The sequence below is a fragment of the Vicugna pacos genome, chromosome 23 (assembly GCF_048564905.1).
Source record: "Vicugna pacos chromosome 23, VicPac4, whole genome shotgun sequence".
Lineage (NCBI taxonomy): Eukaryota > Metazoa > Chordata > Mammalia > Artiodactyla > Camelidae > Vicugna > Vicugna pacos.
Window position 1 is genome coordinate 29,738,498 of NC_133009.1, and position 70,521 is coordinate 29,809,018.

General features: G+C 36.1%; 3 long non-coding RNA genes across 3 annotated transcripts in view; all 3 read right to left on the minus strand.

Moving 5' to 3' along the window:
• The window catches only part of LOC140688635 (uncharacterized), a 10,543-nt gene extending 344 nt beyond the window's left edge, over window positions 1-10,199 (minus strand). Inside the window, exons 1-3 of the long non-coding RNA XR_012063341.1 lie at window positions 10,136-10,199; window positions 9,954-10,016; window positions 1,519-1,674 (exon numbers count right to left, since the gene is read on the minus strand). This is a non-coding gene — a long non-coding RNA (uncharacterized lncRNA). The remainder of the gene's footprint in view (window positions 1-1,518; window positions 1,675-9,953; window positions 10,017-10,135) is intronic.
• Window positions 10,200-34,851: 24,652 nt separating this feature from the next.
• LOC140688636 (uncharacterized) lies at window positions 34,852-40,666 on the minus strand. Its single transcript, XR_012063342.1, has 3 exons — window positions 40,547-40,666; window positions 36,500-36,594; window positions 34,852-35,083 (listed from the first exon to the last, which is right to left on the minus strand). It is a non-coding gene; the product is annotated as an uncharacterized lncRNA (long non-coding RNA).
• Window positions 40,667-40,888: 222 nt separating this feature from the next.
• Window positions 40,889-42,176, minus strand: LOC140688637 (uncharacterized). The gene is made up of 2 exons (XR_012063343.1): window positions 42,125-42,176; window positions 40,889-41,229 (listed from the first exon to the last, which is right to left on the minus strand). It is a non-coding gene; the product is annotated as an uncharacterized lncRNA (long non-coding RNA).
• Between the last annotated feature and the right edge of the window lie 28,345 nt (window positions 42,177-70,521).

A 70,521-nucleotide genomic window follows, 5' to 3' on the forward strand; every position in this document is an offset into this window, starting at 1 on the left:
CCCCAAAAGACTAATTAAATGCAAAATCAAAAACCATTTTCTCTAATACATTCAAAAATATATATAAATATTTCAGGTAAAGAGAACCCTTTTATAATAACTTGATGAATTTTCAAATGGATTAATTATTCTTTTAATTATAATTTTTATGCTTTATAATGATAATTGGTTATTTGAGTTATCGCTTGAGTCTGGAATGTAAAATGTATTACTGTAGACTATGTCTTCACTCGTTAGTTTTTCTTTTTTTCCCTTGTTAATTGTATCCTTTTAGATGAATCAATATATTTTCCTCTAAAATGCACTGTAAGTGAGCCCAAATAAAACGATTTATACAGTGCCAACACACTATTTTTCAGGAGTTCTATATTTTGAATATTTAAGCCTTTTATTTGTTTTCCTCTTTTACAGCAACACTGTCAAAAATAGTTACAACAGATATACCAATTGATAAATACAGTAACATAATAAAATACAAAAGTTCTTCCTAGCTTATGGTTTAAATGGCTACTTAAGAACCTTTAAACATAGGGAAAAATAAACAGTGTCAGGGAGTGGAGGGCACCTGATGCCGATGTGGGAAGATGAAAGATACGTAGTAATTTTGTTAGTAAAGGTGTTTTCCCACTTAAAAGTAAACAGGACCCCTATTATACTTTCTGAACTAAAATATATTTTTATTTTTGATGATAATACTTTGACCTAATCCAGTATAAAGTAGAATTTGTGAGCTTTGTATGCAATAAAGTGAATATTGTTCTCTACATCAAGATGTCTGATCCTCACCCCAGTGCTATATTACCAAGTGTTATTCAGTCAGTTACATTTTCAAGGCATCTCTTTCCATCATGAAATTAAGGTATTGACATATACAAATTATAAGTTAACTATAACTGTATAGAATTTAATATGCCTTTTATTTCCATTATCAGCTCTATTTGTTTAACTATTAATTTTATGTTCCAATATAAATCATCTTTACATTACTAAATGTCTTTTATGAAATACCAAAAAGTTATTCACTCACTTTTTCAAGCATCACTTACTGAGTATATGTTAGCTTCTGTGCTTTATTCTGGATTTTGGGAGCCAGAAAAATGAGATAATCTCCCTGCCTGGAGGAGTCTAATATGACTGAACATTCATCTCAGTTATACTACCATCGCATACACTTTCTGGTAGTATTGTTTTGTATTATTTGAAGCCCATATGCTCTTGTATTATTGCTAGTTACACATATATTTATGCTTACATACTTATGTGCAAACATACACATTTATGTGTCCATATATGTATATCTTATTGATTGATATGTATGTGTTTTGTGTGTTTATATCTTATTTCTAAGTGTATTTCAAGATACACTAAAAATAGACAGTTCTTTAAGTTTATTTTTCACCACTTCTATTCCAGTAGAAATACATAAATATTATAAATATTTGCTGTGATGCAATTTACAAATCCAAGCTGTCTTTCTCTAGCATTGTAATATAATATCTACAAGCTTGCTTTAATTACCATGGCCAAAAAGGTAGGGAGGGCCTGCTGATTCCTCCTTTGACCCAGCCTGGTGACGCTGAGCACCCTGGACGAGGATGAGGGCGAGACGTCCGCACTGCGCGTGTCAGGGGCATCGGTGGAGGGAGAGCGGGAGGGCTGTGTTATGCTCAGCAGCTGTTTAAAAGAGATGCCTCCCCCCAAGTCAGCAGATATTATCTACCACCTACACTCAGATGAGTTCAAAAAATACTTTTTAAGAAATACAAAGTTCAGTCTCTTGGTGGTTTGTTTTAACTTAGTGTTTGTTTTACAAGTCAGACTACTGTTTGGCTCAAGTCAGTCCTCCTATGTTTTCAAACCTGTTGCATTATTTTAGTGCCTATGAGTAGGATTTAAATATTATAGATAGAAATTTATAATATCATCTAAATATTCATGTTTAGAAAACTATGCAAGTTCCTACTCAATTATTATTTTGTGCAGACAGTGCTTAATCTTTTAGGCAGCCTTTCAAATATTTACTGAGTACTTACCATGTTCTGGGCGTAGTGCTAGGCACTGGGAACATAAAGTTAAACTAGTAGAGATGGCCCTTTGGTCTTGGAGTTTACAGTGTAATAAGGAAGAAAGATTGTAGTAATGAATGAATGGGTAAATCAGTAATATGATGTAGGCCCTCGAGAGCCATATTGCCAGAGAATTTATTAGAAAACATGCTTAAGAGATTAAGCAACCTGTTCAGGGTCACAAAGTCAGAATGTGGGAGAGTTAGGATTAAACAGAAGGATGATTTATGCCAAAGTGGCAATCGTGACAAAGAGGATCTTACACTTGAAAGAGCTGAGGTGCCCCCCGCCCCAGTGACTGTCTTATATCTCTGGGGAGTAATGCTGAATAAATCACTGTTTTATCTCCTACTTCTCACCACCTCAATGCTACTTATCTTTAACCACGAACATCTGAGGAAAGAGCGGAATGAACACAAACAATACGTAGTGGAAAAATATACCGTGTAAACGAGAAATAGAATGAAGAGAGGGGTAGAATGAAAGTGTCCCGAGTGCATGTTTATTTTTTATATTTCCAATGAAGCAGTTCTGATCGACTCCTCCCCTTATTACAACCTAACTGCAGTGGCACTAAAGTTTGTTTTGAGCACAAAATTCTTAACTGGGACCAAGCCGTCCGAGATGACAGATGTTAGTGCCCTGGTCAAGAGAAAGACTGGTCACGCTGATTTAGGTGACAAAGCTGCTGTGGCAGTGTCACCCTGAAGAGAGTGACACTGGTGACAATTAAGGGGAAAACACCTATCTGACAGTGAGGGCAGTGAAAATGAACACCAGCAGGAAGAAATAACATGAAATGAATTAAAAGAAGGGCAAGAGAGAGCTAGTAGAGTGTGATTTCAGAATCTTTTCTAGGAAGAATGAGCAAAAATTTTACCTAAAATCAGCATTGATCCCTATTGATTGGCAGAATGGACTCCACTAACAGTGACAGTTTAAAGGACGATAAAGTATCACATTGCTGCAATTAAATATAGAACTGTGATGGTAATTTTTAGAATTTGGTATTTGGTGATTTCCCTTTGATCATATCGGTAACATATCACATTCCCTGTGATAGTTTTAAACTGTTCAGATTTCTGTACAGGGTGATGACACACAGGCAGTATTTGGCTCTAGGGCTTTCTCTGACCACAGAACAATGCCAGTGCATCCCCCCCCCAATTGCTTTTTGTTTGTAAGTGTCAGCTTAGAAATGCTTTTCATGTTTCCTCTAAATGGTAATCCCATTTTTGTGTCTCTCTTATTTATTTTCTTTGCTTCAGTTTATTACTGCACACTCTCTTATGCCAGCCTAACAGATTTTGGTGACAAATACTGTCAGATACAAAAATGGGAAGAAAAATAAAACTGTATTATTTGTAGAGGCATTTTCAATTACCATTGCTCCTTGATATAAAACCATGAGCAAGCTAGGACAGAAATTATTATCCCTATTTCATAAATGAAGACACAGATGCTAAAAAAAAAAAACTTGATATATCCTATGCGAAGTCACACTGTTAAATTTTGCTACGTTTAAACACAAACATTTAATGGAATCCATAAATGTTTCAGCCTAAATTTTACCAAAGCACGCTCATGGAACTTCACTGGCCTCCACCTGAATTAAGACCTACTTTTGTTTCTCAGATGTGCACAGGGCAAGCCCAGGTTTCTCTCTGCACATCTATCAGTACGGGCATTGGTTTAATGTGGGCAACCAGGGCAAGTGAATCCTCGGCATCAGGGACGTACTCTTAGCTGGTGGAAGACAGAATTTTTGATTCAAAAACAACTGTGAAGGTACACATACTTTTATTATAAATATATATATTTTAATGCACATACCCATACACATGTATATATGAAATACTTGTTGCTGGATTATTTTTTTAATGAGCCTGCAGAGAGAACTTTAAGACTTTACTTCATTAAGGCCAGACAGTTTCATACTCCAGCAACCCTCCCTCACCTCCTCAGTCTCATTCCTTCTCTCTCTGGTATGTAGGCCTAGGTAAAGTTTAATTGTGAGAAATTACCCTGATAACTCCTGATTTATCAAAGTTCATCCAGAGTATAATTCCTACACATTAACACTGTCAGGACTTTCGGATTTAGCCTGAATTGGATAAGTCATTTCTAATGTGCCAAAGGAAATATGTTTCCTTGGGGAATTTGAAAAGGCCATGGTAAAATTCGGACAGAAATATAATCAACGAAATTTCCATCCTACTAGTGTATATTTCCTTTTCTGTAAAATGTCCTTTTTCGAAGTAATATATCTATTCCAGTTGCACCATAAAATTCCTAACACCCACTGCTGAACTAAATCAAAGCCAAATGACCATATGGTTAAATTGTTCACCAAGGAATACTGCTTTTTAAAATTCTTTTTACTTTGTCTACAGTGGTCCCCAGCGAATCCTGATGCATTAAGAATGTCTGACGCATTAGCATATTTTATAATTGAGCTGAGAGATGATGTTACTACTAATTTATTTTTGAAATATTAACTTGCTTTTAAAGAAAGTATAATGTGTAAATGTCAGAAATATTTATGGTAACACATCATTATATCAGGTATGCCCTTGAAATCCCAAGCTGCATTAACATGAAGATTACTATGCCTTTGAAGAAAGGTTCCGCTGTGTTAAGGACCATGGTAGTTTGAGTCATGCTATGGAACTGTCCAACACGAGTAAATAAATAACGGCGCAGACTCAAAATAATTAGCTACTATCATGTTAGTAAGAACGATTCAGAGGAATTGGCACATGGTGAAGTTTACACTACTACTGATTTCCTGTGAAACAGTATGACACTTCTGTTTCATAGAATGGCGCTCAGCATTCAGTTGTGCATTGTAACTTCTGTGGTCTCATCATTTCACGTAAATCCTGTTTCCCTCCAAAATTTCAAACTATTCATGATAAGAAAATAAGCCACATTCTACACATCCCTCGTAGCATCTATATTTATTCAATGCTTAAACATAATTCTTTGTTATGTCACTTAAGTAAATTTTGAGGTGACTTAGATAACAGAAGTTGATTATCTGACTATAACCAAAAAAAAGAAGACTGACACCTGGAAAGTATTACATGCTAATAAGTAATTGGTCAATTAATGTAAGGTTTTATATTTATTACGGGCAAGGCTGCACACTTATATAATTATTATTGCTTGATTTACTGGATTAAACACATGAAGCATGCAAGGGAAAGGTATTGGAGATAATAAGACGTGTCATTAATGAGATTTGTTTGAATCTGAATATTTGAGTACCAGGAACAATGCTTACCAAAGTCTAGAGAGTTTATTTTATATTTTCATGCATAAACACTCATTTACATATCCTTGGTAAAGTAAGTCAGGAATATAAATTAAAATATATTCAAGCAAAAGCAATTTATTAAAATATGATTTTCACAGTTACATTTTGAATACTGGAGGGAGAATTGGGGTGAGTGACTTAGAGGGGAAAGACGGTGTCTCTTGTAGTCTCCTTACTAAGTTTTAATTAGTAACTTTACTAATTTTTACTAATTAGTTTACTAACTTTTATTTTTTAAGAGCTTTAGAAGGACTAGTGTTTCCTCAGAGCATATTTTACAAAATGGTGATCTATAAGATTTCTAGTGCTTCTCTGTCATTTGGGAAAAATACATCTGTTTCTTCTACTCCTTTAATTATGTAATTAACACTTGCCACAAAAATAGTTAGGGAGGAGCTTATTACTTTACAACTCAGAATGACCACTCGATAGAAGATAGATAGGTAGGTAGATACATGGCTAGATAGGCCCTGGGAAATTATATGTCAACCAAAAGACCTTGCCTGATTTTAGCTATAACATTTTTTATACTTTTTACTTTTTTCACTCACCAGAGATCATTCTAATGATCTGTCAAATGATTAAAGCAAAAAGGATAATAACAATTCATGGTAATATATAATCACACATAAAATATACTCACTTTACTTCACTTTGCTTTCTAAATCATAAAAACATCATTATGGACCAGACCATTCTCCCCTCCTCTTCAGAGGCTTACAGCACTGTTAGAAATTATCGAAGGTCACATCAGCTTCTGAGATGCTACAAGGTATCTTAGTTTGGGTTATTGGGGAAGCTGACCCTCAGACAAGAATTCCAGTGAAGAAATTTGAGTTGGGAGCCTGAGGAACAATGGCAGGGGACTGAAGATTTGACACAAAGAAGGGATGTAGTTATGAAAATATGTTTTATGTAGTCAACATCCACTGTGGGTGACTGGAACTTAAACAGCAAGTAAACCAGAAAATAGTACAAATTATATTGTGTCAGAATTATCACACTGGGTGGATGAAGGTAAATAAAACTTTTTTATTTTATTTTATTGAAGTATAGTCAGTTTACAATGTTCTGTCAATTTCTGGTGTACAGCACAATACTTCAGTCATACATGAACATACATGTATTCATTTTCATATTCTTTCACCATAGGTTACTGCAAGATATTGAATATAGTTCCCTGTGCTATACAGTATGACCTTGTTGTTTATCTATTTCATGTATATTAGTATCTGCAAATCTAGAACTCCCAATTTATCCCTTCCTCCTCCCCCTCCTCCCACCTCCGGTAGCCATAAGTTTGTTTTCTGTATCTGTGAGTTTGTTTCTGTTTTGTAAATAAATTCATTTGTCTCTCTCTCTCTCTCTTTTATTTTTTTTTAGATTCCATATATAAGTGATAAACCTTTTTTTTTACTTGAAGTATACTTGATTTACAATGTTGGGTTAGTTTCAGTTATACACATATATATTTTTTCATATTCTTTACTAGAGGGTTTACAAGATATTGAATATAGTTCCCTGTGCTAAACAGTAGGACTTAATTGTTTATCTATTTTATATATGGTAGTTGATATCTGCAAATCCCAAACTCCTAATTTACCCCTCCCCCACCTTCTCCTTTGGTAACCATAAGTTTGTTTTCTATGTCTGTGAGTCTGTTTCTGTTTTGCAAATAAGTTCTTTTGTGCCATATTTTTAGATTCTATATATAAGTGATATTATATAATATTTGTTTTTCTCTGTCTGACTTACCTCACTTAGTAAGAGAATCTCTAGGTCCATCATGTTGCTGCAAATGGAATTATTTCATTCCTTTTTGTGGCTCAGTAATATTCCATCACACACACACACACACACACACACACACACACACACACACACACAGATAAACTCTTACATACCAACTACTTTCAGTCAGTCATTAAAGATGCTCCCAAGACAAGTGATTTCCAGGCATGTAAGGCCTGCCATGAGCTGACAGTGGTCTTCTGTGGTTGACAAAATGCCTCAGACAAGAGAAAATATATTGGCAGATGGAAATCAGCTGAAGCACGTTGCATTTGTTATCAGAGCAGTGCTTCACTCTACTAAAATTAACAAATTTAACTTCAGTCCTATACTACCATTAGCAGAGAATCATTCACTGAAGGAAGTGGAATTCCCAGACATTTCCAAGGCTTCTGTATACATAGCCTGACCTACCACTGATGCCCTAGTGATGGCACAATGGGCAAAATATATTCAAAATATATAAATCAACAAGGAAAAAAAAGCAGACCTTTAAATAGAAAAATGGGCCAAAGATTGGAACAGGAATTCCACTTAGTTGATTTCACAGTGTCTAATCACAATTTATTAGAAGGTGATCCAATTCGTCTGATATGAGGGGAAATTCAAAATAAAATAAAAATATAAGGCTATTTCATAGTAATCAGACAAGAAAAAGAAATAAAAAGGATCCAAGTTGAAAGAGAAGAGGTAAAATCATCACTAGATGCAGATGACATGATACTATATATAGAAAACTATAAAGGCACCACACAAAAACTACTAAAGCTAATAAACGATTTTGGCAAGGTAGCAGGATACAAGATTAACATACAGAAATCAGTAGCATTTCTTTACACTAACAATAAAATATCAGAAAATGGAAGTTAAAAAAAATCCCTTTTAAAATCACATTAAAAAAATATGAATAAACTTAACCAAGAAGGTAAAAGACTTATATGCAGAGAACTAGAAAACATTGATTAAGCAAATTAAAGATGATTTAAAGAAATGGAACGATATCCCTTGCTCTTGAATTGGAAGAATTAATACTGTTAAAATGGCCATACTACCCAAAGCAATCTATGGTAAATGAAGTCCCTATCAAATTATTCAGGACACTTTTCACAGAACTGGAACAAATAATCCTAAAATTTGTATGGACTCACAATAGATCCAGAATTGCCAAAGCAATACTGAAGAAAAAGAATGAAGCTGGAGGAATAACCTTGCAAACTTCAGAAAGTACTACAGAGCTACACTAATTAAAACAGTGTGGTATTGGCACAAAAACAGACAGATGGATCAGTGAAACAGAATAGAGAGCCCAGAAATAAACCCACACAGCTATGGTCAATTAATATTTGAAAAAGAGGGCAAGAATAGACAATGGAGAAAAGACAGTCTTTTCTCAAGGAGTGTTGGGAAAACTAGACAGCAGCATTTAAACCAATGAAGTTATAATGCTCCCTCACACAATACACAAAAATAAATTCAAAACGGCTTAAAGACTTAGACATAAGATGATACTATAAGTTTCCTAGAAGAAAACATAGGCAAAATGTTTTCTGACATAAATCTTAGCAATGTTCTCCTAGGGCAATCTACCCAAGCAATAGAAATAATAGCAAAAATAAACAAATGGGGCCTAATTAAACTTATAAGCTTTTGCAAAGCAAACTATAAAGAAAACAAAGACAACCTACAGATTGGGAGAAAATATTTGCAAAAGATGTGACTGATGTGGGCTTAATTTCCAGAATATACAAACAGCTGATACAACTTAATAACAAAAAACAAACCACTCAATCCAAAAATGAGCAGAAGACGTAAACAAGCAATTCGCCAGTGAAGACATACAAATGGCCAATAGGCACATGAAAAAATGCTCAGTATTGCTAACTATCAGAGAAGTGGAAGTCAAAGCTACAATGAGGTATCTCCCCACACTAGTCAGAATGGCCATCATTAAAAAGTCCACAAATAATAAATGCTGGAGAGGATGTGGAGAAAAGGGAACCTTCCTACACTGTTGGTGGGAATGCAGTTTGGTGTAGCCATTATGGAAAACAGTATGAAGATTCCTCAAAAAACTAAAAATAGACTTACCATATGATCTAACAATCCCACTTCTGGGCGTATATCTAAAAGAAACTAATTCAAAAAGATACATGCACCCCATTGCTCACAGCAGCACTATATACAATAGCCAAGACATGGAAGCAACCTGAATGTCCATCGACAGATGACTGGATAAAGAAGCTGTGGTATATTTATACAAATGGAAAATCATAAAAAATAATAAAATGATGCCATTTGAAGCAACATGGATGGACGCAGAGACTATCATACTTAAAGTGCAGTAAGCCAGAAAGAGGGAGAAAAATACCATATGATATCACTTATATGTGAAATCTTAAAAAAAGACACAAATGAACTTATTTATAAAACAAAAACAGGCTCACAGACATAGAAAACAAACTTATGGTTACTAGGGTAGAAGGGGGTGGGAAGGGATAAGCTGGGGGATAGAGATTTGCAGATACTAACTAATATATATATGTGTGTGTGTGTGTGTGTATTAGATAAACAACACACTTATACACTATAGCGCAAGGAACTATATTCAATATCTTGTAGTAACCTATGATGAAAAAGAATATGAAAAGGAATATATGTATGTATATGTAAGACTGAAACTCTATACTGTACACCAGAAAGTGACACAACATTGTAAACTGATGGTATACCACAATTTTTTTTTAAAATGCTATTTCCTGCCCAACAAAATTGTTTACCTGAAAATTTCAGAGAAGAACAAATGTATATCCAGGATGTGGGGCACCAAGGACTGTCATGCACTGCTGATGGAAATAACACTGGTTAAAAAGAATCTCCTTGTCTATCATCATTTCCTCCCTCTCATCCAGCTCCCTCAAAATACATTCCTAGGAATGTTCTGTTGGCTCAGGAGACTCACCTGCGATGTGAATTAAACCTTCTCTTCTATTTCTCTCATAATCAGTTCTGGTACTCATTTCCAGGACCATCTGCCTTCCAGCTGCAGGAGATGTGTCTTCTCTATGCCATCATCAAGGCCTTTTGATGGTCACAATGCCCTGAGAGGATTGTGGGGTGACCTAGACCTATACTTTCCTTTTCTCAGTGCATTAATGATACTTAACAACAACCAGCCAAAAACTACATGTTCTTATGAATATCATTGGCAGCTTATCCCTTAAATGCTAAAGATATTGCCTGTATCTGTTACATCTAATAATAAGCTACTTTAGATTTTCACCATATCATCATACTGCACATTTGAGATTCTTATCAATTGGGAAGTTATAGAGATCCTGTAATCCCAGGATATTTATCAATCATATTGTCCTTTTTTTTTTTTTTGTCTTTAGGCTGGTAAATTACTCAGTCTTACACAATGATATGTGTAAGCAGTTTATTTGGCAGGTGCAAGGGACATAAGTTGTGGAAGGGGAATTGATAAAGGAATAAAAAACAGCCAATTAGAGCCAATAAAGTGTTCAGTATTAAGCCAGCTGACTAGAAGTGAATGACTGAAGTTAATTCCTGTAGGAGACACTGGGAAACAGTTTAAAACACATGGTTCTGAGTTATTATGTATATGTATATCTTTTGGTTGAGGGCTGCTCCCCAGATATTCTTAATACCTAGTACTTTAAGCTTGCTATAGTGACAAAAGCCATATGGCTTTCTAGAATGTTAGAATAATGCAGACACAGAAGCACAGATTCTGACAATTGAACGCTGTTATATGAAATTCCAAATAAGTTCTTGTGAATATGCTTCACTGCTACTTATAAATATACTTGCATGGAAAAATGTTTTTCTTTATGAAAATGTCATATAAGATACATATTTTTTCTCTTTGAAACCTATCCTTAAAATTATTTCTTATTGAATATAAATCATAGATAAATAGATGAATAGATTGATCTAGCTCATGGTTTTCATAAGAAATATTTTCGTATGTAATCTCAGAAAACAGTATTAACTTCAGCAGTCACTTTTATAAAGGAATGTGGATATTTATAAAATTATGTGATTATTATATTTATAACTATGAGAGAGATTGTTGAATATACTATGATTTCTGAAATTTCTCTTATAAGGCTCTAGAATACACACACACACATACACATATATTTAGAGATACTTTTCTCTGATTTATTTTTATTGTGGTGAAGTAAAATTAGAGTAAATTTATTCTCATTTTAAAAGATCAAATACATAGAAAAAGAAGTCTTTAAAATGGCTAACCATAGAATCAATTGTCTCAAAATTTCTCAGAACAAACTGAAAAGAAAGAAAACATTAAAATATTTCTAACTCTTGCCATGTGTCATTTAACAACACAGTTTCTAAATCCTGGGCACTTTGTTTTATACCAGATTTCAGTTCTTTCAGATATACTGTCCAGAGGCATTTTGAAGATAAACATGCAGGCAATTGAATGAATGACTCCTTTTCACACAGTGAAAACATCCTTTAGGGATTTTATCCTAAAATGCCTTCTTTATTGATATCCTCAAACATTTCTGTTCTTGTAAGGTTTAGATTCTTATTTTAAAAAATGGAGAAATGCTGTTCTTTGACCTTAATATTATTCTACTATTGTAGTAGAAGATTATCATTTTTAGAAACCTTTTTTTTAAAGGCAAAAATGACCTTGGAACAAATGTTATAAATGTTCACATCTCTACTGTTCATGTTTCTCTACTAGGCAATATTGGTTTCCAAGGAATTCATACAAAAAGAAAGAAATGTGATATGTTACTTTGATTTCTTCTCCTAGACAGGGTTTCAATTGTAATTTCAAAAAGAAAAATAATTCTTAGATTTTATTTCTGTGTACTGCTCATTGTTATATACTCTGGTCCTTCCAAAGATGCATGCGTATTTCCTGACAACACAATTATTGGCTTTCTACTTGAAACTTCTGGAAAGTGGAGAATAAAAGGTTAAAGGAAATTGAAACAAATATACAAGTTATTTTTAAAACTGAGAGATTTCTATAAAAATATTTTGAATCTATAAAAAGAGCACACCCTTTCTATATATTCTAGAGTTAAAGTAATATTGGAGAATTTGTTGTTAATATTTTCCTGATAAGTCAAATTGTTAATCTTTTGTTGAATTTCCTTAGATACTAATTATATTTGTCTCTCTCTCTCTCCGCCCCATGTGTCAGAAGTCTAATTATGACATTTAAAAACACAGTTTCTAAATCCTGGACACTTCGTTTTGTACCATATATGTATACAGCAAATCACTATTATCGTCTTGTAAAGGTACAGATTCACTAATATCTGTATCCAGACCCATGTCCCTCATGACACCTAACATGAAGGCTCTGACTAGGAGGCATTCATATGAGATCTGAAAGCTGTAGGAAGGGAAAATCCTACTCGCCCTGGTTAGTTCTGGCAGTGTCAATGATAGTGGCCCCAGTGTCATTTTTCATAAGGCAACAGCAACGTTACCACCAGTGGCAGTGGCTCAAAGAGCAGTAATATGAATTTAATGGGGCTAGCCTAGGGGAAGCACCAGCTTCTTATATTCTGGATACCATCATGTCCCCTCTCTTGCCCCTTTTTAACCACTTTCTAAATCAGTTTCCCCTTTTTCCTTAACACTGATTGATACAGGGAAATTGGGAACATTTTTAATGCTTGATTTTTTTTTTTAAGTAAAATCTTCTTCCGTTTATTTTTCCTTTCTTTCTTCCTTCCTTCTTAATCTACTGAGAATCATATAAATGTGTCATATATATTACATATGTATGTCATATACATGTACATACATAATATATTTTATATATACACACACATATATATACACAAACATACATGCTAGGAAACATACTAGCTTTCAAAGAAACAAAAATGAACAAGACGCAGCCCATTTTTCCATGAAGTAGATAGTCCATTAGAGAAATAGCAGGAGCAGCCCCTAATACAAGTAATTTTTCCACAGTTATATCAGAAATATCATAGTAGATACATGTGTAAGCTGACAAATGAAGAAATAATGGAAAAAATTTATAGGTGAGTGCTCAGAAATAAATCTGGAAGAACAAGTTCAAGTAACAAGTAATTGGGCAGTTGACTACTGTTGCATTGTTTTTAAGATTTCTCACCTTCCTAGCAACACAGAAAGACAGGGCATAAAATAAACATTCTTGTGCAGGTTCAACTTTATAAAATTAACACCAGAATCACTCTTCTCCACCTTTATGATAAGTAGTGATTGACTTTTGTCATTCTCGAGATGTTTTTACTGCCTATTCCCTTCAGTTTTTGCAACAGTTACTAAAATAAAATTTTTGTATGGCTACATTTTTACAATAGCATTACGTATAATACATATGTTATATATACATATTTATCTACAAACATATGTTTGTATAATATAATGTGATGTATGTGTGTGGATGTGTATATATAAATCACATTTTCTCACCTTGAAAGTTACATCCTCCTCTGCACACATTATTGTGATGGAAATTTAAAAAACTATTTTTTAACATACCTCATTTGTAATTATTTTATTCAGAAAAAAATTTAAATGACTTTTTCTTCTAATATATTGTTTTAGATAAAGAATTTTTTTAAATATTTCATCTTAGTTTCTTTTTTATAATAATCTATTTTTTAGATCAGTTTTAGTTAAAAGAAAAACGAGCAGAAATGCAGTATTTAAGTGAGGAAGAATGTTATACTAAGTTTTGGCCCTCTTAATGACCTAAATCAATTAGGCCATTGTTGTTTTCAAGTGTGCTTTAGAGTTTAAAGCAGGATTCCTCAAGCTTGGCAGTGTTGACTTTTGGGATTAGATAATTCTTTGTTGTAGGAAGAGGTCTTGCATTGCAGGATGTTTAACAGCATTTCTGGCCCCTACCAGCTAGATGCAAATAGTGTACCAGCCCCCTCCAAGCTGTGACTGCAAAATATGTCTTCATACATTGCCAAATACCCCCAGGGAAGCAAAACCGCCCTGGTCGAGAACAACTGATTTAGAAAATTGCAGCAACTTTCAACAATTTTTCATGAATTCTAAAACTATTGATTATATACCAGGATATTCTGGTTTAAATCAATATAATAAATACATTATTTCTCTAACTATTACCCTTAGATGAAATATTATTAGTACCAATGATATTTAATATGTAAACAAAGTAGTTTGGTCTTTGAACACTACATTGTTGCTTCTAGAAAAATGCTCAGTCTGTTGTTTGCATGCTAATTCATTTCAAGTTCATTAAATATTCTTTCAGAGAAGTAAAATGCCTAGGATCTCCAATTTGACATTCAAATTTATTTTTGAAGTGTTTATCTGTAATTAGAACTTATAAACCTCAAGCAACTCTTTTAATAACTGATAATAACTTTTAATAACTGATTGATAAATTCACATAGAGTTAAAATGCACATTAAATCTGAATGATTCTCGGGCTTTATCTAATTTGGTCAACCAAAATGAGGTGGCAGACAATTTAACAAGGCTTCCGGTTGGACAGTACACTGCTTGCTCTGCCTTCTCCAGTCTCCTTTACTGTGTCTGACGTTTTCTGCAGCAGTAAAGCCTCCTCCTTCAAGCATGCACGTCAAGGAATTAATAAACAGGCAAAAAATATTCCAAATCATCAGTCATGTATGTACGAGATTAAAGGATTAAAATAAATGGATATACTTTAAGAAGTGGCAAGAATTCTCCAACTTAAAACCTAAACAACCACTCCTACAGTTGCTACCAGAGAAAATCCTACGAGTAATATGTGTACAGAGAAAGCAGTTAAGCAAGCATACTGCAGAATGAACCCAGCTGTGTTCTCAGACTTGAGTGTTGAATCTTAGTTAGCAAGGCTGGATGAGTGAAAAACCGCTGCCTGCCTAGGCTAGAGGCCTTGTGCCTGGAACCAAAATAAACACCAGTGAGCGTCCTTGCTTCTTGGTTGCTTTTATTGCTTTTCCATCCAACAGAAAGACCAGGGGGAAAAAAATTCCAGCCAAAGAGAAGTAATAAAAATATATAAAAATTCAAGATTGATTATAGACTGCCTTCGTACCACACTACAAATTCACTCCTTACGAAAAGTGTCATTAACATTACAGCATGTCCCTGATTATGTCTAAGAACATCTTTTTTTTTTTTAATTTTCAATTGAAAGTCCATTTAGTCTCATATTGGTTCCTTAGGTTATTTCATGCAGGTTCCTCCTGGCGGTTATCTACAGATACAGCTCCTTCCATCCCGGTAACATAAAATTTGCTTGATCCAATTTTTACTAAGGAGTTAGAGAAAATTTTAAAAAGAGATGTGAATTTGAGGCAAGAATAATGTCCTTAGCTCGAGAAGACTGAGTTGCAAAAGAGGCTGGAGATTACAGGTAAAAGGATTACTTTGGAAGGCAAATAGGTGGTTAAACAAACAAACAAAAGACTTTCTGTTCTGCAGAGTAGAAGGTGGTCCCTCAGTCAGGCATGAGTGCAATCTTCCAGCTTGTTTAAGAAGTGCCAGATCGTACGTGGTGGCGTAGCCAAGGAAGAAGCCACCCCGATCTGTTCAGTCGCTTTTCCTATTTGAAGGGCGAGTTCATACACTGGGGAGAGGCACAGATGTTGCATGTATGTATTTGCCGGTTTACTTGGCTGAGCGTGGCCGAGATTGAGGCTGCTCTTTCCCCAGTGCAGAACTGAGACCAGGCAGTCAGGTTCTGTGGGGGTTCAAAGAGCATCAGAGGCGACGCATTTTCGTGTGTCTTAGATCCACAGTGGAAGCTCAGGACGTAGACTCCCTGGAGTTTTAGTCGAGCTCTTCAAAAGACTTCACTGAGTAGAGGAGAGAATTTAGATCCCTCTCAGGTGTTCTACTTGGCTTGTGTTATTAATACGGTTGCTTCTGATCAGCTTCTTGGGTAAGGACGAGGCAACTCTCTCGCTTCTCTTCATCTGTCCTTTCTGTGTTAATATTGGTCTTGAAAAAGCGCCGTTGGCATCTGGTTTGATTTTCTCTTAAGATGCAAGTTGCTCGACTGCTGGCTGGCGATGCCTGCTCATCCTTCTCCACCTTCAGTGCTCCGAAGCAGATAGCCTTGGTCCAGGATGCAAGGCTGTGGATGGGACCTTTCCCTCTGTGAATCTGCCCCTCGGCACTGCAAGATTAAGGGCTCCAGGGGTCCACAGAAAGCCCTAATAAAGTAACTTTTAAACATTAAAATTTTAATAATACCTGTTATTTCTACTTATAAGTTAATAGACTTTTTTTTTTTTTTGAATGACTAACTGTAAAAAACTTTCCCTCTGAGGTCCTCAAAGGAAAGAGCTGCTAAAAACTAGTCCCTGCGGGGGACGTGTTTTCTAGTTAGGGTCTTACCTCTTCTCATCTACCTCTCAGGGCTGCCTCAGCATCCCTAAGTGAGCAATTAGCACTCTCCCTGCTGGCTTGAAATAATGGGAATCTCAACTAAAAAAGGTTGACATTCGAGAACAGATTTTATTAGTTTTTAACCTTTCTTTTGAAAAGCTTTATTCTTTACTTGGCACTAGCCTGTAAAGAAATTCATCCCTCTCCTTTTTCAGTGTGCACACATACATACCCTACAGGACCAAAGAAAATTAAATTCATAATTATTTTTATCTGGGATGGGGCATCTGTTGCACAATTTAGTTCACTCTGGAACGTTCATGCTTTAATTTGAATACTTGTGTGAATAATAATTAAGTAAAATGTATGTCATACTTGACTCTCTTACTATGCAAAATTTGTATGAGGTTTTCATTTCAAAGTATCTTGCACACACTCAAAAACATTCCATTTATTTTATATATTAATATAAATGCAGAAAAATATATAATAATGAAACCAAAAATGATTCATTGTTTTCAAAAACTATTTGTTTACCTGAAATGTATTAATTTGTTAGTATACTTTAATTAACTAGAGAGACAGTACATCATTTACTCCCGCAATTAAAATTTTTTCCGAGCACTGATCCTGTACAGAAATTTATGCTGGGAAAATAATAAAATTGATCATTTGATTGTCAGCTAGGATTCTTCTGTTCGGCATCTTTCATTAAAATGTCATAGAATATATTTGTATTTCTGTTTACTTTCCTAATGTTTAATTAATCATTACTGTTTACTAACGTATTTATTGCAATATAACATACATTTAATATTTTTATAAAATAGATCCCAAAATATATGTTAGGAATTTAGGTTGCTGTGACATGTAACTATGTAGTCTTATTTAGAGTCTTTTCTTCAGCTGGTGTAGATGCTAATTTTGTTTCAGTAAAAACCTTAAAGCATGTAGTCTTCATTATAACCAATGAGGCACATATTATTATTATTATTATTAATATTATTATTATTATTATTATTATTATTATCCTTTTACAGATGTGGAAATTAATACACTGATGAACACAGATGCAAAAATACTCAACAGAATATTGGCAAACTGAATTCAACAATACATTACAAGGCTCATACACCATGTTCATGTCAGAGTCACTCTAGGGAAGGCAGTGATAGTTTAACATCACAAGTCGATCAGGTGAGTCAAGTGACACACCACACTGACAAAATGGAGAACAAAAGCCGTATGATCAGCTCGACAGAAGCAAAAAAAAACATTGAACAAAACACAACATTCATTTATGGTAATAAAATGGGTATAGAAAGAACATAATATATAATAAAGACCATACATGGCAAATATAATAATTATAATAAAGGCCACATATGACAAACCCACAGCTAACAGCATACTCAACACTGAGGAGCTGAAGCTTTTTTTCTAAGTTGAGGAACGAGAGTAGGAGGCCCACTGGGGCCATTTTCTTCAACAGATTGGAAGTCCTAGCCATAGAAAATGGGAAAGAAAAAGCAATAAAAGGCACTCAAATTGGAAAAGAAGTAGAACTGTCACTATTTGCAGATGACATTATCCTATATATAGAAAACCCTAAAGACTCCACCAAAAATTTTTTTTAGAAGTAATATCCAGATCTTGTAAGCTACTTCCGAAAGACTTGATTTTAGCTTCACATGCAGTGGAGGTTACAGGGAGGAGGCATTTTCTGTCGCCTGGCAGTGGGAGAGGAAATGTGACATAATTACATTCAATGAAAAAACAAAATGATAACAAGCCAGGGGCATGTGTGGGAAAACATATTTCAGGTGAGAAGGTGGTGGATTTGATGATGGAAATTGCAGTGGAAAGAAGGGAGACATATTGATGAGGTGGAATTTAGGAACTTAAAGATGTTAAGTTAGATGTAGGAAATGAGGGAGGAGCAGCAAAGGTGGGAAGCTTTGTAGTCAGGGCACAAAGAACAAAGAACAAGTTGGGATAGGCAGGGAAATAGCCTATTAAATAGCTGCATTTGAGGTATCTGAGTTATATTTAACTGAAGAGGCTGAGTATGCGTTTTGATGCATGAGTGTCTCTCCCTGCACACATATGTATTACAGGTAAGGTATTTTATGGTATAGGCTATTTTATTGCCATGGTGAAAATTGTAAATTAACATTAAGAACTCATCCTCTGGTTCATTTAGACCTGAGTTCTGATCACAAGTAAGTCAATCTGGCAAGTTACTCAAATTCTCATCTCTATGATGCTACGTCACACAGTACTTTACAGTGTTAAAGTAAGAATTGAAATAGATGCTGTAGGTAAAGTGCTTAAAGGATTTGGCATGAACTTTACAGTCAATGATAGTGATATTATTATGATTATGATTATTATTTTAAAGGAAAAAAAAACAAATTTAAGGCTTAGCAACTTACCAAAGGCATACAAACATTAAGTGGCAAAGCAAATACTTGAATTTACATCTGTCTGGAATTAGTGCTTGAATTCTAACTATTGTTCTGTTTTGGATTAATGCTATTACCAGAGATAAAGCCCTTGGAGGTAATATGGTTGCCCAGAAATGCATATGGAGTGAATGAATGAATGAATGAATAAGATGAGGTCCCAGGATAGAAATCTGAAGAAAACCAGAACTTGGGAGATGAGATGAGGAAAACAAAACACAAAGTAAAGTAATGTGGATCCAGACATGCATAAGGAAATTTCGAGTCTTCACAGATAAGAGGTGAAGAATGTTTCATGAGGAAGAAAGCAACATTAGTGTGAAAGGTGACTGAGATGGCAGGAAAGATAAGGTTTGAAAGATGTCTATTAAGGTTACACAAGGATATTGATAACTTGGGGGAAAATACTAGAAGAAATTTTAAAATGGGCACAAAATGCTTTCTGAATAATAACTCAGTACTTAAAAGCAATGCTATCCATTAGTTCAGAGACCAGGAGTTTTGTCAAGTAGGCATTCTTTAATTACAGTGGAGAGAGCGCACTCGAGACATGATTGTGCCCACGTTCAAGAGCAAGCGCAACAACAATTTTATTCACAAAAGCATTAAAATGCTAATGTTTCATCATTATTATAAAGCTTCTAATGAAAACCTGAAAATGAAATAACAAGACTTCATTCCAATGATAATGACTGAACCTAAAATGAGACACAGTGATATCACACTTCCAATTCATGTTTCTACAAATTAACATTACACTTTGGCAGCCCTTTACAGGAATCAAGTGGCTTAACAGGCTCCATTGTAATGGGCTGTGCGTGTTCAGAACTGCAGGTAACCATTTCACTACATTTAAACATGATTGTCAAAATGTAGAAAGCCCACTTATTTTCCAGCACTTACGTAAGGTTAGAGATTGGCATTCTTGGAGATGGAGATTATAATTTATTTAATGAATGTTCACAGCTTTGTTAGTCTTGGTACATTTCTGTCTTTGTTGCCTCCTCAAAGTTTATTTGCTCCTTACCCAAAGCTATTCTCTCTAGCGAAATATCATTGATTCTTCCCCACTAGAAATTTACATTTTGGATGAACACCTGTCCCTGTTCTCCAGTTTTCTGGCTGACTATGTTTCAGATATTTCTGTGAATCAGAACCCAGGACTGTTCTTGTGAAGATCATTTAGTATGAAGTTTTTTCAAAAGCTACTTGGCTGACTTACTTCTAAGCACATCCAGAGCTGCCATTCAAATGAGGTGCCCATTAGACAAAGCGGTGGCTGGTGTGGAGCTTCACAAAGGCAAAGAAAATGAACCAAACTGGCTCTACTTTAAAAAAATATTTTTCATATGTGAGTTTACAACAATTACAGTCATGGGAAGAGAAGATCCTTTGTATTTCTAAATAGTTTCAGAAGAATTTTGTATTTAGAAAATAAAAAGAAACGTCTGTCAAAAGTACTCAGAGAACCATGCCTTGAACCACGTGTACTGCACAACAGAGCAGATTCCTTGCCTGTTTCTCTGTATTAGGTTGTCTTTTGAGTTGGTTGATTATTGAGTCGTAAAGATTCCTTATACATTTTTGATATAATTCCCTTATCCTTATATGAATTGCAAGTGATTTCTTCCATTCTGCAAGTTGTATTTTTACTTTCTTCATTGTATTTCTGTACAAAATGTTTTAGATTTGATGAAGTTCAAGTTATCTACTTCTTTCTTGTCTCTTGTGCTTTAACTGCCATGTCTAAGAAATTATTGTCTAATCCAAGATCAGGAAGATTTTCTCCTATATTCTCACTTAGGATTTATGTAATTTTAGCTCATGTATTTAGCTCCATAATTCATTTTTTGTTGCTTTTTGTGTATGGTGCATGGCAAAGGTGCAACTTTATTTCTTTGCATAAAGATATGCACACATCCCAGGCAATTTGTTTAAAAGACTCTTTTCCCCATTGACTTATCTTGTTGGCACACATGACAAATAGCAATTGACCATAAATGTGAGGGTTTATTCAGAACTCTTAATTAATCTATGTATCCATCTTCATGTCATATTGAACCATATTGTCTCAATTACTGTAGCTTTATAGTAACTTCTGACAGTTTTTGTAATACATTTTTGCTGTAAATTTTGAAATAACGAAAGTTTTCTAAGTTTGTTTTTATTTTTCAAGATGGTTTTGGCTATTCTGGGTCTCCTACATTTCCATATGAATTTTAAGATTTGATTTGTCAGTTTCTGCAAAAAAGCCAGCTGAGAGTTTGATAGCAATCGAAACTCACTTTTGAAGTATCTTCACAGTACGCTAATTTATTTCTGAAGTACCATTACAGTAACGAAAATCTTTATTAACAGCCATGTGGTTAAAATTGCATAAGTTAAATATATGTATATTATTTTTAAAGTCTAGATTAAAAAGCACTCCTTCCATTTAAAACATACCAAAAACATGTGATGGCCAGATCATAAAATTTAATATTTTCATGTCTCCAGGCAGGACAAGTCCTAACTTGCTTAAATGCAAATGAATATGAAAGTTAATCAGTCTTTATTTTAAAGTCATAGGAGTAGTGCTTCCATCCAATTTTAATATGAAAATTAAAGTACAGTCCTACGTCAGTTAGAGAAGCCTGGTGTCCTGCTTGTGAGAACAGTTGTTTTATTTGTTGTGAGAGGCCTGAGAGTAGAAATTATTGGACTAGATTGAGGTGTTTACTGGTCACCCAGAGGAGCCCAAAAGTCTGTGGATATTTATTTCGAGCCACGTGCTCCTTCAGTTTGTTCTTTGGGCTGGTCCTTCTGCAGCTTCAGCACACCAGTCTGCACTTCTAGCTGCCGTTAAATCGGTGATTGTCCCATTACATTCCCTGGTCAGGACCAGCAGCATTAGAACAAAATGTGAAACAGCCCCAGGCCACATCTACTAAATTAGAAACTCTGGTGGGTGGTACCCTTCAATCTGTGTATTAACAAGCCCTTCAGATGGGGGCGGGGGGCGGGGGGCGGGTTTCACTCCAAGGGGACCTGAAGTTTGAAAACCTCTGGGTTTAAGAGATGGATATTCTCAGTTCATCATATCTGATTTAATACAGCTTTGCTTCCTTGTCTCATTTTCTCCCCTGGGTTCTGTGTTGAAAAAGGCATTTTCTTCTTCTGGTTAGCACCTTGTCCAACATCCCGCATGCCTTTATCTATGGTTAGTGTCTTATTTCTGAAGAGCCTTTGGTCAGGAGGGCTATTACACACCATGGTTATGGCTTAGTTAAACAGCTAAAACAATTTCTTGACCTTTAAAAAATGTTATCTGCTGTTACGCAGTTTCTGTTTGTGGTAAAATTTATTTCGTATTTATTCAATGCCAGGCATTAAAAGCAAAGACTTAATGTGCATATATACTCACGTGCACACACACATGTGCACAAACACACACAGAACACTGAATCTATAGGTGTGTGTATGTTAGACATATATACATATATGTATATAGAGATATGAATTAAGAAATTTACATACACATATACCCACATTATTTTAATCCTAATAATCACCTCAGGGGATAAAATTATTAATATCCCCATTAAACAAATGAAGACACTGAACAACAGAGAACTTACCCAAAACTGGATCTGTGAAGGGCCAGAGGGATTCAAACAAGGCAGCCTGGCTCCAGTTCCAGAGGCCTGCAGGTTACATTGCGCTGAATAAGCGGCACATGTTTGCTTTCCCCATTAGGCACGATGTAAAATGCCGGCACAGGAGATGTCTGTAGCAAATAAACTTGGATTCACAAACCATCCTGCAGCCATGTGGCACGCTGGTCCCCACCCCCAAGCCAGTGAGGATGCTCCTTGTGAAGGAAAAAACCCTACATATACAGTGAATACGCTTTTAGTAAAATATGGCCATGGTTGTATTTCTTACAGAATAGGATCAAAGTCAGATTAATAGTGACAGTATATCCCTCAGTGAAGATATACTGTAGGATCCTCAGAAGAAAATTCAAACCCGAGATGATAAAATGTCTTTTCCTTGCATGTTATAGGAGGAATGATGGTCAGCCATCTCTGGTGGGAAGAACGTTGCCTTAACTGCTAGACTTTCCTGATCAGAGCAGAGAAGAACCTCCTGGACAAAGGAAAGCCTGTTTCTGACTCCAGCCTGAGATGGCAGAGCAGCCAGACACAAGGAGAAACATAGCACAGGCATCTGCACCCCAACAGAGATGCTGCCAGCAAGGAGGAGTAGGGACAGTACGTACGGACTGGTTCATAGGAAGCACTAAACCGAGGTTGCCGCAAATAAACAAAACTGCATACTTTTCTTTTAAAAGAAAAGAAAGGCAAACTTTCTTTTAAAAAAGTCAAAAGACTCCTGTTTTCACTGTCTCACTGTGACCGAAGGAGAAATCTAGAGACGTGGAATTGTGAGAGCAAGTCACAGGATCCGTCCGTCAGTACATGGGACAAAGAGAGAAATACTGTCCCAGCTGTGCTCCTCTGAATCTGGGATGCTTTGGGATGCTTGCCTAAACCCTGCAATAGAAGCCCAGCTCTGTGTGTTCATTCTTGGTCTTGGAAAGTGGTCCAGGGATTTCTCTACATCTTCTGCAGGCACAATATGCCCTCTACTTTTCCAATTTTAGATGAAAAGTTCTGTGAATACGGGAAGTACCACATTCTGTAACATGTAAAACACTAAGGCAAACTCTTTTTAATTCAAAATTTATTTCCTAATAATCTATTGCACCACCAAAAAAACGCACATATATATATATTATATATATATGGTATTTCAGGGAGAAACTTTTAAATGCAAATGGCATTGTGCAATTTTCTATATCATAATTTAAGAATTATTATATATGAGTTGCTCTTCTAGGTAATTTTTAGCTTTTGAGAGAGAAGAAAAATTTTATTACATGGAGAGGAATTCAGTAGAATGGGAATGACAGGGCTTACTTTGCAATATTCTGAATTTTACTTGGCTGACCAATTATTTTACCCTATAACTGTCCTTAAAGTAGCTCTGCTTAATGCTGATACATTTAAAATTATTATTAAAAGTAAATGTATTATCTGGAGAACATTATTCACATGCATATGCAAAGGGGAACATACTAAGGAACAAAACACAGCATCTAGACCTACATTAATACTATTTTTAATTTCTTATCAAAAATTCTAATCCTTATTTTTCTCCTAGGTGAACAAAATTTTCATGTAAATCCAAGACTAATCTTTTAGCTTTTACCTGAGAATAGCTAATAGCTCATTTGTCTATATTTTAAAAGTTGCTTTCAAAATTATGATTGTGCTCTACACTACTTAAAAATTTGGCTCCACATTTTTGGAAATTATTCCTAGTGTTTACTGAGTAGAGTTTGCTTAAAAATAGCTATGGACCATTGCAAACACTTTCTCTCAGCTGAAACCAGATAAGGAATTTACAGATTTTAAGTAATTATAATATTCACAAATGTAATGAAATTTGAGTGCGAGAATGAAGGTATTTCATAAATTGAATGTTTTAGAATGAAGAAGCTTATTGAATAAAATAAAGAAGGAATTGGTATTTATTAGATGTCATAGCAGATGGTACATATTCTATATCAGTTGTTTTGCAATCACAACCTTTCTGTGATTTAGAGATTATGTTTAATTTTTCTCAAGGAAGAAAGCAACACACCTAGTAACTGTGTTCCTCTGTCTATGATCCACGGCAGTTTGCTTTCCTTTTTGAAACATACATTCAAAGTAATAAAAATAATAAATATTTTACTGAAATTAAGAAGTTCAACTTAATATAGAATTTGAGCCTTTGGACAGATTACTTGGAACTTGATCAATCCTGTGAAATAATATATAATTTTCGAGGAAAAGTATAGTTGTTACACCTTCAAAAGTACAGAACAAGAATAGATTAGTTGATCTCTGCTTTCATTGGCTTGCATTGTCATAATGCATGGTAACATATATTTTCAATAAGTCCCAGACTTTAAAGATCAAGTTGTAGGAGAATTAGATACATTAAAAGGGTCCTTGCTTGTAAAGTAACCAATTAAAAAAGTCTTTTGTATTTACTCTGGGGAATTGTGTTGACGTCATAAAAACAAGTAAGCATATTGAACACCTATGAAAAATATCTTCGTCTAAGAATCATGTCACTATTTTTATTTCTATACTATTTGAGAAACAATCACATACTGTGGTCTTGTATATTTTATAAATCAGATCTACAAGAGTCCAGGATGTATGTTCAAGCTCAAAAGAGATGTAAAGTACTGAAAAAGGAAAAGGAAAGTTATTGAAGTTGTTATTAAACCTTGGTTTTGCATGTAGAATACTGTAAATTTGTCTTTGTATATCCTTGTGCATTTGGCAGAGAGAAAGCTAGATGGATAAGATTTCCTCTTAACTAAAATAGATAAATCAGTATATTTTATATCAATACCTTCTCAGAAATTTATATAATTTATATTTTTAAATAACATAAAAAAGTCAACTTATAGTATTGAACAAGGAAAACTCAAGAATTAAGAGAGGCATTACACAATGATAAAAGAATAAATACTCCAAGAGGCAAAGAGTGACAGAAATAAACAAAGAGACAAACAAATCTATCATTAGAATTGGAGACTTCAAACCCCCTTTTATTAACTTATATATTAGTTCTCATTAATTTATTTTGTTTTCATTTCCATTACTCTAAGAGATGGAGCCAAAAAAATACTGCTTCAATTTATGTCAGAGATTTTGCCTATGTTTTCCTCTAGGAGTTTTATAGTATCTGGTGTTACATTCAGGTCTTTAATCTATTTTGAGCTTATTTTTGTATATGATGTTAGAGAATGTTCCAATTTCATTCTTTTACATGTAGCTGTCCAGTCTTCCCGGCACCACTTATTGAAGAGAACATCTTTTATCCTTTGTGTATTCTTGCCCTCTTTGTTGTAGATTAATTGACCATAGGTGTGGGGGCTTTTTCTGGGCTTTCTATCCTGTTTTATTGATCTATATGTCTGGTTTTGTGCCAGCACCATACTGTTTTGATTACTGTAGCTTTGTAGTTTGAAGTCAGGGAGCATGATTTCCTCCAGCTCCCTTCTTCTTTCTCGAGATTGTTTTGGCCATTCAGGATCTTTCATGTGTTCATACAATTTTTTGTTCCAGTTCTGTGAAAAATGATAATTTGATTTAATTTGTTCTAAAATAAGATATGTATTTTTAAATGAATTTCTCAAATAGCATCTCTTGTAATATATTTACAGTTCTTTAAGTTTGTAACTCAATGTAACTTCCCTGACATTTTAGCTTTTAGAAATTTAACAATTATTACATTTTTGTTGAAACTATTCAATCTCCCCAAAACAAATTTTTTACACTGAAAGTTATTTTTATGCTAACTTATTCTTTTAATGAGAGTCATTTTATTTATTCTTTTAAATTTTTTAAACACTTTTATATTGAGTTATAGTCATTTTACAATGTTGTGTCAAACTCCAGTGTAGAGCACAATTTTTCAGCTATCCATGAGCATACATATATTCATTGTCACATTTTTTCTCTGTGAGCTACCACAAGATCTTATATATAACTCCCTGTGCTATACAGTATAATCTTGTTTATCTATTCTGCATATGTCTGTCAGTATCTACAGATTTTGAACTCCCAGTCTATCCCTTCCTACCCACATCCCCTTTGGCAACCACAAATTTGTATTCTATGTCTATGAGTCTGTTTCTGTTTTGTGTTTATGTTCTTTATTTTATTTTATTTTTTAGATTCCACATATGAGCGGTCAATGAGGATTATTTTAAATAGGATTCATTCAATAATGTTGGTGAAATTTCACTAGTAAGCAGTTTAAACATATATGGTACATAATGAAAATGTAAGTCAATGAGTATTTTAGAACTACATAGTCTGTTGACTAATGATCAATTTTTTAATCATCTAGAAATTAATAAAATGCCACAGATTATGAGACTGTTGAATCAGCATTCTTAATATTATTCAGTTCAATATCTATTATAAAGTTCCTTTAATAGTTACACTACAGCACATTTCAAAGTGCAATAAATAAAATGAAAGAGCCTTTTATGTGACTTAGACTAAAACAGGAATTCTCCTAGAACTTCATGAAAATATTTCAGTCTGAGTTTAAAACACACATATGTAAAACTTTCCACTTTTTAAACTTATACTTAGTGAGGTTACTTTTTATATTTTTGTTTATTTTTTTTCATATAAGCTGCTAGAGCACTCAGGAAAGCAATTGACATAGAAAATAGACAACTTGTTTACTGCAAGTTGCAGTGCTCAAGTAAATGGCGAGCACTCTTTGAATCACAATTCTAGCCTTGTGGTTTATTTAATTGGAAATTGTACAAATATAATAAGCACTCTAATTTATTATTTTCTATGGTTGATTTTATGTGCTACTATACATACACACAATTTGCATAATGCAGGCCATTTGAACTTGGATGTTCATGATAAATGAGGCTTTTTTTTTGCTATTTTCACACTGTTTTTAAACATAGGCTAACTGTGTATAATAAAGGACCTTTAAAAATTATCTATCCAATTACATAGCTTTTCCAATATTATTCAGTTAAACATTTCAGAGTTTCTAATATTATTTCCTATTTTACATGTGGGTTAATTAAAAATATGTTTTGAATCTTCTAAATATGAAAATTTCCTAGTTACTATTTTATTAAATGCATCATTATCAGATAACATACTATATATATATATATGACTTTTTCCCCATGAAACTAATCTGTTGCTCACAAAATCATCATTTTCTATAAATGCTTCATTAAAGAAAAAATCCAACATATCCTTCATTGCCTGAGATGAAAAAAATAACTTCAAAATTATTGTGTTGTAATTTTCATTTGTAATTTTTGACCAATACCCTGTGAGTAAACATTAATAGTCTGGTTAATCTGGAGGCTGAACCTGATTCCTCATTCACATTAACAATGATTTGTGTGTTTTAACACACACAAAAAAGAATATATGATTTTTTTTTGTTTAAACTGAAGTAAAACACACACACACACACATATATATATATATATATATATATATAAATTTATATATATATATATATATATATATATATATATATATATATAAAGTATACCCTGACAGTGTTTGCAAACTGTATTCCTTGCCAAGGCCATGTCTTATTATCACTTTGAAAATAATTTAAAATAACCAGTTTGATAATGACACTTCAGCTACCTTTCATATGGTCTCAAGTAGAAATAATAGTATTCCTTTAGCTTCTGTTGTTTAATTACTTTAAGAGAAGAAAGTCACAAAATCCAGCTAATAAAAAGCAGGCTATTTGTGGATCATGTGTGTTAGCGCTAAGGATCAGTGATGCAGAATTTCCAATGATGAACTCATCTCCACTGACCAGCTCTTCTCCATGGCTAGATGGTGAGCCTTCTTTTCCTACTGGCACATTCTTCTGTTACCTGTTCCAGGTCACTCCTCAGCCTAATTATTTTTTGTGCAAGTAATGAAGATAGTCAAGATTTTATCTTTTATAGTGAAATACATTGTATTTTCAGCAAGTATCCTCAAAAAAAGAATTTTCATGCTTGTCTTCTCTATTTATGTAGATCCATAATGATTCCATCACTTTTATTAGTGCTCTTAGTTATTTTTTAACTCAGAAAACTTTCCAACCTACAGTTGGAGCCCATATTCTTCAGGAATATTTTTTGGTCTTTGTTACGGTCACAGAAGAAGCAGAAGACCTGGTTCTAATCAGCTGGCTGAATTGTGCAGAACATTAAGCAGTCATGAAAAATGTATGCGGACATACTCTGGACATTAGCATAGGGACGGCTTATTTATAACTTGTATATCAGGTAAAAGATGGCTCACTTGAGTTGTTGGCTGTGATGCAATTCCTGGGGGAAAAAGTAAACATGTTTCATCCTCTAAACTTATAAACATATTTAACTGTTCATTAGGCAACCACGTTATTGGTAAGTTTGTAAGTTGCTTTGATACAGATATGACTATATTTCTCATAAGAGGAAAAACACCTGCTAGTGCTTAAGATATAAGAGGTTAACATCTCTTGTTCTCACCTTTGTTGGATGGAACTCTGAAGGCACTGGTAAGAATGATGTAGCCCTGGACTCACAGAATGTAAAGTCATGTCTAAACCATTCAGTCATCAGGATAGGACAGTGTGCCTCACCAGCATCCAAACCCACAGTATCAGTTTCTCTGTGTTTCCCTGGAGTGCACTGAGCTGGCTATGGACCATTTCACGTGTGCCATAAGGTCACTGTAACCCCATCACTCTCTTTGGGATAAAGAACATTTATGAGCCAAGTGTCACTTTGTTGCACAGGCTAGGAATAAAGAGCAGTCAGAAGCGTTAGATGGACCATCAAAACCTAGGGAAAAGGCAGTGCTTGTCTGTCCTCTGTTGGTTTGTAAAGTCATTTACTGGTGCTCAGGGTAGTTATGCTGCCATATTAAGTACGTAGCTCTTTGACCACTTGATGGAAGAGATGATCTGAACAGCATCTTTAATATAAATATGTATATCATAAGTAATAAATGGTTTGTGATTTTCCTAGTTGCCCCTTTCAGTCGGCACCCTTGAATTTCATCTTTTCTCTATTTTGAACCAAAGCCTAAATTTAAAATTTTTATACAGATATAATAAATGCCAGTTGGCCAAAATAAAACAAAATGCTGAACCTGATCTGGCGGCAGTGATCGGGGAACTGAAAACCTCCCTCTGCTGCTCCCTCTTCCTCCCACTTGCTTCACTCTTAATGAACTGTTTCCAGGGGGCTCAGATTTCAGCTCTAGGCCCCTGACTGAAATGTTCTTTCGCCTTCCAATCTGAGGTAACCGACAAACTGTAGATTTTCTTCCTGTCAGCTATTATTAAGAACAGAAAGCACCCTTAATGGGCTTCAAGGAGGAAAGAACGAAGGTTTTTCTCTTCTGTCTTCTGGAGTGACGAGCTTTACTGCTGGAAAGAGGGAAAGTCCCATCTGGAGGGAAGGAGGGCTTCTGAGGGCCCTTAGCTCCTCACATTACATAAAACGAGTGCTGCAAGTCACAGGATGTGAGTCAGTAACTTCATGAAGATAAAATAAGGATAATATGTACTTTTCAAAAGTGGCATCATACATATTAAGTTATTTGAAATCTTAAAAAGAACGGGAATTATAAGGACTGCATGCCTTCTGATCACTTATTTGACTGTTGCATTTTATTTTTAATTCTATGTTTTAAGAGTTGTATTAACTTCCCTTTCATACAAGAATAAGTTACAGTTGGAAAATTAATCTAGATTTCCACATAGCCAGATTTTCACATATTTTAGGTTGAACCATAGCACCTTCCCATTTTTTAGGGTCAAAAGTGGTAGACAACCGGCAATTTTATATTGCTTAACTTATAAAATGTATATAAACATCTGAATATTGACATCATTGTCATACACTCAAAATGCAGTTATCTGTTTATTCCAGCTTTGCCACCAAGCCTATATGTAATTCTAGAAATAAAGCAACATAATATTTCACATCTTCTATAAGCACTAAAATATATGTAGTTGCACGGCTCTGGTGTCATTGTGAAAAAGCAGAATTGACATTATACTGTCTACTTAAGTCCTTTTCAAGATATTTTGCAGCACTGATCTATTGAAGCAGCCTGACCAACTTCTAAATAGCCACATTTTTATCTCAATATATGAACCATCAAGTCAGCAGCCAAAATCTATCTTTGAATACGAAATCAGGTTGCTGAAGATTTGCCGTGGTCTATAATCTAAAATGTGCTGGTGGCTCTAAGTACTGATTTGTTAGACTTAATTTAAACACAAACACACAAACACACACACACACCAGCTTGTCTAACCAGATCCTGGCTGGAATAATTTCTAAAACAAACAAAAGTAAATGCTCGCCAGTTATATAACTATACTTACAATAAAAATGACATGATAACTTTCTGTATCAGGAAGAAAAAGAATAACAGGAATAGATATAAACCACCTTGTATAAGGCAATTCTTATGTGTATTTCACAAATATAGATTTTATGGATCAAATTGTGTTCCATAAAAATTGGTTTCACTAAAGAAATTTAAACCTCTATATTCTTGTGGCCATATTATCAGGCCATGTTGTTGAAGGCAAGAAAAATATTCCGTAAACTAGTGAAAGCTATATTGAAGCCAAATCTTTTGATATACCTTAAGACTAAATCCATAGAAATGGGAATATATTTATACCAGAATTTTCTGAAATCTTATGCTAATTAAAGGGACAGGTAGAAATAGCCAGGAATGATTTTTGTGACACACTCAAAGTATAGCAGTGTAAAAATTGATTTCATTTACAAAATTAAATATTAGTATATATAATTTTCAGATGACTCATAGTCCTACTAAAATCAATCACTGTTGGAAAATAAAATAAGGAACATTGCACAAATCTGAGTTGACAAAAGTAAGAGCAATGTAGTGATAAAGACATCACTAGTGTCTGCTTCCTGGGAAAGGTACGGGCCAGCAAAAGGGTCATGTGAACTGGCCCATGAATAAGATGTGCACCAGGATGTTTCTAGGCATTTTATTTGGAGCCCTCAGGAAAGTTAAGATTCATCCAAAATGAGAAGACCTGACAAAAGAAGAGGACGTTTTTGTCCATGAGCTTTTGCATGTAGCTAATTAACTCATCTGTCATCAACAGCACAGAACTAAAAAGTCAGCTAAAGGCAAATACTTTTATTTCACTCCGTTTCACTTGCCTTCTTGTTTTCTGTTCATATCCTCCTGGCTCCTGAGCTTCTCTTTTAAGCTCCGTTTCTTAAGATCCACCCAGACCCATCCCTACCTCCTTATTAGGAGACTGAACAGTATTTGAAATCCCTATCAGCTAGAAATCTGATGTACAAGCACCATGAATTATAATAATTTGAGGATGAGATGAGAGACTCGATATTACAAACTCTTGAACGGTATTTTACATAAATTATATCATGGACTCCTCACAACATCCCTAGGATGCAGGTATTATTTTTATAGACAAGGAAGCTACAGCTCGAAGTTACTTTCCCGATGGGCGTCCAGTCTGCCACCAAATACTCTCTGTTCCATGTTTAGCACAAAATCTAGAATCAGAACATTTCTCTAGCACCCCCACCTTGGTCAAAGCCGACACAGGATGCTCACCTGGACCACGCCAGGATCCTGCCGCTTCTGCCCCCGTCCCATACTGTCTGTTAGAGACATAACAGAACATTCTACAATAAATTCAGGAGTGTCACAGATCCATGCAAAAATCCTCATATGGCTTCCCCTTTCACTCGAAGAAAAATACAAAAACCTTATCATCAGCACAAGGCTGTGTATGAGTTTTACCTCCACACCGTCCCTAGAACATTCTGATCCAGGCTCCGTCTCAAACAAACTCCTTCAAGGCCTGATCTTTGCAAGCACTATTCCCTCTGCAGTGGGAAGTGTTTTTCTCAGATATCCCTAAGGCAAAATACTTTGTTTCTTATGAGATTCTGATCAAAGGTTACCCGGCCAGGCAGGCCTTGCCTAGCTCTCTGTACGAAGCAGAAACCCCAGGCCGTTCTCTGGCTTTCTGTATCCCTTTTATGTTTTTTTTTTCTTCTTTTCCTCAGTAGCTTTTATTTATTACCAGTTGTGTATTTGATGTACTTGTTTATTCACTGCATGTCCTCCTGCCTAGAATGTAAATTTCATGAGGGCTGAGACGATCTCATTCACTGCTGCATCCCCAGGGCCTGGCGTGCTTCGTGCCCACAGTAGGTGCACAGTGCACAGTTGCTGAATTCATCTATGAGCCCACTCCACGCCAGACGCTCAGTCTAAGGTAGTCACGGTGAGATCTTCTCCTAGGTTGAGAATGCTTTGTGACATCAATATAGCCAATATTGTGTTAACAGGAGGTCCCTGGGGGCTCTGGGAAATTTTTCCTAGTCCTCAGATATCGAGACCTCAGAAGAGACTCCCTTGCACCTTTACTTTCTCTTTGTGAAAAGCGAGGTCTGGACCTGCAGCGGCCACCGTGTTAAAGGCCTGCACATGCTGTGAATTATGTGGATGTCAGAGAGGAGCGGTGGAGAGGATCTGAAAGAAAGTGTCACTTTTGAGCTCCCTGTCAGTCACGGTGTGGGACACCCGATCTCCAGGCTTCTTGATACATGAGATGACGTATGTCCTCACTGTTCATACTTGAGTTAGAGCTCCTTTATTTGTGGCCAAAGCACGGTTCCCCTGTCGTAAAAGGTGGAATGCAGCCCTTGGATCAGAGCCACAGTGACTTGTTTTGGCCAATGAGAGCACGTTGTGACCAAAGCAGGAAGTTACAAAACACTGGAGAAGTGAATTGGGGCTTTCTGCTGACCACCTTTGGAACTCTGTAACAGCTAGTAGTGAACAAACCCAGACTGAGCTCCTCAGTGATGAGAGACACACCGTCACGACCACTGATCAGCTGACAGCCAACTGCCAAAAATAAAACTGAGCCACTGACCGCTTCCCGACTGCCAGTGCAGCGAAGAGTCAGGTGAAGCCCAGCAGAGGCACCACTCAGCTGAACGAAAGCTGAATTGCTGACCTGCAGGACTGCGAGCTAAACGGGGTGTTATTTACACCACTAGGTACTGGCGTGTATCTGACATGTAGATACATCAGCACCTTACCTGATACATAAAGTGACAAAACAGAGTTTGTTTACTCACACAACTAGTCTATCCACCTGAGCAATTCTAACAGTATTCGTGGTGTCAGTAATTTCATATTCCAAACCTAGATATCTAGAAAATAGTGCATTTAAAAAGGGGTGTCTGGGGAGTAATGAAAAAGACTGAAGCAGGCATGTTCTTGCTGGAGACGTGTAGACGCCGGTTGTCATACTGCACTGCGATAATCTGTCACAAATAACAGTATGATGAAATGCTGTAAATGCCACAAATAACAACACGATGAAAGCTTAGAAATAACAGATCTTAGAAATATTTCTCTTCCCAATTTGTATTTCTTAGGAATCTTTCTCTCATTAGAGACATTTCTCATGGCACATTCAGCCCAGTGGCCCCGGCCCACAATGTCTCCATTTCCCTGGTGCATTAGAACCAGTTCTTACAGGTGAGGTGGCATCCTGGAACAGGCGCCACCTATCTGCCTAAGCGTTTGTCACTTGGTGAACTTGCTGACATGCAACAGAATTACAAAGACGAACCCGGATTCTCTGGAGTAAGGGATGAGTTGCCGCTCAGCGCGCGGGTCTCCCTTCCTCAGGGTGGGCCGACCTGCGCGGTGATGCACGCCCGCGACGCGCCCGCCTCCGCCACCCCAGTCCTGACGCTCCTGTCTGACTGGCTCTGGGCAGGCTGGTGCTCCAGTCCGACTAAACGTGGATGACTGCGCTCTGTAGTTGCTCAGGTTAAATTTCTGTTCTTAAGATTTCGTCTTAGACGTCTATAACTTTTCTTCCCCTACTTCGGAATATGTCATACAGAGTATCTGGCTCGGCTCACAACCTATCAGTGGCCTGGCTCTTTAGATACTCATCCTGGGGAAGTCTGGATATTTTACTATTTAATTAAACATCGCTTCTTCTGGATTTTCCAATAATAAGTATGTCACAGCAATAGGTTCTCTAGAATCAATGGAAAATACTTTAAAAAACCCCAAATATACATGTTTGCAGTCAATTACAAGTATCAATATAGCAAAAATGAGATCGCTGACTTCGGTTTTAGTTCTTGATCATTTTGTACAGTTTTTTAAAATTTTATGGAAATCATTTTAATTTTTTGAGCCTCAATTGTCTCATCTATAAAATAGGAATTAAAACAGGTACAAGAGTCTTCATTCCAAGTTCTGTATGTGGGAGCTGGGCAGGGAGGGAAGCAAGCCCCACTTCGAGGCCTCACTCTGGCACTTCTGGCAGAGAGAGCAGGGTAAGAAATCATTCATTCAAGCAGTGTATTCCTTCTGCGAAAGAATCCTAACCTGGAAAGTAAATTTTAGAAGAAAAGTTATTTTGCTGCTGAGAACTAGAGATTAACAAAAAGACGTAAATAAATACACACACATACATCTCCATAAAAATAGCCCTCAAGCATCTCCACAATTGCATCCTACTTTCAGCGACTAGAAACAATGTAAAATTGATGGAACAAGAAATAGAACAATGGGACCGCATGAAAAAGGAGCTAGAAGGCCTATTAAAACTACAAAGAAATAATGATACAAAAAGTAGCCGTCATTAGATAAGACGTTGAATTAACATCGCCTTCAAAAAATAAACGAAGAGTCCTGAGATAAATGAAGCCAAAATTTACAAAACAAAAGACCCTCTAATGCTAGGTCCTGTTATAAAGAAATGAAGTGAGGAAAGAATTACAAAATTAAAACGTTGTGAAGAACTTACTGGACTGTGTGATTAAAGAAAGGATCCTACAGTATTCTGGGCAGTGAACCAAGGCATCAAACAAAATAAAATAATACAAACAACACGTTAAGCAAAACAAAACCGAACCTGTATGCCTGTTGTCAGATTCCTATTCTAAAATCCTATGTAACAGAAGACAGGGGGATAGCCACACAGTTGTAAGAGAAAATAAATATAACCTTAGACTATATCAAATTGTTTTCATGTATTAGACTATCTAAAGGCATTTGCAGATATACCAGCAATAAGGCGCAGGTCCACAAGCCAATAGCCAAACCTACCCACCAGCATTCTTCTCTATACATAGTTCTTTGATTTCTTGCTTTTGTGTTATGCGTTATTCTCTCTCCCGCAGCCCCAGTGACCCCCCGCCCCACTTCATTTCTAGTTTGCTTACTAGTTTAACTTCCCTTCAATTGTTTGCCAAGCGTAGCCAATAAAACTTAACACACTATGAGTTTAGTAAGTTCACAAATTGCCTTCCGTACGACCACAGGTGATAGTTTCACTGAATGTTTTACAACCATGTAATAGAAGCGTCCTTCATTCCTGCAGTTGCCTCACCAGCTCACTGCTGGGCACCTAAACCAGTTCTCTGGTTATTTTAGGTCTGTGCTGTGACCACATCTAACTTCTTGATCTCAATTTCTGGGTCATTCCAAGTGGGCTCGAGGCCACATTATGACAGCCATGGGTCCTAGGACTTCTGTGCCCTCTTCTTTCATAAAAACATTTATTACTCTATTTCATGACTGCATAGACAGACACATGAATATAATGTTGACTTGATTATACCCATTTTTCTTCTGCTTTAAAAGAAATTAAAACATTTTTCCCAGTCCCTAACACTACAATGGGTCTCAGGCATTGTGCCCACCATGCTTCATGGGTGAGTCATCTTTGAATGAACTAGATTGTAATATAATAGCAAAAGAAATCCCAATTTTCCAGGAACTTAAGAAAAGTGTACTTACTTCTTGGTGATGTTACATGTCCGTGTGCACCAGGCAGGGGCTGGTAGGTAATGTTCTCACTGTGGAGCTGCCATTTTCTTAAATACTTCCTGTCACTGTGGCAGAGAAAGACTGAGACCAGAACAAATTTCCTGCTGTCCCCAATTTTTTTTGAGTAGGAAACAGACTGAGGACTCCATCCACAACAGAAGCCATTTCTTTATGTTGAAACTCACCATTTTTGTCTCTCTGCCCATTTCTCCATGATTTGCCACCAGTGACAGTGGAAATTAATCACTTGGTATCCCTTAGAGGGAGTCTCAATGGGATTTCATCTTTATTGCCCTGGATTACATTTGAGATATGAGTTTTCTACACCCAAACTAGTTTAAACCACTTGCCACTTGGTTCAGTTGAAGCTAAAAGTCAAACGCCAGAGTCATAATACCATTGCCAGCCTCTGTTGTAACTAGGAAATTGTCCTGATTTCCAAAACATCTCAAACTTAGTGTCTTTTTTTTAACAAGTGATGATTTTTTTTTCTGTGCATAAATAAGCATGATTTTTTTCCTTCCTAAATGTTCTCTTCCCTCTTTATTGACATACATTAATTTTTATTTTTATATTTTTTTATTTTCTTATTCTAACTTCTTTTATAAACAATCAATTATAGTGAAACAAATGCTATACTATATTGTGATTGGTTGTTCTCTTGTTTCTTGTTCTTCATAAACTGTGAGGGTTTACAATTTACTAATTTATATTTCTGTTTCTATTACAGCATTAGAATATAATATTTTGAATTAAATTTGAACAAGAGATCCAGAAATTATCTTTTATTTAAAAGGCTCATTTTGTATCTATATATCCTGTGGCAAGTCCCATTAAATTTGATTCAGTTTACAATGAAAAAAAAAAAAAAAAGAACACCTGAGCTGTAGTCCTTTCTAGACCTAACACTTAACAAAGTTTATATTCTCTTACTTTTCCTAACTCATCTTGGGCCCCTATATCCTATTTCAACTCATATCCCACTATGTAATGCAGTTCACTGCTCTGAGAACATCCCATGGTTTTATATGTGGTTGTGCCTTTAACATAAGTTGTTATTCTGCGTGGATTACTTTCCCCCCTTGTCTTCCTGATGAGGTCAAATACTATTTCAAATATTATCTCAGTATGAGGACTTCCCAGCGAGTTCTCTGCTTTCCTGCATAGCTTTACACATACCTCTGTTATATAATTTAATATATTAAACTGTTATTGGTTTATATGCTTTGTGTTTCATTAGGATCACATAGAAAACAAGACTGGGGATGCAGAGCGTTCACTTTTGTATTCTAAATACTGTGTTCAGTGCGTTTCAAATTGTATGTGTACAATAATATATATTGATGCAATCAGTCTGTGACCATATGGAAAGACAGGACAAAGTAAAGAATTGTGTGTGCACAGAATTGTGTACACATACACACATGTCAGATAATTCTGACTATCTGGGAATATTCCTCTTCTAAAATGCCCTGTTTAAACACCATATCTGAGCACATCAAACCCAAAGGAGAAGAGGCTGTGAAGGGTCATATATTGATGAAAAAGTAGGTATCAAGGTGCTTAGAGGGAAGAAATAATCGATAAGAAAATCACCTTGTCAAAACCAGTGCCAGTAATGCAATCTGAGTCACCCCCTCTGAGCCGCAATCTCCTAATTACTCTCCCCTCAGTTCTCCATCCCCACCCCAGCGTGGGTAACCATTATTCTATGTCTAAAACTATAGACTAGTTTTGCCTGGTTCTGAACGTTTATAAATGGAATCCTGCAGAGTTCATTTATTCTGCGCCATGTCTAAAGGAATTTTATCATTTTATTTTTCTAATTCTTTATTATTGTTCTATTCTATTATCTTCATATAGTACAACGTACCTGTTCTATAATTGATAGGTCTTCAGGTCATTTGCAGATTGGAGCTACTAGAAATAGTGTTGTTAACTATGCCTTGTGGTGAACACATTCTGTCAAGTGAAATGGCTAGTCCGAGGGCAGAGTCACAGAATTGTCAAGCATGTGGCAGCAATGCCTAAGGCCCGTGTGTCTTATACGGCTTTTTTTTTTTTTTTAAACTTGGCAAGGAAACTTGTATGATAACAAGCTAGTCATTGCCTTCCTGAGTTGCATGAGACACGTGGGTGTTTCCTTTTCTGTGTCCTGTTAAGATTTCTTTTAGTAGTGATCAGGAGGCTTTACAGTTTTCAAAGCCAAAGGTTGAAATTTCATTCATGGCCACTCAGGGTGAAAAGCCAAACCAAGCAGCTCAAAATTTACAATAGGAAATGAAAAGGGAAAAACAGGATGACTAAGAGATGGACATATATTGTAGAAAATTATTGATTAGAAACCATACTGGGATCAGCCAATGTTAGGTTAAATGGACACCATTGCTTTGGGATGAGTAAGAAAATAACGTGAAGAAAGTCTTACCTTATCAGGATAAATTAAAGAGGAGAGATAGAGGCAGTTAGAAAAGCTCCTCAACTGTTTAAAATGAACAGTTACTCAGACCAGAAGTGAGGAATGGATGTAGAATGTGCCTGTGTGTGTGTGTGTGTTGTGGGCACCTAGAACTAACACGCAATACACAGTGTGAAGGAAGACTTGACAAGACATGACAACTGATTGTACGTCTCCACAAAGAAGGACACAACAGGAATTGTGTGGGCTCCTGGGTGGTACACACTGGACATTCAAGAGAGGTTGTTTGTTTCACAGGAAGTGAACTGGTTTCAGACACACTGAATTTTGTCTCATCCTAACATCTCAAATTGAAACCGATTAACAACCCAAACGGAACTGTGGCCTTGACAAGTAGACTGAGCTGATGGCAAAAGGAATAAATAGCAAGAGAATACGTGAGGACTCTCAAGACACTTCTGTTTAATTTTAAATAAAGTTTAAAATGATTGGATAATAATTTCACAGATTTTCAAAGAATGTTCTTCCCTTGAGGCTGATTTGTAGACTCACTGGTTTAATCATATTACATGTTGAGCAAGTTAATATATAAACAGCATTCCAGGAAGATTTCAAAGCTCTCTGGCTTAAATTTCTAGCAAATAATTGCCAGAATGCAATTAGAGCCTACACACTTCAACTCTGAAGTCTGAAGTCAGAAATGTGTAAATGTGTTTAGTTTAAATTAGCTATAGGATGTCAGGACTGGGTGGATGATTGAATTCTTTCTAAACTAACTTAATGTTACATTCATTTTTCTGTATCCTACATTTAAGCCTAAGGCCAATTTTATGTAAATATGTGTATAAAATGAAACACTTATTTTTATAGCTTTAACCTTTTATTCCCCAATTTTATAATAGTTCATATAATTATCTTTCTACAGGCGCTAATAATATATTTGGAATTCAAATGTCATTTCCCTATGAATTATTAATTGTAATTTCATCTTTTTATATGAAATAAACACTTCATGCTAGCATTCTAACCAAAATAATTGGCATTAATTTTAAGATCTTAAATTTTTACATAGGAACTTTATTCAGACAAGAGAAATATCAAATCTACTAAAAACAAGTGCAACACTAATTCAATTTCAGAATAACCCAGCCATATGCATTTGCAGTAGACTTTAAGGATTTCTGTTTATTTTTATCCCATTTTTATAATATTTAGCTTATATTAATAAAAAGTATATCACAGCAATATAAATGAAAATACTGTTACACAAAATATCCAAAATAATGTTACATTTCAAAGTGATCAACATTTAAAAAAAAGAATAGGATTCTAATTACTAAAGTACTAATTGAATAAGATGGAACAAAATAAACTTGATATGAAAGCATAAGGAAATATATTACTACAATTAAATAAAATTTTTGAAAAAAGGATTTGTACACATATCTAAATGAGGGGAAAGAGACAACATATTAGGAAAAGATAAATATCATTTGACTACATTTAAATTAACTAGCATCACAAACTAGCCAATTAACTTTGTCTCATTTTATTTAGATAATTGTTATATTTACTTAATCATGAAATGAAAAATCTACCTTCATTTTTTTCTCTTTTTGTTTCTATAATCAAAACATATTTACTGAATCCCATCATGAGCTGAGCCAAGTGCTGGGTTGTCTTGGGTGTAAATAATGATGAACACTCTGGATGTATATCATTTAGTGTGGAAAAAAGAGATGTAAGAGAAAATCAAGCAAAGAACAAAAGATAGATTTCTGTTCATCTATATTAGATCTCACCTAACATCTCTTAGGAAGGTGGGAAAACAAACAAGGCTTAGACTAGATAAAAAGACCTGTGGACAAAAGTGAAATATAACTGTGTTGCACTAAAGTGGTTGTATTAGTTTTCAAAGCTGCGTAACAAATTACCACAAATTTAGTGACTTAACATACATTTATTATATCGCAGTTTCTTTGGGTCACAAGTCCAAGCACAGCTTGCCTGGCTCCTCTGCTCAGAGTTTCATGAGGCTGAAGTCAAGTTACTGTCTGGACTGGGTTCTTCCACACGTAGCTCACCACCTACATGTTTTCTTCTTCAAGGCCAACAGGAGAGGCTCTCTCCAGCTTTGACACTCTTCTTTCAGATAATTCCTGGACCCCAACCAGGAAAATATTCCTTTTGAGGACCTGGAAATCAGCTGAGTGGGGACTTCAAGTCTGCAAAATGTCTTGACTTTTGCTGTATTCTGTTGGTTAGACGTGAATCACATCTTCTGCTCACAGTCAAGGGTAAGGAGTTAGTTACACAAAGATGTGGATAACCAGGGGCAGGAAATCAAGCCTTCATTTTAGAATTCTGACTACTGTTGTGATGGAGTAAGTGTGAACTTTATCCTTGTTCTAATCAGGGAACTGGCATACATGTATTTAGATTATGAGTTTTATATTAAATTTCATGCTGACTGACTTAGAATTTCAGTCCCTGTGAGTGGGCAAGGAGGGAAAAGGAAACGCGGAGGCTATCCACGTTGCTAAAGCTCAAGCTATAGTATTACTTTTGGCTTTCTCTAAATTGTATTGTTTGAGTGTTATGATTCTGAAATCCTGTTTGTCACATGAACAAACTCTAACTTACTTGTTTTTGAGTTTTCTAATGAGTATTACTTATAGAGTCATTTACTTACTCAACAAAGTTATTGACTACCTGAAGAATGCCTGTAAATGAGCCAAATGCTTAAATATTCCAAAGTGAAAAGACTAAAGTCTCAGCTGCCAAGGAATTCATAACCTAGTAGGTATATACTATACAAGCATACGGTCATATTGGTGTAAAGTTAGCACTCGTGAGTTACTGGGGCCTGGGATAAAGAGGATGGAATGGTAAAGTCAGGTTTCAACACTTAATACAAAAGAAGTATCTTAAGGAAACACTCTTTGGAAATTGGACAGATATATAAATACATACATACAAATACACACACATACACATATATATTCTGTAGAAGAAAAGAGAACTTAATATTATTATAAAGTTAGAGAACAGTCTCTAAGACCACCCTAACTCAGTTGAAAGTCTGATTATCTTTGAGACCACCTTCAGTTTTGATAACTCAGACTCCTTGAAAGCTGTTATACCCACAGCTAAGACTTATTACAGAGAAAGGATACAAATTAAAATCATCCAGTCAGCCAAGGGAACAGAACATGGGCAGCTCTCAAGAATGTTCCACACAGAACTTCCCATTGTCCTCTCCCAGGGGAGTCATAGTTTGGGGCAACAGTGTGTGACACCATGCAGAGTATTGCCAACCAGAGAAGTTGACCTGAGCCTCGCTATCTAGAATTTTGATTAGGGCTTGGTCACGAAGACATGGTTGGTCCCTCTTGCTACTGACCTCAGATTCCAGCACTTCCAGGGATTGAACAAATACTGTGTGCCCCGAAGCCCCCGCTATAAATCACAGTGTTAGGCTCTGAGGTGCGGCACACGATCCCAAGGTAAACAAAAGCACCCTCATAAGGCATTCTCGTTACGACATTCTAAGGGCTTAGAGGTCATGTCTTATGAGCCAAAAGTTAAGGTCAGGCTTTTTGTCGAGTAGAGTTAATTCTTGACTGTATCAGTGTAAAATAAAATTAAATGTTTTTAAACGTTGAAGGAAGTAGTATATCTACAGATTAGTCTACAAATTTGTCCAATTACTGACCTGAAATTCATTTCAGTTGTCTACAAAATATAAGTTGTCTCTATTTCATTTAATTTCTATCGATCAAAAGTGTAGTATTTTGAACAAAGTTTTTAAAAAGCAAGGGAGTTGGATGAAAGAGTATATGGTCAAAGATTAAGATATAATTCTGCAGAGGAAAACAAATAAAAGACTATGAGGGTTTTATAAGCCATGATCTAGAATGTGGAATTTATCTTGAGAATATTGTAGAAACACAGAAGAGGGTCAGGTAGGGTATTTGAAAAAATCATGCTGACTTCCATGTGGAGCATGGGTAGGAAAGGGCAAGTCAGAAAGTCTGAATAAAGGTCAGATGAAAAATAAGAAAAGATGAACTAAGTTGCCTTAGTGGGGGTTGGAGGAACAGGGACACATTTCAGATATGTGTATTTGGTAAAGTCCATTAAAAGCATCATAGGAGTAAAGGATGAGGACTCAGGAGGGATCACAAATGAGGACAGGATTCCTGGGTCTTGTGGAAATTGGGGATGGTGGCAGATGCTGTTAATTGGCTGCAAAGTATTTTCGACCGTTCTTTCTCCATTTCTCATTCCAGAGGCCAAAATAAAATATTCACTTACACACTCTATTATACATTCTATTTAGTTCTCCACTTTATATGTATGTCAGACTTGAGAGCAACATAATGAGATAAACTAGTATTTTAATAGATCTGTGACCTAGGTTGAATAATAATGGTTTTAAATTTGTAAGTTATACACTGATTTATACTAACAGCTCAGTAAACTGACATGAAGAATAGAGAGAAAAAAAATGAGCCTAGTTCATTATCTTCATCACTTTGAGAAGGTTATTTGGGTCAATGGCTAAATTTGTTTGTATTAAGAATATTGAGAAATTTTGGATGAAATGTTGCAATGATGAAAGGGAGTTTCAAACTATCTTAATACAGTAGATTGTTGAGGAAATAATCTTTGGATATTGGAAAGATATATAAATATATATTCTCTAAGTCTCTTTGAATGGAAAATAATGACTGACATTGATAATTATATTATTATATTAATAGCTTATATTTATTGAGGGCTTACTATTTGTAAAGCCTTGGGGTTGTTGTCATGTCACTTAAAAAAAATTCTTTGAATCCTTCCAACAGGAATATTAAAATACTATAATTATCCCCTTTTACAGTTGAAAACGTTGATCATACCCAACAGAGGTCAATGGGAGGCAGTTCTTACATAAGAACCTCAGTCTCCCAGACACTAAGGCTACGATCTCAACTTCCAGTTATCACCACCATCCAAGCCAGCACGCATTTACTGAATAGAGGCATTTGCCAGGTTTAACAAATCAAAGTACAGGGCATCTAGTGAAATCTGAACCTCAGATAAACAACAAATAATAAATAATTTATAGTATAAGTGGGCCCCACGTCATTTTTTTTTTTTTGAGTAGAGAATTTTAAGGACGAGACTGATACACGTGAGGGATTCCTCTGAAAAACCCAAGAGTTTCATCAGCTTTGAAGCACACCCTTGTAGCCGCCACTTTTGACTGACAGCTTTATTTTTTTTTTATTGAAGTATAGTCGATTTACAATGTGTTAGTTTCATTATGTGTACAGCATAGTGATTCAGTAATACATACATATTCTTTTCCGTATTCTTTTCCATTATATTTTATGACAAGGTATTGAATAGAGTTCCTTGTGCTCTATAGCAGGAACGTGTCGTTTATCTATTCTGTATAGAGTAGTTTGGACCTGCTTATCCCAAACTCCTAATTCAGCCCCCTCCCTTTCCGCTTTGGTAACCATAGTTTCTTTCCCACGGCTGTGAGTCGGTTTCTGCTTTGTAAGTAAGTCCTGTGTAATATTTAGGACATGCTTATACCTTTCCCCCGAAAGCTGTTTATCTGAAATACGACTTAACTGGGCTTCTTGTATTTTTTCTGACGACCCAACAAATAAGCCTGGAGGTCTGATAGGAACACTGTCACTGCAAAGAGAGATCAGAGAACCTGAAGTGTGGCAGATCAGATTTAAATGACTTGACCATTTATTGTGTGTCATAACTAAGAAAGCACTACACAAACGAGTCACTGGAAGGGGCTATGTTTTTATTCCACTAGACAACGTGCCATTTCTACCGCAGTCCAGCGCTGGGGGAGGCTGTGTCTTGGGTCTACGACGTTTGTGTGCTTAGTCCGTGGCAATCTGGTTGCCTGTGTTGCGAAGTTCTGTTCCGTTTAGCGCTAACTTTTTAACCTCAGGGTGCTAAGTCTTTTACTTTAAAAGTTTCGGTGTCATGTATTAATGAGCTGAGAGTCGAGTTAAATTAAACAGCTATTTAATTAATTGCTCAATGCCGTAATTTTCATAATTTTAATGCTTCCAAATAATTTTCATCATTTTTTCCATTTAGTGAATAAATGAATGACATCAGTTTTCTCCCTGAAACATTCTGCTCTTACATATGTCTACGAATTGTGGGGGGAGGGTCCTGGTTAATATGCTGAATGGCTTTCTCCTTTGCTTTGTCTCTCTGGAGACTTTTTAATTTACTTTAATATACCTACACACCAACTTCATACTCTACCAATTAACCATTCATTACCTAATTATCTCCTCCAGCTGAGCAGTCTACTTCTTTAGAATAATTTCCCCCTCGTTATCATTCTTGTAACAGTATTATTTGTACTCTTTAGTAAGTTATTTCTAGTAATTTGAATTGCACTCAAATAATTTAGCTGATTTATAGCAGGTATTTTTCAGTTTTCCTTAGATTTTTGCTATTGAAAGAGGTATGCTGTCATTTTTAAGGCCACTTCAGAATGATCAGTCTTTCTTAGAACTTTACAAAATGTACTAGGGTCTCTCTTGAAAGCAGAATTATTACAAAATTCCAAGATACTAAACATATGGTTGAAGATTTCATTATATATCCCAGATGACACACAGAATGAATATTCAGGATAAGTAATATTATTTTGTGATTCGGAGTATTTGGAGAGAAGAAACAAATATATTCCCATTGTAAAGTAGTTTTTTAAAAGCCTACATCAAATAGCCATAATGGAATAACTGGTACCCAGACTAGCCCTCCCATTATAAAGGATGATAAGAGAGGACAACTATTTTCACACAATGGACAACAGGCAGCACGCAGCTGTGATTCTGATATAAAGGGAAACTCAAGAGTTTAGCCCCACAAATTCCCAGCTTCATGTCTGTGGACAATTTCCCAATGACCCACAGCTCAGGGCTAGAGTCCCGACAGAGCACACAATCCCACAAAGCTAAGGAGAGAGTGACTAGATTTGGTGACATGGTTGGAACCTGCTGGCCGAAGCATCAGAGAGGGCAGTGCTGGGCAGAGGGAGCTCCGTAGGTCAGGCTGAGCCTTCTGCCAGTGTATAAGGGCTGGGGTACATATGCACAAAATGCGACACTCCAGTCTTACTGGACATCAGCCTCTGCGGGGTTAAGTGGCAGTGGAGAAGTGCTGGTCACGGGGAAAGGCACAAAAAATGCAGTGTTTGGTGACATCTGGCCCTGCCATCGGAGAGGTCTCCTTAATATGTAAGCTGAGATGCCAGAAAGTCTCGGAACAAGAAACACGTCCTAACAAAGCCGAAATCCAAGTCTGAAAGCCTCAGGGAAGACAGGACGTGGAACTTGAGGGCCACCGACTTCGCGGGGCTGGGAAACACCTTGGGCTTCCCTTGGGTCTACACCAACGAAGTGTGAAACAAATCTAAATAAATTCAGGGGGGCCTGCCTGCCAGTAGCTAAGCTGCAAGCTAAAATAAAAAAAAAAAAACTTTGGAGGAAGAGAATTCTGCATTTTTACAAGATAGTATCTGAAGTGTCCAGTGTCTAATATTAAAAAAATGTTATCCATAAAAGCGCCAAGATGATTCAGTGGGGTAAGGATAGTCTTTTCAAAAAACAATACTGAGACGACGAGGTAACTACGTATAAAAAAATAAAGTTAGCCTCCTACCTCACGTCAGATACAAACATCAATTCTAAATGGGTCAAAACAGACTTAAACATATGCTAAAATATGTAATACTTAAGAGAAAACATTCATAACTTTACAGGAGGCAATGGTTTCTTAGATATGACACCAAAAGCACAAGTATCACAAGAAAAAAAAAAAAGATCTATTAGACTAATTCAGAACTAAACTTCCCCATGCCTCAAAACACCCCAGCAAGAAAGGGAAGACAATCCACTTAATGGAAGAAAATATGAAAAATCATATTTCTAATCTGATTAGAAACCAGGAATTTAATAGGCAACAAATGTGGACATATAAATGAGTTGGGGAAGGGTGAGTTTTTTTGAAGAAGGTATTCAGAAAATGGGTTATTACGTGGAGACAAATCAAGTTGTTTCCTGCCTGAGACACTATACAAGATTGACATTCACTTTAAGGATTAAATATGCAAATAAAAGTATGCACATTGTGATCTTTAATTTTAGGTGTTGTCTTGCCTGCATCGCGGGGTGAGTTTTGGTTAGGCATTCTTTCTGGCTGAGTGGCTTGAACGCTCCAGGCCCCTCCCCTCAATATCTCACTCTGTGCATCTCTTCCATCTGGCTGTTCCTGAGTTATAGTCTTCCATGATGAACCAGTAATCTACTAAGCAAAATGTTTTCCTGACTTCTGTAAGCTGCTCTAGCAAATGAATCAAACCTGCGGAGGTCATCGGAACCTCCAGTCTCTAGTCAGTCAGAAGCCCGGGTAACAACGTGGACTAGCGATGGGTGTCTGAAGTGGGGGTGGGGCAGTCTTGCAGGAGTGAGCCCTTAATCTATGGACACTGATGCTGACTGCAGGCAGACAGTGTCAGAAGTGAGCTGAATTGTAGCACACCCAGCTGGTGACAGAGACTTGCTTGTTGGTGTGGAAAAAACACACACAGTGAAAAATTTCTTTATATATATTTCATCACACTCGAGACAGACATTTCAACAACAATACAGCCCTATAATTTATGAGCAAAAAAGAAAGAAAGAAAGAAACCTTGAGGAAGAAGAAGCTAAAGCTGAGTGTGAGAAGAATGAAAAAGAAAAGGATAAATAAGACAAAATCAGGGATTTTTATAACTTATATGAGACACCATTTCAGTGTGAAGGTTGTCTTTCTCTTCCACACCAAGAAAGATTTGATTTTTTTTTCAACTTGTGTAGTGAGAAAACAGGACGGCACAAACTGAACTGGGGCCTTATTCTGTCCAACTGAACATTTTATTGCAATGATGATTACTCTTATTTGTGATCTAGAGATGACAAAGAAATTCTTAAAACTCTCAAAGAACCACCTTAAGGTATGATGTCAGTGGCTATAATTAAGTAAAGTTAAATTTTTCTGTGTGATAACGTATCCTCTACATTAGTAGATTGTAGATTGGAGAAAGGTCTTTTACAATTTTTAAAACCAGTAGCTAATATCTAGGCTATCGAGACACTTTTGTAAACTGTTTTCAAAAAACTTTTTTTGAAAAAAAAAGGAATTTCAATATCGAAATAGAAGAAGATATGAAGAGGAAATTTACAGAGGAGGAATCTCAAACCATAGACACATTAGTTATCAAAGAAATGGAAGCAGCAATGGGCTATTGCATAAAAGTCACTAGTGCAGCAGAATGCGTAGTAGAATGAAGCCACATGAGTTGGCAGTTGTGTGAGGATATGGGGATTCTCGTGACAGCTGGGGCAGGGGTGACTGGTGTAGCCACATTGAAAAAGAATCTTTTAAAACTTTTTCACAGTAAGTAGACTCATACCTTAAGACCCAGCAAATTTCTTTTGTGTGTATATGCAAAAGAAACTCCCACAAAGGTGCATATGGAGACGAGAATGAGGTCTCTCATTGCAGCTAAATATTTGGTGAATAAATGAAGAAAATGTTTATTAGAAGTCTCCTTTTGAGAATCATTTCCGTGTTAAATGAAGTGGACCGGCAGAGCAATCATAAGAAGCACATCTGAGGGCTTTTTGGCTGGATCCTCGCATTGTCTCATGAGAAAAGAGAGATAAAGCTTAGGTGTAGGATGAAGAAGAGCTATGCGTGTGTATACTGCATGAAGTTCAAGAGGTAAGCCCTATGGTTCTCTGCTTTTCTGAAATCAAGAGATGTGAATACAATCAGTGTGCAAAGGGGAGGGATCCTTATTTAGATAGAAAAAATATGTGAAGAAAAGAGTTATGGGATCATGGAAGAAAACAGAAATCTGAGAAGAAGTTTCTGCTGGAAGATGAAATTTCTCACTTCTTCTCTGCCCCCAGAGAAATCTGTAGATTCTTCTAGTTACAGTACTTCACTTTATTGTTGTCATTATTTGTGCACTCTGGTCTTCTCCACTGCACTGAAGAGTCCCCTAGGGCAGAAACCATATTTTTAGTCCACGTAGCCATGGCTTCTAGTACAGCAGCTGACGCATAGTTGGCTCCCGATAAATCTTGGTTGAGTGAACATATTAGCTGATTATAGAGGGGATAACAGACTGAATCTCTGCTTTATCTTTTGCTTCCCCTCCCAGATACATTTAGCAACCTGCCACCATCACCATCATCCAGCTTCAGTGCTTGTGGGTTAATGGTCTACACCTTAGCCCTTAGCTTACAGGTTGTTCATAGGAGGATGTTAAGTACTCACCCTGGATGTGAGTTTCACCATTTGAAAAAAATCTGAACAATGATTAACCCATAGTGTTGACAGGATAAGTCAAGTTAAACTTTTTAAAGATTCACATGCATGCCCAATATAATTGTGCACAGTAAAATTTGTACACGTATTCACAGTGCCCCCCAAATAGGTGGTACAGATTAATTCTAGGGAAGGAAACGTTCCCAATATTGCCTTAGTGATGATACATGCATTTAGTGAGAAAAAAAAAATCACAAGATTTTTTTTTCTAAAATAAATTCTCTACTAAGAAAAATCTTTAATTTTGGAAAATACAGAAATTATATTGATTTCCAAATCTGTTTTATTAGAGAAGGAATATATCATTTCCTACCCCACAGTTTATGAAAGTGGTTAATATTTAAAATGTTGGGAAAGTACCATGACAAACTGCAGTTTCTTTACTGCTCACCACTCAGAGCAATTTATGTATTCAAATAGGTTGGAAACAACTTTCTGTTATCAACTGAAATATTTCATCAAGTCACCCACCTACCGTAATAGTTTAAGATGCTAAGACTTATTTGAATATTATCCTGGGTTGGTGAGAGTGCAATTAATTATTTTATTTGGCTGTCAGTATACAACTCATATTTCACATTTTTAAATAGGAAAAAAAAATTAAGGCTCTAAGTGAGACAGCTTATAGGATGTGGTAATGACACTGCTGACGTCCAGGTCAGTCATTGTGAATTTCGGGAGGGACTGGGAAGGTAAGTACAAAATCTTATTTTTAAAAAAAAAATTTAGAATCCAAGAAACAGAACTTACACTTCATCCAGAAGAAGAAAATTGTTGCTGGGGAGAACCCAGGCTGCTGCAGTATTTTTACTTTCTGCTTTGGGCCTTTAAAATCCACTTCAATGTTGCGCGTTTTGGTTTCATTTTATTTTTAATGAGTAATTCTTGGTAAAGAGGAAACCACAGGCACTGTGGAAAAAACAAATTGAAAAATGTAGATCGACTGAAGTAGTCAGATTGGACAGACTATTGAATTAAGTAGTATTTTCTCACATCAAGGGTGATCCTAAAAGGCAAAGTCAATGTTAATTCACCAGCATAAAAATCATCAAAAATTAAAAAGCGAGTGTATTATTTTAAAGTAAATGGATGTAACTTTCAGTTATGAAACCAGGCATCTTTCCATGATATTATCTGAAATTTATAGTATTTTAACAAATTATATGCAGGAGGAAAAGAGATGAAATCCAGTTTCAAAATACCGAAGACGCTTAATCAGAGAAAGGGGGAGGTACACGTGATGAAGAAGAGCGTTCCGCTCTACCCCTTCGTCTATCATATCATCTTCCCAGGAATTAGGTTGGTGAACACCGTCTCTCAGAGCATTTCCTCATCTGGGCAATAAAAAGAATTATGAAAGAAGCATAATGTGGGTACATATTCCCTCACTTTTAGTAAATACTCACATTTCCAAGGAAAAGGCAGAAGGTTAGGTTTAAAACCTGAAGAGCAACTTAATGTGACAAGAAGACGTGAAAAACTGGCTGTAAACCACGTAAGGCAGGCTGCCCTGCTCGAGTGCTGGTGGCGCCCGTGCATTTACTGTCAGCAGAGCCCAGGCGGACAGAGCTGAGCCCAGAGGGAGTCAGCTGCTCGTCCCTTTATGTAGTCCAAGTGGGCTCAAAGGCTGGGTGATGTCCAGAAAACTTTCTTACGTTTCTCAGACATACTGCTGTCTCTGTTTTGAGGAGAAACGTCCAACAAAGTTTATGTGCGACGCTATTTGCTTAGATCGGCTTTGTGTTCACCTGTTTTCTATTTAAAGATAGATGTTAAAAAATGTAAAGTATATTGTTATTTCATTTAAAAAACTACTTTGGAGATAAAAACAGAAATTCACAGAAAATTCTGGGCATAGACACAGGTAAGTTTATTCTCTAGATAAAAAAATAAACCTGCAATATGAGAGTAACATAAAATATTAAGTAATTTTTCAGACAGATTACATTCTGTGTCATCACACATATTTTTCTATCATTTTGATGGAAAAAGTTTCAGCCGTTACTTTCCTATGAGTATATACCCAATTCAAGATTGTTTTATATTAAAATAAATATTTATGGAGATTACCTACAAAATGGACAACGTTCATTATCTCCATCTTTTTCTTGTCATCAGGCAGAGAATTCAGAAATAAATATTATGGCCAGAAACCTTAAGAGAAAATAATGTAATCTAAAAAATTTAGTCCAATTGCATAGCGAGTAATATGTATTTGAATACATATGAAAATATATGTGTGAAGATTTTAAAACAGCCACAGCTATTTTGAAATTCTTGCCATCAAGGCACGGGGTTGTTTGATTGTTGCTTTTTTTTCCCCTCCCATTGGGTTGTAGGAGTTCCTTATATATTTTGATTATTAACTTCTTACCAGATACATGGTTTGAAAATATTTTCTCCCATTTCACAAGTTGCTTTTTCACTCTGTTGATTGTTTCCTTTGCTGTACAAAAGAGTTTAGTTTGATGTAGACCCCACTTGTTTATTTTTATTTTTGTAGCTTCTGTTTCTGGTGTCTTATCCAAGATAATATTGTCAAAACCACTGTCATAAAGCTTTTCCCCTATGTTTTCTTCTAGAAGAGTTATGTTTCAAATCACATTTAAATCATTAAAACATTTGTGGGTTCATTTTTGTATATGGTGTACGATAAGGGTCGAGTTTCATTCTTTTGCATGTGGAGATCCAGTTTTCCCCAAATTATTTGTTTACGAGATCATCCTTTTGCCTTATGTATTCTTGGAACCTTTGTTGAAGATCAGTTGACTGTATATGAGTAGGTATATTTCTAGACCTTCTATTCTATTCCTTTGGTCTATATCTGTTTTAATGCAAGTATCATACTGCTTTAATTATTGTGTCTTTGTAACATATTTGAAATTGGGAAGTCTGATGCCTCCAGCTTTGTTGTTCTTTCTCAAGATTGCTTTGAAATGGGCAAATAAATGGATTGAATAGATATTTCTCAAAAAAAAAATACAAATGGCCAACAGGTATAAGAAAAATACTCAATGTCCCTAATTGTCAGGGAAATGGAAGTCAAAATCACAATGGTGTATAACTTTATACTTGCTAGAATGCCCACCAAAAAAATAAGAGATACAAGTGTTGGCAAGGATGTGGAGAAACTGGAACCTGCACACTATCGTTGGAAATATAAAACTGTTCAGCCTCTATGAAAACAATCTAGAGGTTTCTCAAAAAATTAAAAATACAACTATCATATGATTTGGCCACTCAACTTCTGGGTATTTTTCCAAAATAACTGAAATCTAGATGAACAGGTATCCATACTCCCATGCTTATTGCAGTTATATATAATAGCCAAGATATGGAAACAACCTAAATGTCCATTGGTGGATGAACAGATAAAGAAAATGTGAGCTACACATACAATGGGATGTTATTTAGCCTCATTAAGAAGAGAATTCTGCTACATGTGACAACGTGGATGGACCTGGAGAACATTATGCTATGGGAAGTAATCTAGCCACAGAAGTACAAACAGTGCATGAGTCCACTTACATGAAGACTCTAACATAGTCAGACTCAGAGAGCAGAAGGTAGAACGGTGGTTGCCAAGGGCTGAAGGGAGGTGGGCTTGGGGCGTTTCTGCTCCAGTGGTGTAAGGTCTCAGTTATATAAGGTGAAGCCGCTGTGCTGCATGCTGCCTGCACTGTGTGGTTCTGTAGTGCATCCTTCAAAAAGCTGTTAAGAGGGTAGATCTCATGTTATGTGCTCTTACCACCAAAAAAGAGGGTGTATATATCCCCATCTTTTAGAATTGGGCAGGCCTGTGACCGGTTCAAACAAGAGAGAACAGCACAAGTGATGGTGTGTGACTTCTAGAATGAGGTCATACATGGCCGTGCACTTTTCACCTGGATCTTTTGAAATACTGGCGTTGGGGACACTGACTCTCAGTCTTGGAACCAGACCACATGATTAGGAGAGCTCGAACCACAGGAAGACATCAGCTAAGCGCTCAGTGCCATCTAGTCCAGACCCCAGGGATGTGAGTGAAGAAGCCTCCGAATGATGCCAGCCTCCAGTCCTTCTCGTCACCCTGGTGACGGTGGAGCAGCGACAGATCACCCCTGCTGTGACTCACATGCCCTCAAGCACAGTAAAAATGTCCTTGTTTTATGGCAGTAAAATTGGGATGGGTTGTAACAGGAATAATAGGAACAGTGTATGCATTTCAGTGAGTTTTAAAGTTAAAATTAAATATTATCCCAATCTTGTGTTAAAGTTATAAACCCATTCTAGTTAAAAAAAAAAAGTCTTTTGATGACTTTTTCCTGAAAGTAGAAGTAAATTTTCATTGAGTTATGTATAATTTTAAGCCAGGGAACAACTTTGAAATGAAGAAACTTTGATGGAGTAGTTGGTAATATGTAGCTTGAAATTCGTGTCTAGGAGCTGAAAAAAAAAGAAATAAAATTTCACAGTCCTGAAGTAGGGAAATAAATCAATGCATTAGAAATTTTATATTAAAATCAAAATGTATAGAATGTTTCATAATGAATGAAAGATAATTCATTTAAATATGATTAAATTAGAAAATATGATTAAATTAGAAATACTAAATTGTGAATATTAGTATTAGTTATATATCTATCTTTCAGTAAAAATATTGAAATAATCATTGCAGGTAGAGCCTAAAATAATAGCTGAGCATTTGCGTGTGTGTGTGCCCTCAAGGGGACCACTCTTTTACGAACAAAGAAAAATAGTAAGAAAGTGGAAAATATAATTATCTGTAAAATATGCACTGTAATTCATTTCATAAAATAATTGAATGTGTGACCTGTTAGATAATTCATGGGGACTTATATAGAGTTTAGATAGTGTGAATGATTGTGACCTCTTTAGGGATGTGACATTTAATCTGAGACCTGAAACACAGAATGGAATCCATCAAGCAAAGTTCTAGGCAGAAGCACCATGAAGCATGACAGCTCTTCTACAAGACAAGAGTCATTCTGTGTCCTCATGGAAGGGGAGCTGAATAGTCGCTTAGTGAACAGTCATGAGATAATGAATTTCACATGCTTGGCACATTATCTAAACATTCTTATCCCAAATACAGTAGATATTCTTAGTTTTACCAGAGATATGTTCTCCAAGGCTTCTGGGCTAGGTTTATAATTTGGTCCACCTTTATGGGAAATCCCTTCTGGCCATTTTAGAGATTGATTGTGAATTGTGTGTACTGGCTGATTTTTCACTGTAAATAAAATATGACATAGGACTGAAAAAAAGTAGCATCTTTAATATACTTGGCTGCAATTTACTTAATAGAAAACAAGTATCTTCAAAAAGACAGAACGCATGGCACTAGATTTGTAGGGACCATGCAGCTTGGTAGGACAAGCTCCCTGGGACGCTTGTCAATCACCAGTAATTGAGAAAGAAGTTACTGCTGAGAAAAGGGCATCTTTTACTTGGAAAATGACCAATCAACTCTAGGTATTATTTTCTATTCACTAGAAAGCAGTTAATGTGCCAAACTTTAACTTAAACTTTTTCTTTAACAGGCATTTAATTTTCTAAATATCTTTTTACAATTTGATCAAAGATATGAAAATGTAATCAATAAATTTGAGAATGATTATGAGGTATTTATTGTCTTCCAGAGAAGCTAAAAATTCAAGCATATACACATCATTGGACAAACAATGTTACTACTTATTTAAAATGTGTTATTCTAAAAAAACACATTGTAATATGAAGTAAATCAAGGACTATTTTGAGATCAAAATGTGATGGTGGGTGCTTTCTCATTTTTAACGTTCTTATGGTTAATGAATGGTTTCTCTAACGACAGCAATCCATAGTATTTGCATTTTGAGAAGTAAGTTACCAAGTAGTAACTACTCGCATTTCTTGTCCCATAGTGAACTAATCACTAAGTCAAAATGATTCCTCCCTTTCTCTGCTCCTCAGTGCATTTTCTGTTTCACACGATAGCCGATGTTCTTTCCCCAAATCTCATGCTTTGATGACCACATTTTCTTCCCTTCCCGCCTCCAGTCTTCTCTTTACGAATGGTTCTTGTCAAATCAATCTTCATAAAATCACTTTATCATAGTCACTCACCTGTTCAGTAAACTAAAACTACACTGTTGCTATTGAATCAAGTCTTACCGGAGCATCCTGACATCCAGTAACTTTGTAATATATTCTAACCTTCTATGTTCCAACATGAATTCTCTGTTAAATAGAAAGTCTTCTCGTTCTCTTTTCATTGTCAACCTGCACACTAAGGAAAGAACAGGAAGTGAATGTTCCCGAGTACAGCCCTGCTTACTTGTTTCCCTTTATTTCTCTCCTGCACACGTGGAAAATGTCTCCTAAATGTACAGAATGAACTTTCCATTTGCATGTGGTTGACTCTTCTCCTTAGTCAAATACTGTATTAATTGAATGTGAAAATAGGTCTTGGTACTAAAAGACAAACAAGAGTAAAATATTTCTCTTACAAGAATGGTTTCTGTTCCATGGTATATATAATTTTCCTTATAATTTAAGCAAGCCAACTCTAGGAAACATGACCTACCTGGAAAAAAAAAAATTCAAGCACATCAAAGACAGTCTTACATAACCATTCATTTTCTGTTTTCCCACCCTACACTTCTGTGTTCATCTTTCCAGCTCAGAAATACTATCTCTAATTTTACTGACCCAGTGGATCCTCTCCTGGGTTTTCAAGTGTTAATATCTCTGTAGAGTGTTCAGTGATACCTATTGTTTGATATCGATGCTGGTCATTGCCTTGGATGACTCATCACTCAAGCTCCAAGACCGTAACACCCCAATTCCTCAAGGTTTTATATTCGTTATAGAATTTGTATTTCTCACCTTCCATATAAACCTGCCTGGGTTTATCTGTTACCAACTATTCTTCTCTAGCAAAGCTGAGATATTAGTTTCTGGGGCAAATGCTATGGAAACATTAATCTAAAGTAAGATGGAACTAATGCAGGAAACATCCATTTATTCACTCAAAATATAAATTGCATAGTCACTATGTGTATAGCACAGTTCCTAGCGCTCAGGGTACAGTTGTCAATGAAACAGAAAAACAGTCCCCATCCTCCAAAATTGTTATTTTGCAGGATAAAGATAGACACATACAAGAAAAATATGTATAATAGAGACAATGTAAATTAGTGACAAGGGATAAAAATAAAGAAAGCATGAAGGAGTAATTTTACAAGTTAGGGGTGACTGGAAATTTTTGATAAAGTGACTATGGAAGACCTAACTGAGAACGTGGATTTCTGAGTAAAGATCTGTAAGACGGAGGCCTTTATGAAGGCAGCACGCCTGGGGTCTCAAGGAGCAGTGAGGGGGAGGCTGGGGTGGCTGAAGTGGGAAGGACAAGCATGGAAATAACAGGAGATGAGACTGATGTAACACAGGGAGCCAGGCCACGCAGGGTCTCATGAACACTTTGGATATTACTACAAGAGATGGATGAAGCCAGGAGAGTGTCTAGAGAAAATCGAAACATGACTCTACTCATGAGTGCAGATTCTGGCAGCTGTGTGGAGAGGACTCAGGGAGCAGAGGAAGAAGACTGGATAAAGAGCTCCTACAATAATGTAGTCAAGAGATTTGGGGTCCACTGGCATTCACGCCGCATCAGTGGTTATATCTTTCATTTTCATGAGCATGGATATTTTTGACAAGACTAAAATATCTTTGAAAATTTTAATATTCAGACGGACCCTAAACACATTTTTAAAATAAGAAGCTTTGAAATTAGCTCAGATTCTTTTCTTTCCTCCAAGTAGAAGGAAACTTTAAGTACATTTCTTCATTATTCAGCTTTTCTTTTTAATGTTACTAAATATCTAAATATCTAATGACCCTTTCTATTTGAATGTAGGCAGCTTTGCTTCAAGACACCTAATTTAATTTAATTTTTATCTTTGAAGTGCAAATTTTGACACTTTAATTACATCGCTTACTCTGAAATATAGGTTAGTTTCTTCATATTGCTCCACTCTTTTGTGAACTATGAAAAATAATATAGCAATGATGTCAATCATTAGTGATGGACACTGGATTTTTTTCCTGCCCCCCAACCACTGGAGCTGACCATTTTTTTCACTCCTTTGAACACAGCTTTGTTTCATTTTGCAGGTAATCAAAAGACAAAATTCAGTTGCATGACTTCATTACACTGTAAATGTAAACTCTGTAACTATACTTAGGGCTCAGCTGATCTGAAACCAGTGACAAAACTTTAAATAAAAGCGTGTAATTAAAGTAATGCTAAAATACAAAAACACTAGATTTGTGTATCTCCACACGTGATTAAACGCTACTGCTTAATCATGGTTAATAAACATATGATACAGCAGGAAAATGTACATTTTTTTTCTTCAACTCATACTGAGAGACTTACATCCTAGAAGCAGGATTTATGGATGATTCATGGAAATTAATTTCTTTAAAAGGCATGTTAAGGACATAAACCAGCATTGTGGTTACCCAGGGCAAAATTAAGCATAAAAACATATTGCCTCTGAGGCAGAACAAAATCGTTTCTTGCAGGGAACAATATTGCAGAGTCACAGCATGAGCCTTGAATTCTATTTCAGGGAAGAGGCTGAGGAACAAGAAAAACACATAAATAATAAGATTCTGTCCGTGATCACAGAAATCTAAATTTCCGGCTCTGGATATGTGCACTGGAGGAAGAAAACTACACTTGCTGTATGTTATCTGCAAGTTAATTGCTATCATGTCTCCATTACAAGATCTTATGCATGCATTTTACTTAAAAATAAATTGGTTATCATGAATAAGTACTTGGACTATTTTTTCATCTCCCCTTGTTAAGTTGGCATGGAGGAAAGTCTGTTGTTTTACTTTTTGTAAGTCATAGATGAAACAGAAACATTTAGTTTTAAAATGTTTTCATAATGCTGTTTGGAGTGGTTGATGATTTCATAATGGTATCAGAACGTATCTTTGTAATATCAAGTAATTCTGTGCTATTCATTTTCCCTTGAATGTATATGCCTGTCATTTCTCGCTCCTTCTCCTGTCTGATGTATCTGTATAACTTTAACTCAGCATAAGGGTTGGGGTTAGCAGTTTCTCTTAAGCCGAGCAGAAATGATGTCATGTAGCTGAACTGGTGTGTGAGCGATGTGGACGGCCCCTCAGCCCCGGAGTGAACCTCCCTGAGTGTTTAGTCATCCAACGTCATCAGTTCTAGGTCAGAAAACCAGCCCACTTTCCAATATGCAGTTTTCACTCTGCTGTACATTTCATTATTGTTTCACCTGGATTACTTTACTTTTTTTTTTTTTACTAGTTTCTTAAAAGCAGGCTTTCTTGCTCTCAGATAATGAAAAAAAAAACAACCGAAAGGAATAGCAATATCCAGAAAAAACAGCTGAATACACATAATCACCATGAAACTTCACACTGTGATATATTATCTCTGATGCAGCAGAGCAGATGTACTATATTTAGTTTTAATATCTTGGAAACAGCATGGTTTCAAAATTGTGCACACATCAGTCCCCATGGGAAACTATTTCATTTTCCATGATTTTCTCTTTTCATGGCTACCAATGCTGTATTCTCTCTTCTTTATTTCACATAATCCTTTTTGCTATGATTTTCTATAGATGCTGGAAAGTTCCCAGTGTAACCTTTCTGAAATTCTGGACTCATCTGTAATTTTCCTTTTCATAAAATTATTTGTTTAAAGCTTTAAAAATGTTGTTTTTCCTTCAAAATTATTTTATGTATTTGAAGACAAGGAAATCTGGACAGAATCTTATCTTCGGATTCTTCTAGGGAATCACCATCCAGATTTTAAGCTACCCTCCTTCACGCTGGGCTTTTTGATTAACTGGTTAAGAAATTCCCCTAAATATCCCTAGAGATTTCTATGCTTATTATTATTAGCTGTCCCAGCATCAGCTTTTTGGGAGAACCGATCCTCTGCAGCTTCCCTGATGTTGAGCTTATTTAGAAAAGTCCATGGCGTGACCCCAGCAGATGCTCTGAATTCGTTACATCACTGTGGTCTTGTGTCCCGCTACCACCTCTTTTTATTCATGAACAAAACATAGCAACTAAACTGTAGTACTATTTATCATATCTGTATAAAAATATCATTTTCTCCCCTATTTATTTTTTCATTTTCTCCCCTTTAGTGGTAAGGACATATTGCTAGACATGCAAATAAGGCTGGTGCTGGATTTCCTTTTCATTTTAAACTTTCAAATTGTTTATACTCGGTCACAATCATTATTATTAAAAGATGTGAAACAAGAATGAAGATGACCTCTAATACTAATAAACTTTATTCTGAATAACTTTGACTTTGAAATCCTGAAATTCCCATATTGATCGTGGGTAAAATTCAAGCAGAAATTTCATCAGCAAAACTTGATTATTTCAGTACTGGGCTAAACTGTAATTTGAGTTTTAAACTATCCACGTATCAGAACACAGGTCAAAAACATAGAGAACACAGGGGAAAATGCAAGCACATTGTTGAAACAATACAAAAGGATTTGATTCATTGACAGTCTCATTAAAGGATCATACTTGACCTTCTCCATTTTACACACCCACCACCTTGCATAACAAATAGGACAACATAGACACTCATGCATGGAAGCAATGAAAAATTAGTCACCCAAAGTCTAAATCTCTATAATGTAAAAGCATAAGCTGCTACCAGTCGGAAGGTAGAAAGATTTTGTGAAAAGTAAAGCCATATAGAATATCACTAGTGGAACAATAAATGAGAATATGAGTATGTTACTTAATTTCATAGAAGTTATATAAATTATAAATAAAAAGACTATATTAGAAAGATTTTCATCTTTCTCATTCTGATTATAGATGAGATTTTCTTTTTCCTTAATATTTTATCAAATACCTTAATGCTCCTGTATCTTATACTATCTTACCTGCCATGATCAAATCTGAGTTCCTCTTCCAATTTATTCTGCGTTATTTTATTTGCAGAAGTAAAATAATGCATTTTTCAAATACAGTATTTGCATTCTGCATCTGTTCTACGTTACTTTATTTGCATTTCAATTTTTTACATTGGAATTAATGTCAATTATATTAACAAAATTTTCTGTTTAAGAAACCTCATTGCCCCCATTAGAATGTAAATTGATTCCACCACTATGGAAACACTATAGAGGTTCCTCAAAAAATTAAATATAGAACTATCACGTGATCCAGCAGTTGCACTTCTGGGTATATATATCCAAAGAAAATGAAACTATGATAACAGAGAGATTTATGCACTCTCATGTTTATTGCAGCATTATTCATAATAGCCAAGATATGGAAACAACTTAAGTGTTTGTCAATAGATGAATGGATGAAGATGTTGTATATTTTATATATAAATATATATGTAATTCAGCCATGAGAGAGAAGGAAACCCTGCCATTAGCAACAACATGGACAGATACTAAGGGAGAGCATTGTGCTAAGTGAGATACATCACTTATATATTAAACTCAAAACGGGCTGAACTGGTAGAAATAGAGAGTAGGATGGTGGTTACCAGGGGCTAGGGGATGAAGAGATTGGGGAGATACTGGTCAAAGGATATAAATTTGAAGCTTGAAGATGATTAAGTTCTGGAGATCTAATGCACAGCATTGGGATTATAGCTAAGAGTTCTTAGCAAGTACTCAGACAATAAAAGAAAAAGAAAACTAATAAATTAGAAATCTGCTCTTAGACATCACTGTTAAGAAAATTCAAATCCAGCCACAGACTGAGAGAGAATATTTGCAAAACATATTACTAAAAAGGATTTATTCAGAATACATTAGAGAACTCTTATAATGAATAATTAGAAAAAAATAAAATGACTCAACAGAAAATAGGCAACTGCTTGAACAGAAATAATACAGAGATACAAATACATGATGAGATGCTCAAGATGCCATAACTCATGAGGGAAATACAAACTAAATCCATTATGAGATACTTCCACACTTCTCCTAAAATAACTAAAGTTATAAAAAGAAAAATAAAGCAAAACTGAGAACACCTTTTGCAGGCAGTGATGTGGAACAACCAACAACCAAAACTATTATATATTAATGGTGGGAATGCAAAATATTACAGTCATTTTGGAAAAAAAATCGACATTTTCCTATAAAATTAAACTTTCTCTTATCATACAACCAAGCAATTCCATTACTAGGTATTTACAAAAGAGAAACAAGACTTCCACACAGAAGTTAACAGTAGATTTATTCACAGTAGCCAAAAGCTGGTAGCAGCTCAAATATCTATCAATAGGTAGAGGGACAAACCAGTTCAGGTACATCCATTCAATGGAAAATGGTAACAATTTAACTGCTTTCATAAGCAATAACATAGATGAATTTCAAAAACATGCTGAATGCAAGAATCCAAACACATACTTCGTCTTATAGGAAATTCTAGAAAAGTTAAGTCGAATCCATAGTGAAAGGAGGTGGCTGGCTGGCTACCTGGGGCTAGACAAGGAGAGTTTCACTGCATGTACTCAAAGAACTTTTGGAGATGATGGAATGTTCTATAGTATAATGTAGTGGTGGTTACACAGGTGCATGAATTTGTCATGGGATGTACATTAAAAATGATGCATTTTAATTGATGTAAAATATATACTTCAATCAAGTTGAACTAGCAGTTAGTTTTGATTCTCACCTTTTCGTACATGGTGTATTTTGACTTAGCTCAAGTCAGATTAAAGTGTATCTATATTTTTGCTTCACAGTGTTTTATAAAGTGAGAAGACTATAACATCTGAGAAAATTCTGGATTCTCCTTACTTGTCATGAATAATTATTTGCGATAGCTAAGGGATTATATTTCTTTTGCTTGAAAAGGGTGTAAGTTCTGTAAGCTTTTTTCAGGTTTTATTTTACGTCTTAAATCACCCCCAATTAATCTATGTAGTTCATTCTCAGTATTCAAAATTGAAGACTGATATCTATCATTTTATTAGGATAATAATTTGATGTATGGTAGTTTTTTTTTTTTTTTTTAATGCTGTCTTGACCCAGTTGGGTCATTTCTTGAGCATCTAAGTCCACACACCAGCCACTTTCCTTATCAGGCAGCTTTTAGCCACCAGGGCCACTATCCACCTGCCCTAATTGCCCCAGGAACCAGACAAGGAGAAACAGCATCTATGCTCTGGAGACAGGAAGTCACTGAAATCAGCCACCCCACAGAAAGCCTGTGAACCTAGCTAATCCATTATGTGTGGCCGCACATGAATTGCCCCTTGTAAGTCTAGCTTACTGTTACCCTATTCCTGGGTGCACCTTGTACGTGGCCCTACTTAACAACTTCTCTAATTCTGAGTAATAAAGAGTTCTGCTTTTCATCTACCCAAGTACCACTACATTGTGTCCCACAATTAAAAGAATTTTTAAATCTTATAAAACCTACAGAATACATGTTTCTAGATAAATCTAGAATAACTTTACAATCAAATTTAGCACAGTCTTTTTAGAACACTAAAGTAATAGGTTCTAGACGTATACTTAGCAATAACTAAAAACAACCAGTGAAAGAATCTTTTTTTGTAAAATTTTTAATTCAGTGTGATTCATGTTGGGCACAGTGTTATACTGTTTACATTAATTTAAAACATTAACTAGCCAAATCTTTTAATTATAGTTGTGTTCTAGTTTATTTCAACATGTTTTCATTCTATATACAGAGCTTAAATGGAAAACATAGGTAAATGTTTGTAGTTTATATTGAAGACTATAAAATCTAGTGTGCTCAGTAAGTTTTTAAGTCAAATAGTAAACAATATGCTATTTTTTTCATTTATGTGCATACATGGTCCTAAATTCCAGTATTGTTCACCTACTGAGACATTTTTAGACTACATATAAGTTCTTACCCAGATTCTTATTTTATATAAGAGGAATACTAACAAATTGGAAGACCTGAAATAGAGGTTGTGAAGGATGATGAACGTTTGGGAAATGAAGGGTTGCAGAATCCAGCTAAAAAGCTACCACTTTTGTGGCAAATTCCTCTAGTTACTCAATCCTCACGTAATAGCTGTGATTCTGGAGGGTGTGTTTGACCGGCCGAAAAGTACATTCAAGATAATGCTGGCAAAGTACAGAGAGCCACTCATACTTTCATGTGCAACTCCCATCTCCATTTATTTGAACTAAAATCACATCTTTTCTTTAGCAAGCTTTCAGGTCCACTTTGCTTGATCAACAGCAAAATTAGTAATGCTGGGACTCACACCTGAATTTGATAATTTCATAAGCCTTTCTCTCAAATTTTAGCTATTATCACCTTCATGGTGTTTAAGACAAGACAAATACTTGTTGAGCACTGAATGTTTGTTCTCATTTATTTTGCCAAACACAATTTCACATGTTCTCACATTTAATCCTTACAGCTGCCCACAAAAGAAATATTTTGATTCCATCTGTAAAATTCCCATAGTTAAAAAAGCCTAGAGACCGGAAAATGGTGTTAAAATCTAAGGCTCCTAAAAGGGGACTCTGCAGGCAGTAAACTCAGGTTCTGTTGTCGGCTGTAAGTCTAAACCAAGATGTGTGATTTTGGGCAGGTCATTTTGCTTCTGTGTTCCTTAGGGTTTTCTTTAGTAGCACTGAGGATGTCAGAGTGGAAAGCTCTGAGACCCTTCCTGCTCATACCAATTATTAATAATTATAGTCTGAATAAAGACACTGACCATTTTAAGAAAAAAAAATAGTCTCTTAACGTTTCTTTTTCTTTTATTCAGGGCAGGCAAACATCCACTATCCTGGAGGAAGATTTCTGTGGTCCCGTGGGCTTCTCTCTCCTTTCTCTGTGTGTTAACAGATAGTACAGTGGTAACTTCAAGTCACAATACAATCCAAGTTTAGGAGTTAGAAAGTCTAGTTCTATTTAATGTTAAAAACCCTGAACTTAGCATAAAATATGGTAATCTCCCGCCCCCCCCCCCCCGCTATTATTACCATAACAAGAAAAATTCATGAATGGCCTAGGGCTTCATTTGTATTTAACATCCATTAAATACTGGCTATTGTATTACATATAGACATTTCCCAACTTTGTGCAGGACACATTACCTAAGTTTTACTGTCTGGCACCAAGGTTTAGGCAAAAATAAAATTTTTGTGTGTTGCGCATACTTATTGAGTTTGCAGACAATTTAGAATTTGATGAAAGAATGGCAAATAAATAAGATAAAAATAAGTTGAAGAGGTGTAATTTAACTTGAATAGTTACAAGGCCTGCTTTTCAAAGATATGCTCCCCATCTAGAATTATCAGTCATCTTTAACTCCATCTCTCTCTGCTCCCTCTTAATGTGTCACAGATTTAATTATCTGAGGCTTTGCCTCTCATGGCTGTGCATCCAGTCTGTCCCCAAAACCATCATCATATGAGACCCTGATTACTTTATACTTTCTTATCCCTATACCACAAAAGCATTTTCAGGCCAGAGCAAAAGTATTCTTTCTGATTAAATTATTCAGGTAGATTCATTTTAACCATAGTTTAAAAAATCTGTAACATTATTACTATTCAGAATACGTTTCAAGGTGAACGAAATTCCATCTCACGTGGATGTACTAAAAAAAATGATCAAGAGTCTGATGTAGCCTAGTTGGAGTGATTTTGGAAAACTGTTCCTCAAATTGAATCTTCTTATAAAATTAGTGTTATCCACTTAAAATTGCCCAGTGTGGACCAACTGAAAATGGCTTATTTTAAACTCTAACATTTTCCTTTGATGGATTTCACATACTGTATAGATAACTGATAAACTGTAAGTAGATCATTGGTCTTCTTAACCTACAGTACATTTAAGGGAGTAAATGAGTTTAATAAGTAATACATATGACTAAATGATATATAGATCCTAAATTTGATTTTTTTGAACTTCAGACAAAGTTAAAAATTCTTTCAGAATTGTCACTGAAAAAATGCAAATGAAAAGTAGCTTGCTTCATACGCCAGAAATGTTTGCAACTTGTCCTCATGAATTATACATATACATAGCTAATCACAGCCATTATATTTTACAAATCTCTTTAAATAGAGTCATCAAGCAGTGATGGTATGGGAACTAAAATAGCAGGGAGTTGAACTGGGATTCAATGAACCCGCTTCTGTTGCACCTACATTCAGTTTTAAATATCATTTAATTCTTTAAGTTTTATACTTAGGGAAAAGATAGATGTATGGGATACATTTTTTAGTTACAGACACATATATTACTGGTGTCTATATTAATATGTTAATAGCAATGAAATTTAATTAAGAGATGGAATTTTCATTCCATATGAGACCACTCACTGAAGCGTGAATTTAAAATATAGTAAAAATAATTATTTTAGTTTTTTCTTAACAAAGGAAGAAGAGCACATTGCCAGATAACTTTATACTTCAGTTCTGGTGAGAGAACCAGATATTTCTTAGTATGGCCTATTTTCCCAAACAGTTCATGGTAAATAGAAAGAAAAATCACACCAATTCTCCACATTTCCCTGTATCCACACTTTTGACGAATGAGTTTGTATCTTCTGCCATTAAGAGAGGGAGATTGTGTTCCCCCTTCAAATTTGAGTGGGTTTTGCCTTTGCTTTTTTTTTTTTTTTTTTCTGTAAGTATAGTCACTTACAATGAGTCAGTTTCTGGTGCACAGCACAAGGTACCTGCCATGCATATACATATATATACTTGTTTTTATATTCTTTCTCATTAAAGGTTATTACAAAGATATTGAATACTGTTCCCTGTGCTATACAGAAGAAATTTGTTTTTTAATCTATTTTTATATATAGTGGCTAACATTTGCAACTCTAAAACTCCCAAATTTATTCCTTCCCACTGCCTTTCCCCGATAACCATAAGATTATTTACTATGTCTGCGAGTCTGTTTCTGTTTTGTAGAAGAGTTCATTAGTGTCCTCTTCTTCCTTTTTTTAGATTCCACATATAAGTAATTATCATATAGTATTTTTCTTTCTCTTTCTGGCTTAGAATGATGATCTCTAGGTCCATTCATGTTGCTAAAAATGGCATTATTTTATTCTTTTCTTATGGCTGAGTAGTATTCCATTGTATAAATATACCACAACTTCTTTATCCAGTCATCTGCTGATGGACATTTAGGTTGTTTCCATGTCTTGGCTATTGTCATAGTGCTGCTATGAACATTGGGGTGCATGTATCTTTTGGAATTAGTTCCCTCTGTCGATTTTGCTTTGATCAATAAAATACCATAAAGTCATGCCTTAAGAGGCCTTGCAAATTCTGCTCTCTCCTCAACTTCTGCTTGCATCTCCAGGACAAGCTCACACAAGCTTTCTGAATTACGTGAAACTTGTAGAAAGGGCCATGACATTCCAGGTCGAAGATCATCTTGCACATACTGAGTCTTCCAGAAACCAGAAAAGCCATGCCTGGCTGAGATCACCTGAACAACCTAGCTGGCCTGCAGATTTATAGACCAACCCTTCCGGTGGCAGCTGTAAAAACTGGGGCACTAGATATGTAGACAGACACCTTTTGGGGAGATGTTGGTGACTAGGTTTAAATGCTGGGGAAGAGGAAGCCCAGAGGAAGGCATAGGAAGTTCAACACTCCAATCCAGGCTCCCAGAAGACTAACATTCAAGTGACCCCCGCAGTTCCCAGGCGCGGTCTAATGAGAGGCCTGGCCCTCAGGTAGCAGCTGGGAAAGCTTGCAGGCAAAGCCTTCCGAGGAAAAACTGGGAAATGAGCATTTTCGCCTCTTCGCTCTGCGCTGAGCCCACAGCGAGGGGACAACTGTGGGCAACACTCAGGTACTCGTTTAAAAACCCCTCCTTTGTTTAATGTGGTCCCTGAGACTCGGGGGTGATGAGCCCCACTGGCTCTCAGAGCAGGTGGCTTGGGAGCCAGGCCCGCAGGTAGCAAGCAGCCTTGAAAGCCGGGACACCGGACGTGCGGTGAAGAGGACACTGGGCTTTATCGTTGGAGAGAGCCAGGGCGAGGAGGTGGGACAGGTGGCCCCCAGTTCTCTTCGTTTGCTTCCGGACGCAGGGTGAGTCCAAGCCCAGCCCTTGAGTATCAGCTGAGAAAATGTGCAGCCAAATCCCTTCCAGGGAGAACCCGGGCGCGGGGTGCTTTTGCCTGCTTCCTGCGCGCCGGGCGCTGGGGCAGAGCCACAGGGAGTGTTCACAGGCTCGTTCAGAAACTGCACCTTTGTTCGGCGTGGACCCGGGGGACTCGGGAAGGCCACACCCTGTCGGCGCTCCGAGCTCAGGGACTTAGGAGCCAGGCGCTTGGGCGGCAGCCGTGCAAGCTGGGGCACTGGATGTGTGGTCCTCAGGGAGGAGCTGGGGGTGGGAGTTCCCGTCTGGTTATAGAGTGCTGTCCTGGGGGTGGGGTTATGGTGACAGTGTGTCTCACCTTTCCTAACCTGTTCCAATGTGAGGGTTTTCTCTCCTGATCTGTGGGAGTCATTCTTCTAGCTTCTGAATGTCTCTCAGGAGGAACTGGTCCCAGTGTAGCTCTACCTTCTGTCCATCTGTGGGCAGAGGGGATGTCATCTTTTATTCTGCCATCCTGCTCAGATATAAAGTTTTCAATAGCCAAGTCGATACATATATTTTTTTTTTCTTAAATTTTGGTATCTTGAAAAGCTTTCTTCCATAGCCCCTGAATTCCGTCTACCCTATGTTTTCAAAATCCTTTTAGTCTCACATAGTGTAATTAGAGCAACATGAGGTAAAAGTTCTGAAGAAACTTGGTCATTATTTCCATATTGTATTCTGAGTGCAAAAGGCACTGACTGATGTAAGGAGAAAAAGAACATCCCGATCTGGTGCTTAATGTCTGTTGCATTGTGCTGCGTTCTCAGGCAGACTGCCCATTTCTCATAGCCGTTTAAAGTAGCTCTTTCTGAATCCTCAGCAGTCACAAAACGTGTGATAGTTTCATCACTCACCATACTAGATACACATTTAGAATGCAATCCCAGAAGAATTAGCATGTCAATTTGACTTGTATAGAAAAATGTTTTAACTCTTGATATCATTCATTAGTTCAGTTCAATTTAAAAGTCTCTACTCATTTCTCTGTAGCACTTTTTCGTAGCTGACCATTACCACACGTTCATTTATTATTGCTGGTCTTTCCCAGCAGAATGAATGTTAGATGAAGGCAGGGTTATTTTTATCTTTTATTCATTGTCTAGTCTCTAATATGTGAACACATGACTTGCAACTGCAGTAAATAATTGTTGGAAGAATGAGTGAAATCAATTCAGTGAAAGCCAGATCTTCTTGCAGATGCTAAGTGAGTAAGACATTGCATCTCCTCTCAAGGATTTACAAAACCAAATGTAGGAGGAAGCGTTTAATAAGAGTTAATCTGTATTTCTGCTAAATAGAAGGAATATGTACACAAAGTGTTTTAGAAAGAAACAATGGATTTTTAAAGAAAAATAATCAAAATTTATTTTGAGACTGATTCTCAAGAATACAGTGACATGTGAAACAGCACTCAAGACTGGACTAATCATAAAATACAGATGTCTTTGTTGAAGACAGCATGACATGCTGAGAGAATGGTAATTTTTGACATACGGTTAAGATATTGAATAGCATTAAGACTGAAAAGAATGACTGAGGCCAAATTAACCCCAAACTTGAAAATTTTCCTGAGATTTTTGACATTTTTTCACGAGAGAAGGAATGTTAATGAGGCTCTCTGAGCACTAGTGTAACCTGGTCAGATCTGTGTGTTTCAGAAAACGAATCCTGTCAGCAGTCCAACAGACGGACTTGAAGCTGGGGATGTCACCCACGGGGGTCCCGGTCTGGAGATGGTCTCTGTAGTGTGGGTGAGAGATCGTGAGGCTGGAATTAGAATAGCGACAGCAGGAATAGAGTTAAAACAACAATTTGAAAGTGATATCAAGAAGAGGGATTATAGACCAATTGTATATATTCGGTATGGGAGGAGGAGGACGCAAAAATGCTTCTTGAGTCCTAGGCAATGGCGTAGATGGTAAAGTTGTAAGTTCAGATCAGAAACCCAGGCAAAACGAACCTAAGAATGCTAAAATTATTCCTTCTCTACCTGTATGTGTGGAGATACATATTTCCCTCTTTCCAAAATCCTAAATGAAAAACCCCTACTTTTTCAATCAAAACCCTCCAACATTTTATTCAAAGTAATTTTCAGTGTCATTTTTGGTCCTATTCATTTATATTCATTCTGGTCCTATTAATTTTCCTAAGCGTGAGCGCTAGTCCACTATTTTCAGCCTGTCATGCACTAACTTGTATAGTGCCCTCTACCAATGAGCTTATCGGTTAAATCACACATTCAATCACCAAACTCTTCCTGATCAGGAACTGCATGCAAGTAACAGTGCTCAATTCTGGGAGGGAAAAGTTGAATCAGGCAAAGAAGAATTAGACTTCCAAGAACTAAGGGAGGAAATTTGTCTTAATAATGGGGCATTCCAACTGCAGTGGTCAAATGTGTGTTGCGCAGTCTTGCTTTTACTATCAAACTAATGACTTAGTGCCTAAGACCTAATGTCTTCTTTATCTCATCTCTGATTACTCTGTCTTACAGTGGCTTCTCTCAGGTCTGAACATAAGCATTATTATCGATACCATTCTGTTGGACTCTTTAAATTGAAATTATTATTGAGATAATTGTAAAGGCACAAGCAGTTGTAAGAAATAATACAGAGAGATCTCGTGTACGTTTTGTCCTTCCTCAGAGATAGCACTGTGCAAAACTGTAGTACACTGTCTCAACGAGGGTACTAGAATTGATGCAATTCATCAGTTTATATTCGGATTTCCCCACACTTAACTTTTACTCATTTGTGTGTGTACATATATGTGCGTAATAAGTTCCATACATTAAGTTTATGCAGCCCATGACAGTCAAGATACTGAACAGACCCAAAGCCACAATGGTCCCTGTTTTACCTTTTTATAACTATATCTCCCTCTCTAACACCTCCCTGTCCTTGGGCCTCAACCACTAAACTGACCTTCACTTCCAAAATATTTTCATTTAAAAAATGCTGTATAAATGGAATCACACAATATGTAACTTTTGGGGGGTTACTCCCCC